This window comes from Triticum urartu, chromosome 5A (assembly GCF_056163025.1).
Source record: "Triticum urartu cultivar PI428250 chromosome 5A, HENAU_Tu73, whole genome shotgun sequence".
NCBI classification, from domain to species: domain Eukaryota; kingdom Viridiplantae; phylum Streptophyta; class Magnoliopsida; order Poales; family Poaceae; genus Triticum; species Triticum urartu.
Genome location: NC_141877.1, coordinates 673386470 through 673458558, shown reverse-complemented (window position 1 = coordinate 673458558; position 72089 = coordinate 673386470). Strand labels below are relative to the sequence as shown.

The 72089-nt window shown below is 45.7% G+C and overlaps 1 protein-coding gene and 1 pseudogene across 1 annotated transcript; both read right to left on the bottom strand.

Moving 5' to 3' along the window:
* Positions 1-27585: 27585 nt before the first annotated feature.
* LOC147973975 (uncharacterized) lies at positions 27586-28298 on the bottom strand. Its single transcript, XM_087524860.1, has 2 exons — positions 28230-28298; positions 27586-28170 (listed from the first exon to the last, which is right to left on the bottom strand). Exons 1-2 carry the CDS (start codon positions 28296-28298, stop codon positions 27586-27588), a joined length of 654 nt encoding a protein of 217 aa, XP_087380986.1.
* Positions 28299-41337: 13039 nt separating this feature from the next.
* On the bottom strand, positions 41338-58460 carry LOC125507620 (pre-mRNA-splicing factor ATP-dependent RNA helicase DEAH1-like; annotated as a pseudogene).
* Positions 58461-72089: the final 13629 nt, after the last annotated feature.

The window sequence follows — 72089 nt, the reverse complement described above, 5'->3', positions numbered from 1 at the left end:
AATATCATCTTCATTAAATGTAGCATCCCCAAGCTTGGGACAAACATCAATTGCAGCAAATATATTCTCAAAAACATCATCTTCGTCAAACATAGCATCCCCAAGCTTGGGACTTTTCATATTATAAGCATAATCACTCTCATCATTAATAGAATAGATAGCAGCAACAGTATAGCAATTATCATATTCTTCCAAGCAAGTGCCAAATAGCAAGATCATAAGAAGTATCATTATCTTCCACAATTATATTTTCATGAGGCACAATAGTAATAGGAGAAACATTAATTGGGAGAGATATCTTTTTACCTCTCTTCCTTTTTCTTTTCTTCTTCTTCACCACATCATGTGTGGGTTCAATCCTCTTTTTGGAGCTCCTTATTAATGAGATTGGTTGAATAGGAGGCTCCTCCTCGTTATTCATCTTAAGAAATAATAGGAGGATATTGGGAAGTCTCTTCCCTTTCATTAGTATTCTCTTCATCTTCTATTTGTTTTATTTTCTTTATATAATTGGCAATATAAGGATTTTCAATGCAATTCACCGCACAATACGTATAAATTTCCTCTAGGTCAAAATGAAGAACTCTATCAAGGGAAAATTTTGGAATATCCTTAGTTATACGTTTCATTTCTTCGTAGCCCATAAGCAAACTAAGTTCATTATAATGTGCAAGGGAAATCAAGTCATCACAATTTTTGGACACGATTAGATCATGAAACAATTTGCATCGGATAATTAAATGACCACGTTCATTACAAAGCTCACAAGTATGGCCAAGAAAATTTAAATTTTCAGCACAATCATCTAGCTCTTCTTGCAACAATTTAGTTTCTAAGTACTTATGATTCTTGCAATATCTATCTTCTCTATTTGGTGTGTACTTAAAAACCCAATGCACTCCACAAAAATTGACATGTTTATAGGAGACATTTTCATCATAACTAGTGCAATCATCATTAGTGTCATGGATATTTAAAGAATTCGTACTAACAACATTGCAATCATGCTCATCATTCAAATATTTAGTTCCAAACATTCTAATGCATTCTTCTTCTAGCACTTGAGCACAATTTTCATTTCCATCATACTTACGAAAGATATTAAAAAGGTGAAGCGTATGAGACAAACTCAATTCCATTTTTTGTAGTTTTCTTTTATAAACTAAACTAGTGATAAAACAAGAAACTAAAAGACTCGATTGCAAGATCTAAAGATATACCTTCAAGCACTCACCTCCCCGGCAACGGCGCCAGAAAAGAGCTTGATGTCTACTACACAACCTTCTTCTTGTAGACGTTGTTGGGCCTCCAAGTGCAGAGGTTTGTAGGACAGTAGCAAATTTCCCTCAAGTTGATGACCTAAGGTTCATCAATCCGTGGGAGGCGTAGGATGAAGATGGTCTCTCCCAAGCAACCCTGCAACCAAATAACAAAGAGTCTCTTGTGTCCCCAACACACCCAATACAATGGTAAATTGTATAGGTGCACTAGTTCGGCGAAGAGATGGTGATACAAGCGGTATATGGATGGTAGATAAAGGTATTTTTAATCTGAAACTATAAAAACAGCAAGGTAACTAATGATAAAAGTGAGAGTAAACAGTATTGCAATGTGTTGAAACAAGGCCTAGGGTTCATACTTTCACTAGTGTAAGTCCTCTCAACAATAATGACATAATTGGATCACATAACTATCCCTCAACATGCAATAAAGAGTCACTCCAAAGTCACTAATAGCGGAGAACGAACGAAGAGATTATGGTAGGGTACGAAACCACCTCGAAGTTATTCTTTCCAATCAATCCGTTGGGCTATTCCTATAAGTGTCACAAACAACCCTAGAGTTCGTACTAGAATAACACCTTAAGACACAAATCAACCAAAACCCTAATGTCACCTAGATACTCCAATGTCACCTCAAGTATCCGTGGGTATGATTATACGATATGCATAACACAATCTCAGATTCATCTATTCAACCAACACAAAGGACCTCAAAGAGTGCCCCAAAGTTCTACTGGAGAATCACAACGAAAACATGTGCCAACCCCTATGCATAGATTCATGGGCAGAACCCGCAAGTTGATCACCAAAACATACATCAAGTGGATCATGTGATATCCCATTGTCACCACAGATACGCACGGCAAGACATACATCAAGTGTTCTCAAATCTTTAAATACTCAATCCGATAAGATTACTTCAAAGGGGAAACTCAATTCATTACGAGAGAGTAGAGGGGGGAGAAAACATCATAGGATCCAATTATAATAGCAAAGCTCGCGATACATCAAGATCGTATCACCTCAAGAACACGAGAGAGAGAGAGAGAGAGAGATCAAACACATAGCTACTGGTACATACCCTCAGCCCCGAGGGAGAACTACTCCCTCCTTGTCATGGAGAGCACCGGGATGATGAAGATGGCCACCGGAGAAGGATTGCCCCCTCCGGAAGGGTGCCGGAACAGGCCTAGATTGGCTTTTGGTGGCTACGGAGGCTTCTGGCGGTGGAACACCTGATCTATTGTGCTCACGGATGTTTTTAGGGTATATGGAGATATATAGGCGGAAGAAGTACGTCAGGGGGGCCACGAGGGGCCCACAAGGGTGGAGGGCGCGCCCAGGGGGGATGGGCGCGCCCCCCTGCCTCGTGGCCTCCTCGCAGGTCCCACGACGTGTGCTCCGAGTCTTCTGGGCTTCCTTCCTTCCAAAAATGAGTTCCGTGAAGTTTCAGGTCAATTGGACTCCGTTTGATTTTCCTTTTCTTCGAAACCCTAAAACAGGGTAAAAACAGAAACTGGCACTAGGCTCTGGGTTAATAGGTTAGTCCCAAAAATGATATAAAAGTGTATAATAAGGCCCATAAACATTCAAAACTGTAGATACTATAGCATGGAGCAATCAAAAATTATAGATACGTTGGAGACGTATCAAATACGCACACTGGTGGTCGCACATTTTGAGTACTAATATCTCGAAGTCTAGTAAAATAACCTGTCTTGGCAGTATCAAGATCCTCGCAGTTTAGGTCAGCCCCGGGACAGTAGTACGTCTTGTCTACCAAGCGTTGGACATGTTTGCTTGAATGGAAATAAGTTGTCAACTATTTTTAAATAAAAAATATAAATTACTTAATAAATATGGTTGAGAAACTCACATAATGGTAGCACTGGAGGTGTCTGCACATCGACCCAGATGTCGATATTAGGCTCAAATGCATAAGCCTCACATAGTGCTCTCCAATTTTTGCATTCAAACTAGAAGTAGGTGTCTGCATTGTATAATTTTACGGCAAAAGTATAATCATGCTCGGTCCAAAAATGAACTCTCTTTACCTCCATACTTTCCATAGTACTGAAACCAATCTTATCCAAGACATAAATTTTTGCATGGCAGGGGATACACTAGTAGAATACTAAAAAAAGTAAAAGTATAAGTTGAAGCAAAAGAAATAGAAAGCATGCTTAATTACGAAAAAAGACTTGTCGTTGTGACTTACTATATCCACTTCGAAGTTCTCATCCAGCACGATGTTGAAGCGCCTACCACCAACTAGGTGAGGCCTGTCGCACAGGTCGCGCTCGTCTTCGCAGTATTCGCACATACCAAATTCCTTTTTATTCTCAGACATTTCCTATGTTCATAGTTGGAACATTGAATGAAAATCAATCGAAGGCAACTACCAAGAAACTCAACACATAGATCACTATTACTCAATATGCAACGGGGCACTCGATATTTGCTACATGTTCTAGCACAAGTCATGCTTAAATTCACGGAAAATCCGGCATGACCTTTGCGAAAATAGTACATATTGGGCACCTGAAATTTGCTGGAATGGAAATGAATCAACACTCCGGCAAAACATAGGCCACTCGGAAATGGATCAACACTTCACACATGAGCATAAAGTGGTGCTCATTGCATTTCAATGGTTCAATATTGACAAAAACATTTCAATATATCTTATAACCCGAACATTTAATTTTGTTAAGAAGCATAACTAAATACCCTAGTTCTACTCTATTCAACATCGAGGAGTGGAGAAGGAGGAGGTGGACTTTTAGCTCACCGACTCGAGTGTAGAGGAAGTAAAGATAGCTCGGATGACGATCACTCCAAGGAGACACGACTCTACAAAGCTTGCATATTCCACCGAGTAAAATTTTAATTAGATCATCAAATCTCATATATCATTCTTTCATGACAAAGTGATAATGACATAAATTCAACTAATTTATTAATTCAACTAGTTCAACTAAGCACTTACTAAAAATAAACTAATTCTGTTAATTCTGTTACTAAAAATAAACTAGTTCTATAGTAAAATTTTAATTAGATCGGCAAATCTCATATACCTAAATTTTCTTACTAAAAATAAACTAGTTCCATTAATTCAACTAGTTCAACTAAGCACTTACTATAAATAAAAATAATTAATTTTCTTACTAATTCAACTAGTTCTATTAAGCACTTACTATAATAAACTAGTTCTATTAACCACTTCCTAAATAAACTATTTCTATTAAACACTTACTAAAAAACAATAAAAACTACATTATACAAGAACGGTAAAAACTATTTAGGGTTTAGGAGAGACGGAGGGAGGGGAGGGGAGGGGGCGGATGAGGATGGAGGAGAGAGGAGAGAGGAGGAGGGGAGGAGGGCGGTGGGAGGAGGGAGGAGGGGGTGGGAGGAGGAGGACTGCCGGCGGATGGCTTGGCAGGAGGAGGAGAGGTTGGAGAAGGAGGGAGGGGCGCGGTAGGGGGGAGGGAGGAGAGAGGAGGAGGAGGGATGGAGGGACTACCTCAGTTGAGGAGGAGCAGGAGCGTCGGCGGCGGCGGGTGACGACGGTGGTCGGGGAACGGTGGCGGCGGCGGACGACAGGGGGTGCGGGGGGGGGGGGAGGGAGTGAGAGTGGGGTGGAGAGTGAGGGGCGGCCCGTTGGAGAAGATAGGATGGGTTTAGTAGTAGTGTGCTTTGGTATAAAGCGCTACTGCTAAACGACATAGCAGTAGCGCGTTTAGGAAACAGGCGCTACTGCTATACCTAGTCTGACGGCAAGGTCGTGGTAATTATAGTTGTAGTGTTGTTTCCTCCTGATGCGCTACTGCTATGTGGATAGCAGCAGCGCGGTGCGTTGTAGTGCGGTGCGTTGTAGCGCGCTACTGCTAAGTAGCAATAGTGCCTTTTTTAAACCGCGATGCTGGTAATATTCTGTCTATAAAGTTTTTCCTAATAATGCATCATCAAAAAAGTATAATTGGCATGCATGATACCGCTTATGATACTCCCATTATGACTAGCCTTATGTATGATGATAATTGACATCACTATGATACTAACCTATGATAGTATTATGCACTGTGGAGGTAATATCATACACTAGTATCATATGCATGATACTAGTATATAATATATTTCATTGTGACCGGCTTTACGGACTACCGAGTTGGGTCCGATGCATAATACTCCCTCCATCCGCGAATAAGTGTATGTCTAGTTTTTGTCCTAAGTCTGAGTTTTAAAACTTTCATCAATTTTATGGAAAAAGTAGCAACATCTATGGCACTAAAGTAGTATCATTAGATTCGTTTTAAAATATACTTTCGTAATATACCAACTTGATGTTGTATATGCTACTATTATTTTTTATATAATTGGTCAAACTTTTAAAACCTTGACTTAGAATAAAATATAGAAGTACACTAATTCACGGATGAATGTAAGCAGCATCAATTGCATTTTTACCAATCATCCTGATTACAAGGATGGGAGGTGATCTCGTCGTGCGCGGAGTAATAACTTTGTTTGTCGTGACAGTTGCTTGCAGTGGTGTGCCGTGATTTCTGGAGCTATCCAAAAAGCCAGAAAGCTCCGCTGGCAGTGGTGCCTAGTAAAGTTTATGTTACCCACGCAGTGCACACGCAGAGTCACACACCATTACTCGTCTACCAGCAAAAATCGTAATTACTACCTGACACTATTGGCACTAGCCAATGTGCACACAGCAAAGCTCTGGTTGAACAGGGATGTGGCTGTGTACTACTCCCTCCGTAAAAAAAAAATATTTAGATCACAAAGTAATGATCTAAACACTTTCATATTTGTTTACGGAGTGAGTACACTAGTGCAGAGACAGGCTTTAATTTTTTGAATTATTTGACGATTTAGTCTGTAATCACCCCTTATAACTGCTCAATTGTACAACACTCAGTCCAAATCGTCTAACTTCTCGACCGGTCACCCATCCTCTCACTACTCCAGTTTAAGCACGCTTAACTCCCCTAGTTTCCAAGTCTGCATTTGTTATTTTGCTGACAATAGTAAGCTGGCAATCCTATTAACCCTCAGGAGTTTAGCTTGAGCATGAAGTCACACGTTTCATCGTTTGAGTTTGAAACAATTATTCTAAAAAACAATAATTATTTAGCAACACTAATATTTCTTGAATAAGTAGTTTGACCATAGTTTGACCATATTTGACCAAAATTCAAAAAACTGAAATAATTATTTAGTAACACTAATATTTTTTAAATAATTATTTACTAACACTAATATTTCTTGAATAAGTAGTTTGACCACAGTTTGACCAGATTTAACCAAAATTCAAAAAACTTAAATTTAAGCATAACTTGTTTTCCTTTTAGAATTTGAGAATTCTAAAAATTTGCAAAACAGCTTTTGGCCGTCAAAATCGGATGCCAATTTTCATGGCGAATATTTTGATATATTATACGTTTTCTTTCAACATCGTATGCAAAAGATATGGTCGTTTTACTTTTTCATAACACTTTTTTGCAGAACATGTCGAAATTTATGTTTTTAAATTTCCCTAACTACTAGATGTAGTAACATAACTACATCTCAAAGGATTTTAATTTTTGAAATTTTTATCATTTTCTTTGGGTTTTTCTCAAAACTGAAAAGACGATAGGGAGGAGTGGGTAGAGATTGAAAAATGCCCTTTATTCCCGGTTTGTGTCTTCAACCGGGACTAAAGGTCACCACCCCTTTAGTCCCGGTTTGTGACACAAACCGGGACTATACGTCACAAATGAACCGGGACTAATGCACAGCCATTCGAACCGGGACTAATGGTATCATTAGTACCGGGCCAAAATCGAACCGGGACTAATGTGTTTCACGTAAGATCGTTTTTCTACTAGTGGTACTACGTAATCGTACATGTGTGGGCGCATACGCGAGCCATTCATTCCAAACACAGTTGTTTAGTACTAATAATAATATATAAAAATCGACCACGTGGTTTAGAACTAATAATAACTAATAGAATGCCCGTGCGTTGCCATGGGCCTTTTAGTGTGTTTTATTGCACCCATAAATAGAAATTCATATCTCCCTCGCTTCCCCCACTCTATCTACCACCCTCCATATCTCTCCCTCTCCTTCTCTCTCCCACCCATGTTCTCTCTCTCTCTAGCCCTCTCTCTCTCATACACACACACACACCCTTTTCCTCAAGGGTACGCTCAATTTAATTTTTGGATCAACTTAATTTTAACTCAGTGTTAACATTCTCGGCTACAGTATATCCTAGTAGCTTAAACATTAAAAGGAAAACTTAATTTTTACAGGCGATCTAGTTAAATTGCTCGTGCGTTGCAACGGGAGCACACATATTTTGACGGTTCAACACCAATCGTGTCTAATATATAATTTTACAAGCTTCATGCACATATGCGTCGTTGTATACATACTTTACCATTACATCACTCTGACAATGACACATCGAACTCGCAGTCCCTCTTTCCACCCCCACCTGCATAAACTTTGAATTCAACACTTAACTATGCACCCATATTATTCATGTTCTTTTCTTCCTCTTGCTTCTCCACCCACTACCATCATCTCTAATCCAACAAGCGATTTTCAAACGTCACATGAGCGTAACCTTGAGCAGCTTGTAGTGTAGCATTAGATAAAAGCCCTGACCCTGGGACATTCTTAGATTGTTATGCACCAAGGGCAGATAGACACAACTTCCTTTCTTTCCCTCTCTCAGTATTGTAACCAACACGTCCACAAGGTGTCTTTTCATCATAGAAATTAGAACGACTGATTCTTAGTCATTTTACATGTAAACAAGCAACCATACACGAAATTGTACACATCAATTTTAGCACAAAAAATGGTATAACTGTCACACCATACATCACAGAAAGAATGCAATTTCAACCATGGCATAAATACCTGTCACCCCATACATCTCCATTTAACATGAATTAAGACCCAACTGTACACAACGACTATTCACACCCATACACAGCAGTGCGCGTACATCTGTTTCCATATAAAAATCATCAAAAATTCTGGTGGAAGCGCAAGACATCACAGAAGATGAAGGCCACCGCATTGGCCGGCCAGATGAGACTATAATTTCAGATCCGGAATATTAGTTTTCCGGTAGTTTGACCTCGGGCCTGAGCTTGACCAAGCTCCAATTGGCGCCGGACGTTTACACCGTCACTCGACATACTCGAGTGTGTCCTCCCTAGCAACCTCCACGAGGCCATTGTTTGCCCGGCGCTGCCTGCCAGAGCTCCTTGACGGAGAGCGCCAAGATGAAAAAAAAATCATTTATTGTAGATACAGAATATTTCACATCTGAAGAAACTCCTTTGGTGCTTGCTTGTACAAGATGTCTACTGTTTCTGGTACAGAAGAAGACCTGCAAGCATAAATAACAACACCGTCGATCCACCTTTCTCATGGTGCATTAGCAGATTATTTTCCTTCCCTTCCAACATAATCCACCTATCACTCAGCCTGGCGAAGTTGATGACGATGCAAATCTTAGGTATTGGCAGGGGTAGTGTTTGACTGCAATTCTGTAGAAAAATTCCTATAGATATCTTTAGCGGTATATTTTGCTATGCTATTTTTCGGTAAGTAGAACTACAGAAACAAAACTAAAGGCAAAGAAATGAGAAGTTGAGCAACTATAAATGCATGGACAGACTCACTCAATATTAAGGGGTTGTTTGGTTCCTAGCCACACTTTGCCACACTTTGTCACACCTAACCTTAGGCAAGTTTGACCAAGTTAGATAGGTGTTTGCTTCTAGCCAAACCTAAGGCAAGAATTTTTTATGAGCAGTGAACCCCACATGCTATAGACACAAAAAGTGTGGCAAGATTCCCTTAGGCAAGCCAAAGTGTGGCTAATAATTTGAACAACTCAACTAAGGCAAGTGTGGCAAGTATAGCAAAAATCATGTGACAATACATGGCAAAGATAGTCACAATCCAAACAGCCCCTAAAAAGACCAGTCAGACTATGTTTTTAGCGGAAAATAGAGCCCTTGTGTATTAATTCAACAGTGATACCACATGACACAAGTGGTAAGCAATCCAAACTATTTAAAAAAAATCAACAATGTTACAATAATTCACTATTACATGTTGAACACACGGTGGCACTTCTCCAACCAAGAAGAAGCCAAATCACCAGAAGAACATGCTTCATGTCTGAAGAATTGCATGCCTAGATGTTTGTCGTAGAATTTAGCGACCGTTTTTCCTGTAATGTTGTATTTTGTGTGGGCTGATAAAATATTAGTGCATATCGCACATAAGAAGACGACACATAATGCAGCTTTTTATTTTTTACTGAAGACGAAAGCACGTGTAAATTTTCAACTCGCATTTTCTGAATGTGTGCTTGTACCTCTTACACCTAGTGGTTAAATGAAAACATATAACTACTGGGTCATTTGATTAGCTATTGCCATGTGAGAATACTGCCATGCTGTAAAGCCAAAATCAACATAGCTAATAAACACAGCATACGCACAACACCTAGCTTAGATTATACTAATTCAGTCAAAGTAAGATGTGACCAGCGTAAACAAAATAGGTACAGACTTTTTGTGAAACAAGTAGATCAGGTACAACTGAAGAGATGGTATGGTATAAAGTTAATCGAGAACAGAAAACAGATACTATTTACCTCCAATCAAAAGGGGGTGTGCATTCATCAAGCTGTGGCACACCAGTATTCTACAAGTGTAAACAGGTGCCAAGTCAGCTTTTAATGAGTAATAAACATGCCGATACGCTCAAACTTAAGTATCACAAAGCAAACAACTCTTATACTCGACAAGATAGCTTCAGATATGTTGCACCACATCTAAAAGAAATAAAAACAATTTTCAGCGAAAAAAAGAGAGAAAAAAAGGATTTTCACAACAGAATATATGCAGTATAGAATATTTCTCGGGTAAAGGAATATGTGTAGTACAAACCTCAACCGAATTTTTTTGAGTGCTACGCAATGCATCGTCCACTTTCTTTTTATTTCTCGTGGCTACAAAAAATAAAATAAAACAAAGCTGATTATTCAAGTATGGTCTTGGTCTATTTGCACTAAATTGAAGGGTTTAAAAGTATTGTGAAAAATGTTAATATAACAACACAAATATCAAAACAATGCCCATGTAGAACTAAATCAGCATTGCGATTGTTAAAATTCAAGCAACTTCAATAAATACAGGGCAAAAGACTATTTATAATGAACGTGGAAATATATAAGTGCATTTCATTTCTGACCTTATCTTTCCAATTTGTACACCAATGCGCGTACGGAAAAATACCACAACCTGAATAAATCATGTGGCTACAACTTGACATCATCTATCAACATAGCATGTGTACTATAAATACCATCTGCAACTGATTCGGTGTCTGGATAGTGGAGATTGCTCAGATATGTCAATCTATTGTTTTCCAATTACTAGAGGTTCCAAGGAATGCACAAGCTTGCTACCATCATACACTGCAGAAATAATTGATTTTGTGACCTTATATTCTACTTCTAATAGGCATGCACAACAGTGACAAAAATATTTTCTCACAGAAACCAGTAACATGAACCTTTGATGTTTGCAACAAACCAAATATCGGTATTTATCTAAAAACAGTTATATCGAGGAGTCAATGTGAAAAGTTGCTTTTGAAAACTAACAACATTATCTTTTTATTGAAGGCTATTTTACACTATTTTTATTGAGGGTTATACATAAGAGGATCCATTGCAGAAATGCTAACACATGAATGGAGAACTAACATTTCATTACTCCAAGACACCCCGTTGCATCTGAATCACATGGGCAATAATAAATATGAGCTATGAATGTCAACTTGTTTCAATCCAGGGTAAGGATCACATATCAAAGGTTTGTGTTATTGGTGATGATGCACTTACAAATAAATGCCATCTGATAATTCCATGGAAAAGATGCACCTACATCGCTGGCTAATAAGAGTGCTAAGAGATAGCTACATTGAGATGACTTTCCATAATTTAGTACTGAATTCATTCAGCATGGAGCTCAGGAAATATTCAATTCATGGAATTATAAGCATGCTGCTGGTTTATCCCGAGAAGATAAAATCGACATGAAACTGATTTCCATTCTTTAATAATTAAAATCAAGACTCCCATATTGCAGCAAGTTACCATGCTCCAAGAGAAAAAAAATTCAGAAACTCAAAAGCAACTGAAATCAGAACGTAACTACACATATTGTACCACTATCTTTTACCCACGTGCACACAAAAATGGGCACACAGTCAAAACTTATGACCTTTTCTAATCTATTGGATAATGAAGATGCTGAGATGCTGGAATTCTAACCTTCAAAAAACTCCCAATCGCCAATCTGTATGCACCAATGCATGGGCATTCTAGCTACTTGTTCTTGGAGTAACCTGCGACCAAAAGTCCAAAACAGCCATGCATGCACATCTTCTCTGAAGTTTGAGGCAGCAGTTACTCTACTAGAGGGACTGTGACATTAGAAAGATTGAGATTCCCTACTGTTCTTGTCTAAAACCAGAGAGAAATAAGAATAATAATATTTGACCAAGGCTGTTACAAACTCATGGCAGGATAAAATTTACGTCTCAGTTCGAGAGGAAGAATCAATAATAAGCACAAAGATGGATATGCATGAAAAGTAGTATCTTTCTCGAAGTACTTGTAGAAATAGTACAGTCATATGAAAAAATAAATCCTGCGTGCATCGCCCAGATGCAGAGGCCAGGGGTATATCCTCCTTTTCAAAAAAATATGAAAAAATAGTTCTACCATGAGTGCTGAATGCATTTTTAGGAATGCTATTACAGGTGTATTGTGCCGTTGACTACAATATTTTTTTATGAAAGATTCCCACATGCTTATTGGACTTCTAAATAATTTACATAAGAAAAGTTATAGAAGCTTCTAAAGCATGTTTAGAGACATATTTGAATCCCATAGAACTCCATGTCTCCATTACTGCGTAAGTTGACCACATACTTATCTACTAATAATAACTAGTGGATGTCCCACGCGTTGCTGCGGAAATTTATACTGGTTTTTAGCATCTCTTTAGGGCATAACACAACTTATAAACTTGCTATTGGAAGTGTCTAAGAGGTGAGCAACACTGCAAGAGCCTTGTTGAGTAGACAATGTAAACAAAAGATTTTCCATGAGATCGATCTAATAAAGTTGTAAACCCCTTACACCTTACTATACTAAGATACTGGAACATTCGTGAGAAAAAATAAACGATTCGACCTCCTATAGTCCTACCTACCTCAGTAAATTAAACTTGGAAAGTTCCATAGGACAACTATTTGTGATCCTCACTTGTTTAGGCAAATGAATTTTCTATAATGGAACAAACATTTTGGTACATAACATGGAGGAACACCCTGGTTCTATTTTCCACTAAAAATGAAACCCATCACAGTCTGTTATTCCAACAAAAAGCAAAAGAATCCCCACGAAAAAAAAGCAAAAGAAGGAAAACTAACAATAGCTCTTGCGGATATAGTTTAGACAGGTGAACAAAGGTTGGATGCGTCTCATATAGCTTTAGATCGCCAAATGAACAGACAACACAGCTCACAAACAAACGGTACCCACAGTTTCTCTTTAGCTGTCTCTGCGTCCACCTCTTCATATTTTCTGGTTGGAGCAGGCTTGCTGGCCTAGGCACAAATCTGAAGCTTCGCTGATGGTTTGGGAACATCATACATAGTATGTCAGCTTCTAATTTAGTTGGTGGATTCAATCCACAAATGTAAAAGCATGAGAGCATCTTATTAAAATGGCCACTGGAAACTGAAGAATTGTGTTGTAGAAATTGCAAAACATCGCTTTGCAATCTCTGAAATGATAAACTTAGCACTCCAAACCAAAGTTCTCTATTTGAGTGCCTCTGAAATATAATAAATTGTATTCTGTACTCTGTTGGAATCAAAAGCAAAAATAAGCTTGACCTTGAACAAAAACTTTACAACGTCGCATATCTCACAGAGCTCTGTTCAACAATATTAGAAATTCATTAGCTCTACCTGAAGGCACAAACCAAACGCCAGTACCACAATGAAATGGCTGTATAAAAATGAACTTAAAGAGTGAGAAAATTTGAACAAACTACCGCACAGTAAGGATAAAAATAGGTTGCATAAGACCCATCTTAACTGATGTAAAAGAACACTGCCAGGTCTTGTTACATCAAAATATGGCTGTATCGGTGGCTTTGATGTGGTTGTAAAGCTTTACCTGCAAAACTAAAGATGGATATAAGTTCAGCGATCATATAGAAATAGGTCAGTGTTACTGTTACCCATAATCGCAAATTGGCAAAATATACTTCAGTTTTCTAGCAGGACTGTAAGAGTATGTTTTATTTAAGTTCAATAGATAAGCACCACAATGACAGTGTCGATGTGTTGGTAGCATATAAATGATTCCAGCAATGTTGTTTGCTAACTCCCAGAACCGCATGTCACTATATGTAACCTGTAGGTAACAAAAAGTAGTATGTAATAAGCTTACAATCACGGAATAGAAAAAAATAGATACTTTTCAACCAGAGTCCCCTTAAAATTTGAAGGCCAAATATTATTCAATTACTAAGGAGTGAATTTTCTTTCATGGAAGTACAGTCACAGTCAGGAATCCTTGCAAAGTAACTTATATTACCCCCGGGAAGGAAAACTGGGAGAATTTCATCAGTTGATCATTTCATCTAAATTATTTGCCTTACCTCCCTTGGCAACGAACGTCTAGGAATTCAATCAAGAACGTAGCAAGCATAAAATTGTTAGCGTGGAAGGATGATAAGGGAGGCAGTCAGGCATGACAGGACATGGTGGGATATAAAGTGGAATTAGAAGACAAACAGTACCTTCATGAAACTCAGATTGTTGCGAGCACTCTGTTCATAAGACCTCAAATCCTCGATGTGATGTCTTCCTGCCCATCATCTCACAAATCTGGAGGAGGCAAAGTGTGTGCCTGTATCTGCATGAAGTTCAACCCTTCCTCCGAATCAATTTTCTTGAGATCATGCCCTTGCCCCGCAGGCCGCCACCGCCGCCGGTTCTATCTCCGGTGGTGGCCGCAAATCGTAGAGGAGGCTAGATTCTGTTGTGTCGGTCGCCGTGTGGCGTTTGTGATGTTTGGGGAGAGGGAGAGGGAGATGGGGGGGCGGGGGACAGAGGGCCAGCTTATGAGGGGGACTCGCAGACGTTTCGATTAGAGAAACGTACGCTTCCGCTTCCGCTTCCGCAGGTCGAGGAAGGAGGAGCAAACGAAAAGGGCGTGGAGCGGACACGGGGACGGGGGGATCAACTCTTGCTGCAGATCTGAGCCACATATGTTCAATCAAACGGCTGAAAACATTTAGGATGACGTGGACACACGAGGAGACAGGAAAATCAGGTAGTGGGGGCTTCTATTTAGATAGGAAGATACAAAAATCAAGGGCCGTTGCAGGTGGAGGCCAGGCACGTGCCGGCCGGTTAATTATACGGAGTAATTGCCAAGGACAGGAAAATATGCATGCATGCAGATGGAGCACTTGTCGGGCTCGATTAATACTGCTGCCCGAGCTCTGCGCCGTGCCCAACTGCACCATGTCATCGTGATCGTGCTCAGCCGCTCAGCGAAAGCCTATTTGCGTGCAGGAGTGGCAGCGTGACCAGATCGTAGCCCAACACCGTAGTACCGCAGATGTTGCAAAAGAATCACGGCGCGTGGATTTTGGCACCACTATACATCAGCGCTCTACATGCGGTAGCCCTCGTTCGACTCAACGTAAGACACGTGCTAATACTCACATTATTATTTTTTACGGTGGTGCTAAGTGCATCTCCAATAGAGGATGTAATTTTTATTTTTAATATAAAAGTGGGTGTTGTATAATTTCCATCTTTAAAAAGTGTTTTTTACATCTAAAAAAAGTCCAAAATCCAACAAATGATGTATGTTGGTGATGTAAAACTACTACTCCAACAGGTGATGTATTTGAAGCTGCAAAACTAGTTCAACTACTACATCATTTTTTTTATAGAAAACCACCTCATATATTAATTAACCAACAGAGTTATTACAATCACTCATTACAAAATTCACCACACAGGCCGGAACATCATTAACAAGAATACCGTCTGACCTATTATCAAAACTATACTTAGCAATAAGATGAGCCACCACATTGGCTGAACGGTTAATCTTTAAAATTTTGACCGTAGGTAGCATCTTGGAGATACTCATTGCTTCCTTCTTCAAATCAAATAGTGCTGACCTGTCAAAACTTCCCTTTGCAAGAGACGCAGCAACAAGCACACAGTCAGTCTCTAAAATTATAGGATTGTGGAGCGTAATACCTATATAGAGACCAGCAATGCAAGCCCGAAGTTCCGCTTCCTCCGCGCTTTTACAACACCCAATGAAATCCCAAGAGGAGACAATGACATTTCCAGAGGAGTCCCTAGCCACCACACCCACACTTGCAGCGCTAATGCTCTCCACAAAGCTTGCGTCAACATTTATCTTGATATAATCCGAAGGAGGGGGTTGCCAAGCCACCCGAGTTCCCAATGTATTAGGAACAGATTTTAGACCAGGAGCGGTACCTTTTCCTTTATTCTTCGAGTCTACCAGTGGATAGGAATGGCAAGCAACAAACGACGACCAGTAATTATCCACAAAACTAGCAGAGCCTGTCACAGATTCCTTCCCCTTACCAAAAATCAAATCATTTCTCAAATGCCAGGCTCTTCAAAAGATGAAGATAATTCTGTCACGCATCAGAGGACTCAATTGATCCAGAAGGATAAGAAACCAATCACACCCAGTATACCTGAACACCTCCTCCGCAGGTAATTCCCAAGTGTCCCTCATGGCCATACGCAAAGCATAAGCCTTTGGATAGTGGACAAGCGCATGAAACGTACTTTCATCCTCCACTCCACAAATTGAGCAAGTACTAACCGTAGCTTGGTGATGCGTCACTCTGTTAACCTGGACAGCCAAGCTATTGGTAGCTACCCGCCACGCAAAAATACGAATTTTTTGAGGAACATTGGCTTTCCAGATCAAATCCCAAATTTTTCTCTCCCCCCTCATAGCCCTACTATGTTGCCCCTCATCTTCTTCTTTTTCCTTAAGATTGAGCGCAAGCTTGTACGCACTTTTAACCGAGAACAACCCATTCTTCTCAAAATGCCAAGCAACAAAGTCACCATCCCCTACTGATTGAATGCGCAAACTAAGGATCTCCTCCGCATCACGCGGGTAAAACAGATGCTTGACCAAATCCTCATCCCATCTCCTAGGACCACTCAAGATCAAGTCAGATACCCATTTAATTCTGGTCCTGTTCTTCCTTGCAGTAACTTTAAGCCCAGAGGTTCTAGGGAGCCAGTTATCTCTCCAGATATTAATATTAGACCCATCAGACACTCTCCAAATTACTCCTGATTTTAGCAGATCCAGTCCATGTACAATACCTTGCCAAGAGAGAGATGTCGATTGTGGAAAAACAGTATCAAGGAGAAGCCCCTGGGGGTAATATTTTGCCTTGATCACCTTGGCGCACAAGGATTCAGGGTTAATCACCAACCTCCAGGCCTGCTTAGCTAGGAGAGCTTGATTAAATAATCTGAGGTCGCGAAATCCCATGCCTCCCTCACCCTTGGGCCTAGTCAATTTATCCCAAGCCAGACAATGAGTTCTCCTATCCTCCTCATCACCCCACCAAAAATTCCTAATAATCTGCGATAATTCCTCACAAAGTGACGCCGGAAATTTAAAGATGCCCATAGCATACACCGGAAGGGCCTGCAAGACAGATTTAATCAAAGTTTCCTTCACCCCACAAGACGCATATTTTTCGATCCAATCCGAAAGAATTTTGAGAGCTTTTTCTTTGGTAGATTGAAATTTACCCGCCTTCATTCTCCCTTGAGGCACCAGCAGTCCAAGATATTTGTCCTCAAAACCCTCAGCGGTGATGCACAAGATTACCATAACAGCCACTTGACATTCCATACCGCAGTTCTTCCCAAACAAAATAGAACACTTATCTGGGCTCAATAAGTGACCAGTGCCCTTCTCATAAGAGGCAATAACATTTTAAATTACCAATGCTTGATCAATAGTCCCCTTGAAAAATAATAGGCAATCATCGGCAAACATAAGATCGGAAACACCCGGGGCATTCCTATTAACCTTGAAGTCCAGAAGAGCACCTCTAGAACATGCATCCTGAAGCAACGGAGATAGCGCCTCCGCCACAAACAAGAATAAATACGGAGATAGAGGATCCCCTTGTCTAATACTACAAGACGGGGAGAATGATTCCAACAGTTGGCCATTGAAGCGAACAGAAAACTTGACTGATGTAACACAAGCCATAATCCATTTTATCCACCCCGGAGCGAATCCCAATGCCCCCAACATGCTCTTCAAAAAGTGCCAGTCGACCCTGTCATACGCCTTTGCCATATCCAATTTATAAGCACAAAATTCACCCTGGCCGTCCTTAAGCGTGCTCAAAGAATGCATACATTCAAAGGCTATAAGCGCATTATCAGAGATTAGTCTCCCAGGGATAAAAGCACTTTGGGATAGAGAGATCATACCATCAAGAAGCGGTCTCAATCTGTTGATGAGGCATTTAGAAATAATTTTATAAATAACATTGCACAGACTGATAGGCCGGAACTCTTTAATCGACTGGGGGTTCTTCACCTTAGGAATTAGAACAATAACCGTATCATTTACACCCTCCGGCATGACCGCAGTGTCAAAGAACCTTTTTACTGCACGAATAATATCTTCTTTGAGCAATCCCCAATTCCGCTGAAAAAACCTTGCAGGAAAGCCATCTAGACCTGGAGCTTTAAGGGGTCCAATTTGAAAAAGGGTGTCACTGATTTCTTGATCCGAGAACGGCTTACATAAATCATCATTCATCTCATCAGTAACAATTGGATTGACAAGCGGAATAATAAGAGAAGGATCAACCATACCATTGCAGGTGTACACATGCTTAAAAAAGGAATTAGCGATTTCATGTACTTCATCCACATTCTCAGTAACTGTACCATCGTTCCTCCTCATCCTAGAGATATTATTCTTTTTGGACCTCCAGGGAGCCTTTGATCGAAAGAATTTTGTATTCCTATCCCCCCATTTAATTTTATCAATCCGAGATCTTTGTTTCCATAATATCTCTTCTTTAAAAAGAAGCTCATCCATGTCCTTCAGAATTCTTTTTCTTTCCAGCATATCATCGTGATTATTCCTTTTATAGAGTACATCAAGTCTCTTCCTAGCCTGCTCAAGTTTCTTGGGAATATATCCAATGTACTTCCTACTCCAGGCATGCAATTTACCAAGCACACTATTCAAATTGTTGGCCACATCCTTCAGATCCTGAACATACGTACCTTCATTCCAGGAAGCTTTAATATGATCCTCAAAGACCATACCCTCCCTTTCCCAGTAGGCTTCATACTTCAATTGTTTAATTAATTTACCCGAACGAGGAAAACCCATCAATTGAATGAGCAGAGTACAATGATCCGACCTTGAACTAATAATATATGAGAAATCTTGCACTCTGGGAATAACGAAGACCATTGGGGACAAGCCACCGCACGATCCAGTCTCACCTTGACATTTTTGTTGCCGTCTTGCTTGTTATTATATGTCCAAGGAACACCATGAAAGCCCAAATCAAAAAGATTACAGTCAGAAAGAACCTGCCTGAAGTTGGCCATCAGCGATGCGGACCTCTTATGACCAGAAAAATGCTCATTCTGCCACATCGCTTCATTAAAATCCCCAACCATAAACCACAACCCAACACCGAGGGGTTTAATTCTTCGCAAAAGATCCCACATGACATACCTTTGACTTGCCTTAGGCTTCCCATAAACAAATGTACTTCTCCACTTTGTGCCATTGGCAGAGCAAATATACATGTCAATGAAGTGCTCACCATACTTGTTCAATTCCAGAGTGTACATATCATCCCAGAACACGGCCAGCCCACCACCTTTGCCTTCAACTGAAACGGTAAACACATTTTTCATACCCAAACGGAAACGCAAATATTCAACATAATCTTTATTTTTCCTTGTCTCGGAAAGAAAGATAACATTGGGTTGATGTGTCTTAGAGAGACACACAAGCTCTTGAACTGTACGAGGTTGACCCAACCCTCGACAGTTCCAGCTTAAGATTTTCATGGCTCCTGACAGGCACTCACATCCGCGCCCGTCAGTTGACCGGCATCCCCAGGGCCGGTAGCATCCTTAGATGGTTCACCTACAGTTCTCCCCTCACCTACACATCATTTTAAACATAACAAGTTTATTTGAAGCAAACATATTACATAAAACATAATTCAACATAAAACTACCAATCATAGTCTACTCGTCGGTGTCAATCTAACTCTCCCAGAACGCCTCGTCCCACGAGTACTCCTCGGAGTCCTCAACCTCGAATTCATCCTCCTCCGAGTCAGATTTGACGGGAGTCACCATCGAGGGGGCGGCCTCCTCCTCCTTCTTCACTACCATCTTCTTCTGCTCAGCCTCTCGCTTCCAGAAGAACTCGCGCTCAGCCTGGACATACTCTGGATCCTCCCGCGCGAGCCTCACCTCGCAGCCTCGTCAGTATCGCCGGGAGAAAGAAGAAGCGTCGACCTCTTCTTCTTCTCCTCCTCCTTCTCGTTCATCCGCCGAATGTTGATATTCTTCGGCCCGATTCGCTCCACATCCAATTGAATCTCGATCTCTGAGAAGTTCATCTCGTGCCTCGGCCGGCCGAAACGGCATGCGGCAATGTCGTACGCATGCGCGGCCATGTCGACGGACTCGAACATGCCGATCCAGTAGCGATAGCCATCGCACTAGAACTCCACGCCGAAGTTCCTAGACGGCTTCTTCTGCACCCCGAAGAAGCCGGTCTTCCTCTTCGAGATTTTCCTCAGTGGCATGGCGGCGGCACGGTTGTGGATCGACCAGCGGCTGCCGAGCTTCGAGCTGAGAGCCGGCGGCCGAGCGATGATGAGCGGTGCGGCGCCCAAGCGTCTAGTCTGCGGCCAGAGCTCGAATGCGGCGGCTGAAACTTGAATCAGACAGCGGCGGAGCGACGCGAGAAGCTCGAATCGAGCAGCGCCATGGCGGCGAGTTTGCTGGGGGAATCCGGCGCGGGGGGGGGGGGGGGTGGGGCTAGAATCCAATGTTGACATCGCGGCAACAGGGCCGCAAAAAAGCGGTTGATGCGGCCGACTTTCAGGCCAAGGGCGGCGGCGAGGCGGGGGAACCGGCGACAGGGGAAGTAGGGATGCCGGATCTGGTGGCGACGGGGTGCAGCGGTGTCCATGGGCAGGCGGCACGACAGCGGGTGTGCGGCGGGAGGCGTGTAGGTGGTCGCGTGGTGGGAGAAGAAGAGGGAAGTGGCGGTCGGGAAATTGGCGCACGGCTACCATTTTACTTCTCTAGAGGGTGAAGATGCACGTTTGCATCTCCAAGTGTTGTATTTTATATGACTTGGAGCATGTGATGTAAATCTTTTTACATCTACATCATCTGTCGGAGGTGCGCTTTTAGGTCTTGAAGATGTAAAGATTAGTTATTTCTGCATCTATATCTCCTATTGGAGATGCTCTAAAGAGTTTTGCTACACATCGTGAGGATTGCGTAGGGAGGAGGTTATGGGAAAGTTTGGCAGTTTTTAAAGGTCATTAGTTAGCGGGCCGGCCCGTCTTGAAATTCAACGCGTTGTTTGATTATTGGGAAAAGAAAATTACGTAACCTTCGTAGAAGCTCTTTTGTAGGTCTTGCAATTTTCGGTGCTATAGTACTCATAATGCACTAATTAAGGAGCTAAACCTACAAGAATTAATTGGCCAAGGTTTGGAATTTTGATTGAGCATTTAAATTTGAATTCAATTTTTTCTAAGAGTTATATAGATTGGTATATCAGAAAATCCTTTGCACATTGGGAATGTATTAAGAAGTACACCCTCTCTTCCTAAGACATTTTGACACTTCAATTGAACTGCCAAGACGTCTTACATCTATAAATAATGGTAGTAAAAACGAGAGAGGGGATGATTCCGCATGTCGTCCCTCAACCATGGCGGCTGCGGGGGGCGGAGCGGATGGCCTGCAGCTGCAGGAGCACCTCGCCATGGGATGATGCGGGGATGGGATGGCCCCGGGGTCAGGGCTGCAGCCAGCCTGTGAGCTGCCGGAGGCCTCGCCGGTCCCTCTCCTCGTCAGGTACAGCAGCGCGCGGAGTTGCTTGTGTCGGGCCGTCGGGAGAGTCCGCCGCTGGTCGGTCAAGTTGGCAGAGCCGTGAGGAGGTCGGTAGCATGTTGTGGGGAGCCGTGATGGTGGAGGCGTCGTCCATGTGCTCTCCCTCTTCGGCCATGGCGATGGCGCATGCTCACAAAATTCTGCAGCAGCCAACTCGCGCTCTAGTTCGTCACCACTGGGGCCGCCCGGTTGGGGTGAATTGTTTCACTGGACCACCAGGAACTGCAGCTGTTGGTGTCGACGTTCGCATCGGCGAAGACACACACAAATTCATCGGCGACAGAGGAGCAAGTAGTCATGGCGGCGGCCTCCGTTGGTCACAGTGGCGAGGGCGGCGGCCCTCAACGACCACGACAAGGAGATCAAGAGGCACAATAGCGCATCTGCAGGCGCGTCAGCGCATTTGCAGGCACGACGACAATGGTCATGTGTCGCACTCACTGACGGCGCAAGGAAGATTATTGTCCGGTGCGAGGGCAACGGCCATTGCACAAGGACGCTCGAGGCGTCAATGGCTGAGTCTGACGCTGATGAGCGAGGGGAAGACTGACTGTTCCCCGACGGCTTCTAGCATTGGAGCGCTGACTCCAATGGTGTGGATATTGCACTGTGAGTCATGTCGGCGTGGAGTGGCAGCGGCCAGGTTCGCGCCAAGACATGGGCGTCCATCCGATGGCCGTGCCAGTGGTCTAAGGTGGGAAGACACCCCATCAGTTTGCTAGTGCCTTTTTGGCCTGACGTGGAGTACCCACGAAAGCAACTATCAACGATCTGTTTTCAAGATGTTGTTTTGAACACTGCTTCATGTTTGGAGTAAAAACTCTTGTTTTAACCTTTATTGGTTGGGCTCAGTAGCAACGAACTTGTGACTTTACCTTGTTGAAGGCGTTATCTACTTGCTATTGTATCGGTCTTCATTGACCAATCTCGGCAATTTGGTGATGACGATGGCACAAGGGCGGTTATCCCTTCTTGAAGGCACTGCTGCGGAAGAAGTCCTATGTGTTTAGTCTGTATTTTGTAATGACTCGGACAATGGTTGTCTTTTGTCTGTACTCTGTTTAATAATTAATAAACATGATTGTATGCATCACATTGATGCAGAGGCCAGGGGTTTAACCTCCTTTTAGAAAAGAAAAAAAGAACGAGAGATTCGAACCAGCAACCAACCTATGATAGCGCTATTTTTTTTTGACAGGTAAATAACTTTATTTCTCAGATAATAGAAAGATCATTTACAATGAGATGAGAAATAAAGTTCGAGGTGGAACTCTCCCAAACCTCAGAAGCTCTATGATATATAGCGCTATTTTACCACTACACCATCGTTGGTCCCATGATGCAACACAGTTTCTACATTACTTAACTATGTATGAGACATTTAAATGCAAAGAAATTGAAAAATTTATATTTTTACTCGGTATGTTGGTTTCTCATTGTGGGGTAGCAAGATATGCGGTTACGGGGCGGTAACTGAATTTACCTCTCGGTAACCAAATCCATAGTTATGCCACGTCGGCACACGTAAGATTTAATCTATAATTTCCAGAGGAAGTGTAGCAGCACTCATATCAAAACTGCCAGCGAAACCACCCACTCTAGTCGGTTCCTACAGCTGAATCTCCTAGAATAGTCGATATCTCTGGAGATGTTTTGTTGGAAATTAACACGTGCTTAATGGTGATTCAAAACACTGTAGTGCAAATAAAGTAACTTTAGCACCACCTCTCGGCACTAACTCACTGATCATTGCTCAGTGATGGAATGAAATATGAGCATTAGCAATATAGTATCGAGTAAGTTATGTTGGTCAAAACATAGGACGAAACATAACACTTGTCCTCAATTTCTCCAGACGCTGCATCTCAGACATCCATCTCAAAGGTGTTTAGTTCCAAGCAAAAATACACAAAACAGCAATAGAGGGACGGGATATTTTCATATGCGTCCTCCGCGCGTCGCCTCTGGCGCACGGGGGAAACCCTAACCGCGCCGCCAGCCGCCCCTCCCCGCTTTTCCCCCGCTTTGCCGCCGCCGGAGGGGACACCGGCGAAGCCCGCGTGGTCCCCAGGGAAGGTGGCGGCGGGGCGTCCTCGTCGTTCTCGCGCATATCTCGTGGCAGCCGGTAGCGATCTCGTGGCGGTCGGTGGCGCACGGCGGTGTGCCGCCGGTGGCTGGCACCTGCTGCCCGTGGGGCGGCGTCCCTCACGGCAGCGGGGCTGCCCCTGAACGGCGCTTGGTGGTGGCCACGTGGTGGCGCGCGGGTGGGCCGGATCTGGGCTTTTGGTCTGCGTCCTCGTCGTGGCAGCGCTTGCCGTTGCCCTCGGCCATGAGGCGTGGTTCGGGACGGGCCGAGCGCCGGTGGTGCTGGCCAGGACGCACGCTGGCAGCGTCCTACTTCATCTCGCGTCATCTCTCTGGCCAATGGTGGTGGTCATCTTCTTTGTCAGAGATGGCCGGCCAGAGGCTTGGTGATCGGATCTCGTGATCCAACATCTAGTCCCGGCTGCGAGTTGGAGAGACATGGTTGCCGGTGAAAACCGAGCCGTTGGCAGACGATGGCGGCGTTCTACGCCGTTACCTTGATGGAGGCATCGTCGTGTAACTACTATTGACCCACTCGTGCTGCTCTAGGGGAAACCCTAGGATCTGGTGTTCCAGATCGGACGATGGCGGCACTGCGGTGTCGTTTCTCTCTTGGGAGCATCGTTTGTGGAGCAGCGCTGGAAGTCAGAGGCAGGAGGTGGAGCGGATTCGTCTTGCACGGAGCTTCGGTGGAGATGTTAAGTCATGCCTGACCGACAGGTGCTACGCTTTGTAATGCCTGGTCGGCAAGTGGTACGCACGACAGATCTTCCAAAGACTTCAAGTTGTGTCGGCTGGTGGTACTTGGCAACATGGTGTTGAGGTGTATCAGTGGCGACCGCGACGTGCACAGCTGTTTGCGCGCAGGGAGGAGGTGCCTTTGTGCGCCGTGGTGGCATCGACGATAGCTAGACCGAGCAAGGTTGATGCATCAGTACAGTTCTAAAGATGGAGCGGTGGCAGTTGGCGGCGGCGGCGGCCTCTGAGAGCACGCTGGACCGGCGAGGCCCATGCCCGACAGGCGTCCTCGATGGGTCCTCAGGTCTTAGATGTTAGGTTTGGTTGCGATATTTGTTTGGTATTAGGCACAGGCTATCTGCGCCCCTTCATCAACTGGATAGATGTAGCGACAGTTTGTTGCTTAGATGACGGCTTTAGTCTTACTGTGGTATTACTTTGTAAGGTCTTGTGAGAATATTTAATAAAGTGGCCGTATGCATCGCCCAGATGCAGAGGCCGGGGGTCATCCTTCTTTTCTTAAAAAAACACAAAACAACAATAGAAAATCAACACTAATGTGTCCACATATTTTTACTCAGCACAACACAACACTAATGTGTCCACATATTTTTACTCAGCACAACACTGCCACAGTTTCCACGTAAATACAGTAGATGAACACCGGTGTTTTTACATGGAAAACTCCCAAGTTGGGGGGAAACCATGGGTCAAAGCCACCAAATCTCCTTTCAGTATAAACAAATGTGAAATACAACAAGTTCTTCTATATATGGCACTAGAGGTTCTCGTACATCAAGATCATATTCAATGGCAACAACAAGATTTGGGACTCAAGAGTTATGTATATTGGAGCAATCTCATTCTAGCCGTTTGTAAGATTTAATCCGTAAGTGTTAGCCTACAAGTGTGGCAAACTAGGGGGATTTGCGGGAGTCCGGACCGCCGCCAAGTAGGACTATGGCAGCCCCGGCCCCAGGGGCAGATCCGGGAATTGAACATTGGGTGTTAAAAAATCACCCTAATTGTGAAGCCAATTGGTTCGTGGCAATATAAAGTTTTCAAATCAATGGCGTTCGTCTTGTTTTTTGAGTGCTCTATTGCCAACTGTAGAGAATGATTTGGTGCATCGATAATTGACTGATCGTACACTAAGCACATATATATAGGTAGGGGCGCGGCGACAGGGGGCCGCGGCGAAGGGGGCCGCGACGGGGGCCGCGGCAGGGGCCGCCGACACGGGGAGCGTGGGCAGGGCCGAGCCCAGTGTGCGGCTGGGCGGTTCGCCGGAGGTGGAGGCAGGGGCGAACCGCGTCGCGGGAGACGCCGAGGGTGACGGTACCTACTGAAACGGGAACACCAACTCATCAAAGTACACATGCCGCGAAGTGAAAACGCGGTGAGACACTGGATCATAGCACCGGTAACCTTTGGTGTTGGGAGGATAACCAAGCAAGATGCAAGGAAGCGACCGAGGAGCGAGTTTGTGAGGAGCAGTGGACGCGGTGTTAGGATAACAGAGACACCCGAAGATGCGAAGACCATCATAAGATGGAACCGCGCCAAAGAGGAGCTAGTGAGGAGTGTAGTTCCAGCATTAACGACACGGGCGAATGTTAATAAGGAGGCTGGCGGTCGCGAGCGCATCCGGCCAGAACCGAGGAGGCACGTAGGAGTGGAAGAGCAACGTGCGGACACAGTCATTAAGAGTGTGAATGACGCGCTCGATGCGACCATTCTGCTCTGACGTGTAGGGACAAGTGAGACGAAAGACGATGACGTGGGACGCAAGAAGGTTGCGGACGGCGACATTGTCAAACTACTTGCCGTTGTCAGTTTGCAAGGCGAGAATAGGACGGCCGAACTGTGTGGTGACATACGAATAAAAGGCTGTGAGTGTGGCAAGAGCATCGGACTTGCGGTGAAGAGGGAATGTCCACACATAATGAGAAAAGTCATCCAATATCACCAAATATTATAAGTAGCCCGTGTTGCTCGCAACCGGGGACGTCCAAACATCACTATGCAATAACTGAAACGGAAAGGTGGAAATGTTTGTAGACTCGCTAAAGGAAAGATGAACATGCTTGCCAAGACGGCAAGCCTTACAAGTGTGTTCGTCAACCTTATTACATGAGAAAGAAAAACTTTGAAGAATCTGACGCATAACGGTTGAGTTGGGATGACCGAGGCGGGCGTGCCAAAGATCGACACTAGCAGCGAAGGCGGCGGGACGATGGGTGGTGGTGACGCCGGAGGGATGCACCGGGTAAAGCTCGTCCAGGCTGCCACATCGGTGGAGTACCATCCGTGTACGGGCATCCTTCACAGAAAAGCCGATATCATCAAATTCAACAGTGATAGGATTCTCACGAGCAAGGCGACGAATAGACACTAGATTAGTGACTAAGTCAGGAGACACAAGAACATTAGACATATTAACGGGAGTAGAAGTAGAGGAAAATGACATATGACCGACATGTGTAATGGGTAAGGAGGAACCGTTACCAACGGTGATGCGAGTGGGAGTATGAACAGAAGTGGCAGATGTGAGGTTACCAGAATGAGCAGTCATATGAGTGGTGGCGCCCGAGTCCATGTACCAGTCACCGTCGCCACCATAGGAACTCGGTTATGGAGCAGAGTGAAGAGCAGGGAGAAGGTACGGGTCCCGTGGCGGCGGCACCTGAGGAGGGTAAAACCCTTCGTAGGCCAGCGCGGGGGCGGCGCCGAAGGCCGGCGCGGTGGCAGCGCCGTAGGCGGGCGCAGCCCCGTAGGCGGGTGGGGGCGCAGCACCGCAGCCGCTGTAGGGAGCGGCGTTCTGCGCGGCGAAGAGGGCCTGGTGGCTCGCCGGACGAGGCCCAAGGATGCCTGGAGCAGGAGCCCGAGGGACCGGCATCGAGTACGCGTGGACAACGCCGATCCACGAGTTGGTGTCATACGTCCATGGAGGGGTGGCCTGCTACTGCTGACGAGGGGGGCCCCCGGCGCTTATTGCTGCTTGCGGCCGCCCCCGCGGCGGTTGCCGCGACCCCCACCGCCGGGCTGCTGGGGGCAGCGGGAGGGGCGGGAGGCAGGGGGAAGTACCCCGGAGGTGTGGGAAGGGGGGCGGCGGCTGCTAGCGTGGCGCGGGTGGGGCCGCCGGTGGTGGGGCGCCATGGGAGGTGCCGGCGGCGAGGGCGTGATGCTGCACACGCTTCTTGACCCCCTTCATCCGGCGCTCCTCCAACCGCAAGTATGCCACGAACTTTGGGAAGTAGGGCTCCGGCATCAAGGTGATGTTGGAGGCGGCGTTGCCGAAGTCCTCGTTGAGGCCGGTGGTGAGCGTGCTGAGGAGGAGGTCGTCATCAACCTTGGCGCCAATGTCGCGTAGCTCATCCGCCAACGTCTTCAGGCGACGGCAGTAGTCATCAATGGACTGTTCATCTTGGTGACAGTCAAAAAATTCCTGCTGCAAAAAAACGCGGCGCTGAAGCTTGTTGTCGGTGAAGAGGCCGTTCATCTTAACCCATAGGGCGCGGGCGTCGTCGCCGACGCTCACGACCGTGTGGAACAGGTCCTTGGAGTTTGTGGTGAAGAACCACCGGATGATCATGGCGTCGATCACGGTCCACTCGGGGTCGTCCACCATGGCGCGGGAGTCAACAGTGCCGTCCACATGATCCACGAGGTTGTTCTTGCGGAAGAGCAGCGAGAAGTACGTCTTCCACGCGAAGTACGTGAAGGTGGTGGCGTCGAGGATGAGGGGACGCGTGCGTGGACGTTGATGTCGCGGATTTCAGCAGGGTCGACAGCGAACGGGTTGGAGTAGGTGGAGGCGTTGGACGACATGGCGGCGATGGGTTGGGGAAGGGGGCGGTGCGGCTGTGGTAGGGCGGCACGGTGGTGGGAGAGGCGCGGCGCGGCGTGGCGGGGAGGAGAGGACGCGCGGGTAGGCGCGCGTGGAGAGGGCTGGCGGCGGCGTGGGGCGGCAACTAGAGTTTGCGGAAGTGGAAGAATCGACTTGCGATAGATACCATGTAGAGAATGATTTGGTGCATCGATAATTGATTGATCGTACACTAGACACACACACACATACACACATATACATGGGATGCGGCTGGTATCTTGTCTTCTAAGATACACGTACATACAGAGAAAGGCAGATACTACAGATACTGCATATGAAATCTAGACCTATGTACATGTACACATATTCAACACCAACAATTCAATAATAATGGCCTCATTCAGTTCAAAGGTCGACGAATGAAATCAATCAGATCAGGGCAATGACATGTACAGATCTCTCTAAATCCAAACCAAACTTACACATGTACAGGTCAAAGCTATATTTCTCCATATCCAAACAGAAGTTACACATGTACAGGTCAAAAGCTATATATTTCTCTAAATCCAAACAGAAGTTTTTTATTTTGAGGCAAGACCGAGCTGAGTAGTCAGGCCTATGAGTAGTGTCTCGTACGTGTGGGACTGGGCGGAACGGGCCGGTTGCTGCTGGACTGCTGCCTAGCAGGCTGCTGCTGATGGGCTAATGGCTTGTCGGTCACAAGAGGGCTGCGGGTTGCTGCTGCTGCATTGGATGCTGCCTAGTCTCTGTACGCTATGGGGGCCCCTATTTGGCGCGGTGCACGCCAGGGATCGGCCATGCGCGAGGTTCCCTCCTATTATTTTTCAAGATTTTAAAAACGATTCTGACTATCAAAAACATACACGGATTCAAAAAAATGTTCATTGAATTCGAAAAAAGTTCTTGAATTCAAAAGATGTCAGAGATTTCAAATGAATGAACAAGTTTTCGATTTTGATGAATTTTTTTTAATAATGATGAAAAAATAGTATTTGATGAACAAAATTTGAATTCTATGAACATTTTTTGAATTTGATGAACAAAATGTGATTTCGATGAACATTTTATGAATTTGATGAACAAAATTTGTATTCAAGAACTTTTTTTATGAAAAATGGATTAAAAAAATCATATTTTATGAACATTTTTTCAAAATGATGAAAAATATTAGAATTTGATGAACAATTTTTTTAGTTTGCTGCACAAAATTTGAAGTTTGATGAACATTTTCTAAATCCCGATGAATGAAAAATGAATTCGATAAACATTTTTTGAATTGGTGAGCATTGTTTACATTGATGAACATTTTTTTAATTCAATGAACAAAAAAATGTTCCTGGATTTGAAAAGAAATTCGCAAACAATAAGTGAAAAAGTAAAGAAGAAGAAAAGAGAAAAGAAAAAGAAGGAAAAACTGAAAGAAAAAAAAACGTAAATTGAGCCGGCCCATATGACACCCGGCACGCGAGGAGGGGTACGCGCGTGGGTGCTCGGCTGCACCCTACACACCGATTAGGAAGCGCCATGATTTTCTTTTCATATAACTATATATACGGTTTTTTTGGCAGAAAATTTTGGGTGTACATCTGTACACCCTTGACCAATGTTGGATCCACCCCTGCTCGGTCCACCAAAAACCTTCCCGTACCCCGTGTCTTTATCCCTTTCCTCTTTCTCTGCATCCGCTTCCACCCCTGTCGACGTTGCAGATCTACCACCATGGCCACCCGTCAAGCCCTTCTCGAACCTATGTGATCTCCACCGCTACACGTGGTCACCATGCCGCTTGTCCTACTCCGCCAATCCACACGTCTCGTCAATTGGTTGTGTTGGTACCATCCACCATATGAAATTTTGGGTGTGCTATTTGTTTTCTGTTTTGAGCATGTTAAATTATAGTAGTGTTCATTGTAACTTAGCTTTTTGCAAAACTCATGTAAAATCAACCATGCATCATATGAAATTAAGTTATACATGAATTTTTGCTCAGAATTTAGTCTACTTTCAAAATATGTAACTTGCACATTTGTTTAAAACTATTAGCCTGCTATTTTGTTTCATTCAAGTGCACATGATAATGTTTACAACCACATAATCCTACGGGGCTCACCACGCCCGGCAAGTGTTTGGTGAAATGTTCATGCTAATTTTTTTTTGCCATTTCTTTGAAACAATGGATTCGGACATGGGATAGATATACAAGCACTCGTTGAGTCGTCCGACAACTCGCCCGGCGAGGAGGATTATGTGGACAGAACGACGATGATGTAGTCGGTCCTTGCAGGCGTAGAGTGTGCGGAAGAACATGTTCTCAATTTGAATGGATCGATCAAGGTCATAGAGTGTTGAATTGGAACATGGCAGGGGCAGATGACGATGGACGACTACTTAATTGCATATGTTCCCAGACATCCGTTGGTCTCTTGGCAATGTCCGAAGCAAGATGATGGCCAAGTTTAGTCGGATCTCTTAATTGCATGCACTTTAGATGGAAGAACTGCCTAAAAACTCTACAAAGGCACTATCAGGGTCATGTTAAGAAGCCACCAACATTCTTGAAGTAGTTGCATCACAGGACCTATGGATTTGACACACTTTTTTTTGGCAATGTCCAGATATCATAATGACATCAATGTGCTGCAGTGGTCTCCATTGTTTTCTAGGTTGACTGAAGGGCAAGCTCCTCCTCGGAACTATACTGTCAATGGACATCGGTAAAACATGGGCTACTATATGGTTGACGATATCTATCCTTCATGGGCTATCTTCGTCAATACCATCTCTGAGTTAATTGGTCAGAAAATAGTTCACTTTGCACAAAACCAAGGAGCTAGAAAGAATGTGTGGAGAGGGCATTTGGAGTGCTTCAAACCCATTTTGCAGTTGTTCGTAAACCTCATAAACAATGCGATCCGGAGACCCTTTTGAGAGGTGATGACATGTCGTTTGATCATGCACAACATAGTCGTGAAGGATGAGGGGAAGATATTGCCAGTGGTCTTGAATTTGAGAACATGGATGATCTTATCCAACTTCCACATCATAATCCGTCCACGTTTGATGAGTTTGTTTATACGCATCAACAAATTTGGCATCAAGCACGTGCGAGTTAAATTCAAGTTTAAACTATTTTATTTACAAACTTAATTGGATTGCAGTATTTAAATTAAAACTTCGATTAACGAGTAGATGGGGGGTGCCCCTTGGGCTAGTTCTAGGGGTCAGGGCTTGCTTGTCGCTTCCACGGTTGCGCAAACCCCGCTCCTAATAATTGCCTTTGGCTCTCTCAACCCGGTGGTTCTTCACTGGTGGTGAGCTCGGGCATTGATGATGTGTTCTTGGTGGCATCATCTGTACGGTGTTGGTAGCAGCCGATTGTTTCTTCATCTCACCAACAGCGTGACTAGCGTCAATGAAGGGCTTGTGGGGTTTCATTTTCGTCTTCAAGGAACACCAGATCCGACAAGTTCATGGATTGTTGGCCATCCTTATTGTTCTTCTCACGCAGCTCGGCGCACTGCCCCGACTGATGTTCACCCATCGGTCATCACAGTCCCGCCTCTCACTGTTTGTTACTATTTTAAGCTATAGGCTTAACTTTCCGAGGATCGATTGACCCGAGTCATGCTCCTCGTCTGGCAATACTTGAGAGAGAGGGAAAAAAACTAATACAAGATTCAATCTTATAAATCAAAGAACCTAACATAGGAAAGGTGAGAGATGGTAGCTCGGCCTATTTTCAACCGGTTTAGATAACGGTCATGTAATATAATAGACAATTAGTTTTCCTATATTTTTTTTACCAGCTGGTTGTGGCTTTATGTCTACTTTGTCTTGCTCTCTGTGAGTTTTTTTTCTTTCGTTCAAACTGTAAGACATTTGTTGAACCTATTTGCTTATTTATTCATGTTGGCCGTATGCATCTTTTTGATGCAGAGGCCGGGAAGTCTCCTTTTTCGAAAAAATCAGATGCCGACGATCTAATGTTGATACAGTACAGTGGCAGCCAATGTATGTTCCTTTGATAACCGAGCATGACGAAGGACCAACGCTGGGTTGTGCCAAACTGTCTACAGCTCTACGCACACCCACAAACTTGTACAAGAACGGTGGGTCATGTTGACAGGACCATGATGAGTGATATAATGTAACATAGGAGGTTAGAAAGCGCCATTGGGTACCCATCCTGCTCTCGCGATAGCGTAGGCGACTTCCACGCACCGCCGTCGGCCGCTCCAGCCACGGCGGCCACCCACGAGACCGGCCTGCCCGCTGTCATGGGGCAGGCCGGACACCCCACCATTTGTTACTATTTTAAGCTATGGGCTTAACTTTCCGAGGATCGATTGACCCGAGTCATTCTCCTTATCTGGCAATACTTAAGAGAGGGGAAAAAATTGTTCGCACACGAACACGTCACCGTGTACCTCCAACATCGAGGATGATGCACCGCAGCTCACGTCGAAGGAGACCCGTCCAGAAACACGGTACGCAAGCAATCCGGTGGGTGCTTTTCAGGACCCGAAACCTCACGTGCCCGGGAGAGACCCCGTCAGGGCACGCGACGGCTATGGGCTGCCCTAGGTCGACCTGACCGCCCCTAAGGCCTCGAGGTTCGTTGCCCTGCAATGAAGAAGAACGAACGAAGAACGAGGAAGAAGAAGAACAAGGGAGAGAGACAAAGGTAAAGGTAAAAGATGATAGATTGATTGTTCGATTGTGTGTTGTTCAATCGGCCGTCACCCCTTAGGTATATAAAAGGGGGCTGGACTTTCCGTGCAAGGAAAAGGCTTGGATTCACGTCCAAAACCCTAGTCAAATTCGAATTGATTTTGTCCGAATTTTCCAAAACTGTTTGGTCTAAAACTAGCTGCATACTGTGGGTCTTTTTTGAGGTGATAACCGACCTCGGATGGAAACGATCCCAAAAGAAATCTTGACCGTTTCGACGAGACGAACAACTTTCATGTTGAACATTTTTTCATCAGAGGTCATCTCGAGGGTCAAATAGCTCGTGCAAGACAACTAATTATTCACGCACCACATCAGACATACCCACATATGTGTCTGGTTCCGGGCGTCATATTTTTGCTCACTGGAGGGTCGCGCTGTGCGGGCTCTAACTTTTGCATATGACCTCGAATTGAGACGATCTTTATATCGAAATTGATCGTTTCGACGAGACGAAGACAATCCGTGTAGAAACTTTTCCCATATGAGGCCATCTTGGGGGCGTAATCAGCCGAATAGTGTTCTGAATACAAAATAGTACTTCGAACACAACTTCGGCCTTAGAGATGAGACCGAATGACTATGGCCCAAATATCAAAGTTTTCCTTTTGACGATACGGAACTTTCTCACTTTGAGCACTTCTCCATTATTTGAGGCCATCTTAATGAAGTTCTTGGCCGTGCTAAAATCTGGTGTCAACACATGCCCCCTGTTTTTCGGCAAACTTGTGTGCCGAAAAATAACTTGCACGATGCTTTTGCTAAGGATGATGTCAACACTCCATCGGCCATTTTATGTGCTTAGAGCGATAATTTCTATATCGGCCATGTTTATGCTTAGGGCGATAATTTTATATCGGCCATATGGATCAGCAACAAAATGCAGCTAATCAAATCAATGATGATGTGGTAAAACCCTTGCATGATGTAAGAAGTTATATTGCGACCATGGATTAAAATAAGTCCATGGAGGGTAACCAGTCATACCTGAGGATGAATTCCATGCCATCGGCATAAATAGCATAGTTGGAGAATGTGGATAATGTGTGCACCGAGGACGCTGAAATCTTCGGCTTAGTCGTTCATAATTTTCACTCTTTTCCTTCTTTACCTTTGTCACACTTCTTGCGATGAAAGCTTGCACACCATTCTTCTTTTGAGTACTTACTTTGGGAACCCATGCCATGTTTCTTTCTTTAAGTTCTTGTGCACTAAGTTTTTGTAATTTCTTTTTTTGCCAATAAGATAAGCCGAGTGGGCACCCCGGTTGCGATTTTGTTTGAAGCAATGGCAATTCTTGTTCTACCTTGTGCACTCTCAACTTCTTCTCTTCGGAATTGGTACCTGATTGACTTGCCTCATCGCCATTAGTAGCCAATGTCAATACTTTAATTGGCTCCTTCTCATTTGAGATCAAATCTGAAGTAGCACTCTTACGACCATCTTTTTTAACACGATAAATTTGTTTGACCACCTCTTTCTTGTTCCTTGAGCTCCGGACCGATTCCTTATGATTGAAACGTTCTTTGACATGTGATTGTTCAAATGTTGATCTTTTTGGAGCTGCATAATATTTGTGAGATGGTCTAAAATAAGATGAAGAATATGCCCTTGTATATCATACTTGTCCCACGATGGATATGGATTTACATGATCATAGGAAGGTATCCATGGCATTGGCATTGGCGGCACAAAATATGGATATGAATATACCGCATTAGAATTCTAATTTTGCCAATACCAATCCTCGGGTTTGCGCCTAGGGGGTGATCTTGATGCTTTTCCATTAGTTGGCCGATAAGCACTTTTCTCTTCACTCTTCTTTTTATATTTATCTAATAATTGTGCAAAAGTGACCTTGGATTTCTTGCACTTGTGCTTATTGCGGCCTTTATCTCCTTTGTCTTGACTTGCATCGATCTTTGGATTTTCTTGTTGCTCCCAGTCCTTGGCGTCTTCATTGTATCTTCGATAGAACTCATGCCTTGAGTATTTTCATTGTACTCTTGAACAACTTTTTTACTTGAAAGCTTGATCCCATCACTTGTAGTTTTTACCTTCTCATCTTTAAAGGAATCGTCTTGAAGCAGCCGATTCAAAAACCTTTTTCCATTAGAACCAATCAGAATAGACTGGTCATCCCTTGGTGGTTCAAGAAATTTTAATCATCCTTTATCAATGGCCGATTTAACTATTTGACGAAACATGTTGCAATCCTCAAAATTATGCTTGGACGAATCATGCAACTTGCAATACATTCGTCCTTGGATTGATGGCTTCACATGGTGATCAAGAACTTTAATGTTATTATTTTTCAGCAACAAATAAAATATTTGATCACACATGCTTGAATTGAAGGTATACTTCTTATTTTCTAGCCGATCTTGGTGTGCAAACAGCTTTGGAGTTGAGAAAACGAATGTTTCAAATTTAGAATCTCCCTATTCGGCTATGCATTGTATTTTACACCCTATCTCCGATGTATTTGGATAAAATATTATATTAGCATCGGATTTTTCAAAAGAATTTGACCTTGGCTTTAAATTTCTGAAACGAAAATAGTTAGAATACATATGTCTCAATTGAGACCAAGTGCAAGTCAAGTAAGAAACAAGCAAAGCTACCCAATTAGATATGAAATATTGATAAAGCAATGTGGAAAACTTTGGCTGCAATAATAGGTCACTATTGGTCTTTATAAATGGCACAATAGACTGACCGATATGTTCTATAACAGTTTTATTGCTAACAAGTAAATTTCCCTTCGTCATTGATCTTTCAAAATTACTTATGAGAATTTCTCTTATAGAAGCATCAATAATAAAGTTGCGACCAAATCGGAAGATAGGTAAATCACTTGCTAGACATACCTTTTCAAATACGTTGGGAGAGCATGATGGTTGCATTACTTGAACGATAGGTTGTTCCTCTTTCGAATAGCTACCCAACACCTTGTCATCCTGTTTTTCTAGAATAGATTCGGCATACGTAATATTTGATTCGGTCTTTTCGATAGCCGAATTAACTTTGTTATCCGAATCACCATCTTTTTTGATAATTCTAATCACACCCAATGCTTTCTCTTTTTGACATAATCTAGCTTGAATTGCAGCAGAATTAATAGGCTTTCCCTCTTTTATTAATTCATGTAGAACAACATTGCATTCGTCTCAAAAAGACGTAAGATTTTTCTTAATGACCCAATCTGGATAGAATTGCCCTCCGACACTTTTAGACTCTTTTGGTAACGAGATGTCACCAAAATTCTGTAATTTTGCAGGGGAAACATTGTATGCCACGATACTAGGTGAAGACACATGTGATCCTATAGAATTTTCACTTATTCGACTATTAGCGTGGAGGTGCAAAGCCGAATTATGAATACGCATAGTTGCATATGGTGCCAAACAATTAGTAGCATGAGGTGTAGCATATGATGATTGAGGGTAATTTGCCGGATAACTAGTAGTAGCATGGCCAATTCCCATATCCACCGGCATGTTTTGATTAAGATATTGCAAGCTAGTTGCCGATGAATAAAAAGGTGAAACACTTCATTGCATACTATCAGAAGTTCCTATGTGAAGTGTTTCAACTTGATTAACAGAACTCATCATGTTGTTCATCGGCATATAGATTTGTGGGGCTGCCGATGCATGGGAGTTCGTATATATATGTTCCATGTTGCTAAAATTATATGAGGTAGAAGCATGGAGATTTTGTTGCATCGGCTCTTGCACATAATTAGATGCATGATTGATAAAGCTAGGGCTAGCCAATACATTATGCTCATTAAACGATCTAGCAACAACATATGCATTATTTGCATCTACATAAGTGAATTGGGTATTCATGTTACCTTTGTAGATTGCAAACCCTAGATGACGATCTCTTCGTAGCAAGAACGGGCCAGAGACCGTTCAAAGCTTCGTCCCCAGCGGAGTTGCCAGAAAGTGTGTTCGCACACGAACACGTCACCGTGTACCTCCAACGCCGAGGGTGATGCACCGCAGCTCACGTCGAAGGAGACCCGTCCGGAGACGCGGTACGCAAGCAATCCGACAGGTGCTTTTCAGGACCCAAAACCCCATGCGCCCGGGAGGTACCCCGTCAGGGCACGCGACGACTATGGGCTTCCCTAGGTTGACCTGGCCGCCCCTGGGGCCTCGAGGTTCATCGCCCTGCAATGAAGAAGAACGAACGAAGAACAAGGAATAAGAAGAAGAACAAGGGAGAGAGATAAAGGTAAAGGTAAAAGATGATAGATTGATTGTTCGATTGTGTGTTGTTCAATCGGCCGTCACCCCTTAGGTATATAAGAGGGGGCTGGACTTTCCGTGCAAGGAAAAGGCTTGGATTCACGTCCAAAATCCTAGTCAAATTCAGATTGATTTTGTCCGAACTTTCCAAAACTGTTCGGTCTAAAACTGGCTGCATACCGTGGGTCTTTTTTGAGGTGATAACCGACCTCGAATGGAAACAAGCCCAAAAGCAATCTTGACCATTTCGACGAGACGAACAACTTTCATGTTGAATGTTTTTTCATCAGAGGTCATCTCGAGGGTCAATCACTCGTGCAAGACAGCTAATTATTCACGCAGCACATCAGACATACCCACATATGTGTCTGGTTCCGGGCGTCATATTTTTGCTCACTGGAGGGTCACGCTGTACGGGTTCTAACTTTTGCATATGACCTCGGATTGAGACGATCTTTATATCGAAATCGATCGTTTCGACGAGACGAAGACAACCGTGTAGAAACTTTTCCCATATAAGGCCATCTTGGGGGCGTAATCAGCCGAATAGTGTTTTGAATACAAAATAGTACTTCGAACACAACTTCGGCCTTAGAGATGAGACCGAATGACTATGACCCAAATATCAAAGTTTTTCCTTTTGACGATACGAAACTTTCTCACTTTGAGCACTTCTCCATTTGAGGCCATCTTAATTAAGTTCTTGGCCGTGCCAAAATCTGGTGTCAACAAAAATTAGTACAAGATTCAATCTTATAAATCAAAGAACCTAACATAGGAAAGGTGAGAGATGGTAGCTCAGGCTATTTTCAACCGGTTTGGATGGCGGTCTTGTAATAGGATAGGCAATTAGTTTTTCTATCTTTCTTTTACCAGCCAGTTGTGGCTTTATGTCGGCTTACTTTGTATTGCCCTCTGTGAGCTTTTTTGCTTTCGTTCAAACTGTAAGACATTTGTTGAACCTATTTTCTTATTTATTCAAGTTGGCCGTATGTATCTTTTTGATGCAGAGGCCGGGGAGTCCCCTTTTTTCAAAAAAATCAGATGTCGACGATCTAATGTTGATACAGTACAGTGGCAGCCAATGTATGTTCGTTTGATAACCGAGCATGACGAAGGACCAACGCTGGGTTGTGCCGAACTGTCTACAGCTCTACGCACACCCACAAACTTGTACAAGAACAGTGGGTCATGTTGACAGGACCATGGTGAGTGATATAGTGTAACATAGGAGGTCAAAAAGTGCCATTGGGTTCCGGTCCCACTCTTGCGATAGCATAGGCGACTTCCACGCACCGCCGTCGGCCACTCCGGCCACGGCGGCCACCTATGAGACCGGCCTTCCCGCTGCCATGGGGCCAGCTGGATACCCCACCTCCTCCATCCTTGGGCCTAAGCCGCTGACTGCTTGCTACCCTCCCGTCACGGGGAGGTATGCCGTGCCCGGGCCTGCAAGGGATTTCTTAGTGGTCGCCGTCGACGCGACTAGCGCCGGGACGCGTCTTCACGTTGGCTTCCTCGCCTCCTCCACTCCCTCGGCGCTAAGGGGGGCTCCGGCCACCGTCGTCGGGCCGCCTCTCCGCTCGCCGGGTGAAGCTCTCCTGGAGTACTCGCTCTCGGTCTTCTCATCTCCGGTATGTTCGTCACTGTCGGCCGCCCTGGCTTCGCCCACTCTTGTTAGGATGGAGGTGCTGCTGCCTGCGCCACCACCGTCGTTCTCCTGGTTAATGGCTGGATCGGGTCGCCTTCTGCTTACCCGCTAATTCTTCAGTTAAGTAGCTGCTTATTCTCCTTTACCCTGGCCAATCGTAATATTGCAAATTTTCTTCTGTCGCTAGAGGGGATTAATTACAGAGGTTTAGTCGTCTGTTTCCTAGCCAATGCCCCGCCTGTAGGTCGGCCTATGCCTAGCCTTTTCGCTGCTGATGTCCTGCCCTGGCCTTCTGCCTCTGCTGCGCGGGCTGCCACCTTTTCATGGAATCTCCTGTAGTGATTCCCGTGGGCACCTTTTCATGGAATCCATGCCACTCTCTGCCTCACCACGTCGGCCTGTTGGGGCTGCCGTATCCACAGCAAATCGGCCTCTCGCGTTGGACATTTTCACGCCGGGCCTCCTCACGCTTCCCATTGGCCCGCGCCAGCTGATTCAGCTGGCCGCCTGCCCGGTGTCATCGGCGTTGGCTGCGCGCTGAAGGAAATATGCCCTAAAGGCAATAATAAAGTTATTATTTATTTCCTCATATCATGATAAATGTTTATTATTCATACTAGAATTGTATTAACCGAAAACATAATACGAATACATAGACAAACATAGTCTCACTGGTATGCCTCTACTTGACTAGATCGTTGATCAAATATGGTTAAGTTTCCTAGCCATAGACATGAGTTGTCATTTGATTAACGGGATCACATCATTAGGAGAATGATGTGATTGACTTGACCCATTTCGTGAGCTTAGCACTTGATCGTTTAGTTTACTGCTATTGCTTTCTCCATGACTTATACATGTTACTATATGACTATGAGATTATGCAACTCCCGAATATCAGAAGAACACTTTGTGTGCTACCAAACGTCACAACATAACTGGGTGATTATAGAGGTGCTCTACAGGTGTCTCCGATGGTATTTGTTGAGTTGTCATAGATTAAGCATAGGATTTGTCACTCCGATTGTCGGAGAGGTATCTCTGGGCCCTCTCGGTAATGCACATCACTATAAGCCTTGCAAGCAATGTGACTAATGAGTTAGTTACGGGATGATGACTAATGAACCTCTGTCTTCTTCTCAAGCACATCTCGAGACTGCACGATGTTCACCGCTCGCGGGAACCCTCCTACACCGTTTCTAAGTATGGCCAGTCGACCACCTATGACGTGTCCACAACAGCCACTCATCATACCCCTATTTGGCGCGACATCATGAAAGGGCTCGACCTTTTCCGCTCCATGACCACAGTTCAACTCGACAACGGGACCACAACCTCCTTCTGGCTTGACCTCTGGCTCCCTAACTACACCCACACCTTAGCCCTGCTTTTCCATCCACTGTTCTCCCACTCCAACCGGCCCAACACTACCATGGCTTGCGCTTTGGCTTCGCCCGACCTGAACCTGGAACTAACCCCACGGCTATCCCACACAGCCGAATGCGAACTGAATGAACTACGCAATATTTTGGCCACGGTAAACGTGAATTCGCAAGTGCCGGACTGCAGAACCTCAAGGGAAGCAGGCAAGCCGCTCACCACTAAACTGGCTTACACGGCGGTTTGGAAGACGAGGCCCACAGACGTCTTCGCCCCAGCCATCTGGCGCAACTATGCCCCGAACAAGTGCAGGATCTTCATCTGGCTCGCCAACAAAGACCGACTATTTACAAACGACAAACGCTTCCGGCGAGGTATTACTACTTCCGACGCCTGCCCCTTCTGCACGCAATGCGAAACCATCAAACACCTCCTGTTCGAATGCCGACGGCTACGCCCGCTGTGGGCGGAACTGGATAGCCTTTGCCCTGCTGCGCCGCAGGGGCTACTACACGCCTGGGACGGGAACCTCACCAACAAGACAAGATCAACTGTCCTGCTGGCCGTCCTCTGGAATACTTGGCGGCGGAGGAACGCCAAAGTTTTCCGCGATTTACACCTGGATCTACACACAACTGCAAACACAATGGCAAATGACCTTCGTCTTTGGTCTCACCGCTGCAAGAATGCCCAGAAACAAATTGTGCTTCGCGACTGGGCCTCTATGTTGTTCCACTTAGCTGCGAGATTGTAGCCTATAACTCTATGTACTTTTCCTCTTTCTTTCTATCTCTCTTTGTCCCCTTGTACTTCTGGTGCCGAGCACTTTGTAACACTTCTTGATGATTGCAATAAAGGTTCAAGTAGACGTAAGCTAATGTAACATAAGAGAAGGCAGAAAAGAGCGGCCATGCTGTGATCGCGATCCGATATTCGAAACTAAACTGTTTACGCAACATCTAATCTGTCCAAACACTGGCTTCATGAGTCCAGGCAGTCTACAATGCAGCTCGTCCTTGGCCCTTGGGCAGCTTCTTTGAACCAGCTGTGCGGACAAATAAAACGGGGAATGTTTCGTAAGCTACAGTTCTTCCCTTAAACCAAGAAAATAACATCAAGTTTGATGCTTACCGTCGTGGACATCTTTTAGTTGGTAGGTGCGGAGAAATTCTCACCAGCCATTCAGGACGATGGAATGTCCAGGATGTAAAAATAAATACGACAACTCTCAACTTTCCTGTGCTAATCCTGAACTAGGGTGGATAAAGACCGTCTCGGGGTTCTTGACAGCTCTATATGAGCCATTCTTCTGCAACCATGCAGAATGGTGGAAGAAACCTGCAACCCACAAGTACCCACTTGTTAGATTTATCCATCTCAGGCAACTTGCACAAATAAAACAACTGAATCATCAGTATACGTGCCGGATGTTATGGCCTTTTTAATAGCATGCAAGTCACTGGCATTTGAACAGACCTCAATCTCAACTCTCTCCATAAGTCCCTCCAGTTGATCTCGAATGTCTCTTGCTCTCTTCATGCTGCGGACCTGATTTATGCACCGACGGTTTTATCACATAAACTTTGCAGAAACAGTGATCAACAGATTACAGTAACTGCATATATAATATACTCCCTCCATTCACTATTATAAGATGTTTTGAATATTTCAATATGAACTACATACGGACTGAAATGAATGAACACACTAAAATGCATCTATGTACATCCAATTCAGAAAAAGTTAGAACATCTTATCATAGTGAACAGAGGGAGTAGATAAGTATGGTCGGCATTGGTTGGTTATTTTCAAACGACCCTAATTGAAAACCCAACATGAAATTTTATAGTCTCTATTTCAATACTGGAAATAAAAAGATACACCGGGCAAGTACAAAAATAGAGTATTAATTAAAATGCAATGTTCTTTAACCCTTTGTGCTATGTGCCCCCTATGCTAGAAGCTAAAACAACACCGACTGGATGAAATAGCATATGTTAGTATCTTCTATACAGTAACAATGTTCTATACAACATGTAATATTGTCTGCAAGCAACCGAGATCAGAGCAAGAGCATAAAGAGCAAAGCAGATTAAAGAATGGTCTGAGCAACACATATTATAATTTTTTATCATGTTACACAAACAAGGAATTGGTTTAACTTTTAGACTCTTACTATGTAATTGTATATATTTATTAATGAAAAATTTACCATAGAACTTTCTGTTCTACGGTCTTCTCTTCAAAAAAAATTATTGGCTGCAATTCCAATGCAATTTCTTGCATTTCCTCTACGTATGAGAGTCATCATCAATACTTGAGGCTAACCTTTTCAAGTTAAACATGATTTTGCGGTATAAAAAATGCAGGGGCCATAAATTAGATTGGCATGGCATTCTCATTCAGCCCTAGAATAGATACTAAAAAAGCTATTGGTAGAGCAAGTGCTACACACACAATCAGTAACATAGGAAGTTACAAAACCTGACAAAATCTAGAGGAACGCAATATCTTTAAAATAAGAAGAGTGATGTTAATATGATGATGCCCAGAGAATATAATATCTTACGCTGGATCATCAGAATGCATGTTACAAATTATAGACCAAGAACATACCTAGGTAATTTTCATAATACCATTGAGTCGAGAAGTCTGTTTCTCTCCATGAGTTATAGACCTGAAATGATCTTGAAGAAATTAGCCCTTCCATTCGTTGGGTGATCCCTTGCTCTCACATTCTGATAAATTCCACGGACAAGAAATAATACATTGAGTAATTCTATGTGGTACCCTATGTTCCCAGCGTGGAAGTTCAACCTTGTATTATCTGCATGAACCTGTTTGTCCTCCGGACGGTACAAGAAATTGAGTGGGAGCTCTGTAGCATTTATAATATTATATGTGGATGACATATTGTTGATTGGAAATGATATAGAATTTCTAGATAACATAAAGGATACTTGAATAAGAGTTTTTCAATGAAAGATCTTGGTGAAGCTGCTTATATATTGGGCATCAAGATCTATAGAGATAGATCAAGACGCCTAATTGGACTTTCACAAAGCACATACCTTGATAAAGTTTCGAAGAAGTTCAAAATGGATCAATGTAAGAAAGGGTTCTTGCCTATGTTACAAGGTGTGAAGTTGAGTAAGACTCAATGCCCGACCACTTCAGAAGATAGAGAGAAAATGAAAAGTGTTCCCTATGCTTCAGCCATAGGCTCCATCATGTATGCAATGCTGTGTACCAGACCTGATGTGTGCCTTGCTATTAGTCTAGCAGGGAGGTACCAAAGTAATCCAGGAGTGGATCACTGGACATCGGTCAAGAACATCCTGAAGTACCTGAAAAGGACCAAGGATATGTTTCTCGTTTATGGAGGTGACAAAGAGCTCATCGTAAATGGTTACGTTGATGCAAGCTTCGACACTGATCCGAACGATTCTAAATCGCAAACCAGATACGTGTTTATATTGAACGGTGGAGCTGTCAATTGGAGCAGTTCTAAACAAAGCGTCGTGGCGGGATCTACATGTGAAGCGGAGTACATAGCTGCTTCGGAAGCAACAAATGAAGGAATCTGGATGAAGGAGTTCATATCTGATCTAGGTGTCATACCTAGTGCATCGGGTCCAATGAAAATCTTTTATGACAATACTGGTGCAATTGCCTTGGCAAAGGAATCCAGATTTCACAACAGAACCAAGCACATCAAGAGATGCTTCAACTCCATCCGGGATCAAGTCCAGGTGGGAGACATAGATATTTGCAAGATACATACGGATCTGAATGTTGCAGATCATTGACTAAGCCTCTTCCACGAGCAAAACATGATCAGCACCAAGGCTCCATGGGTGTTAAAATCATTACTGTGTAATCTAGATTATTGACTCTAGTGTAAGTGGGAGACTGAAGGAAATATGCCCTAGAGGCAATAATAAAGTTATTATTTATTTCCTTATTTCACGATAAATGTTTATTATTCATGCTAGAATTGTATTAACCAGAAACATAATACATGTCTGAATACATAGACAAACATAGTCTCACTAGTATGCATCTACTTGACTAGCTCATTGATCAAAGATGGTTAAGTTTCCAAACCATTGACATGCATTGTTATTTGATCAATGGGAACACATAATTAGGAGAATGATGTGATTGACTTGACCCATTCCATTATCTTAGCACTTCATCATTTTTGTTTACTACTATTGCTTTCTTCATGACTTATACATGTTCTTATGAGTATGAGATTATGCAACTCCCGAATACAGAAGGAACACTTTGTGTGCTACCAAACGTCACAAGGTAACTGGATGATTATAAAGGTGCTCTACAGGTGTCTCCGATGGTACTTGTTGAAGATTAGGATTTGTCACTCCGATTGTCGGAGAGGTATCTCTGGGCCCTCTCGGTAATGCACATCACTATAAGCCTGGCAAGCAATGCAACTAATGAGTTAGTTGCGGGATAGTGCATTACAAAACGAGTAAAGAGACTTGCCAGTAACGAGAATGAACTAGGTATTGGGATACCGATGATCGAATCTCGGGCAAGTAACATACGGATGACAAAGAGAACAACGTATAATTTTATGCGGTTTGACCGATAAAGATCTTCGTAGAATATGTAGGAACCAATATGAGCATCCAGGTTCCACTATTGGTAATTGACCGGAGACATGTCTCGGTCATGTCTACATAGTTCTTGAACCCGTAGGTTCCGCACGCTGAAAGTTCTGTGACGATCAGTTTTATGAGTTTATATGTTTTGATGTACCGAAGGTAGTTCGGAGTCCCAGATATGATGATGGACATGACGAGGAGTCTCGAAATGGTCGAGACATGAAGATTGATATATTGGAAGCCTACATTTGGACATCGGAATAGTTCCGGGTAAAATCGGGATTTTACCGGAGTACCGGAGGGGTTACCGGAACCCCGTGGGGGCTAATGGGCCTTGTTGGGACAAAAGGAAAAGAGAGAGGAGCCGGCCTAGGGCAGGCAGTGCGCCCCCTCTCCTCTGGTCCGAATTGTACTAGGAGAGGGGGGGCGCCCCCCTTTCCTTTTCTTTCTCTCCCTTCCTTTCCCCCTCCTAGTAGGAGTAGTGTCGGTGTCAAAACCGGCGGATCTCGGGTAGGGGGGTCCCGAACTGTGCGTCTAAGGCGGATAGTAATAAGAGGCAGGGGACACGATGTTTTACCCAGGTTCGGGCCCTCTTGATGGAGGTAAAACCCTACCCAAGATCCGCCGGTTTTGACACCGACATTGGTGCTTTCATTGAGAGTTCCTCTGTGACGTCGCCGTAAGGAAGGATGCCTCTTCTCGTTGTTAAAAGCAACATTACCGCCGGGGGAGCTCTGCCTGTTGGCTAAACTCTTCGGCTAGGCGGTTTCGTCATGACTGCCCGTTCGGCCGCTGCACCGACGATGACTTCTCGGGTCATCAAAAAAAGCCTCCATGTTGGCTCGGAAGTCACCGAGCAGATGGATCCAATGGAGCTCTCTTCCCTAAAAGAACTCTTGGATCGCATCGCCGCCTTGGGAGTCGCTACGGACTATGATCAGATTGGGCTTAAACCCGATCAAAGGGAGATTAACTCTCCATCGGTCACCCATCATGTTGCGGTGGTGGAGGAACAATCCAGCAACTCTTCCTCTATTTTGAGGACTAAGTATGTCTGGATTCCTGAGCTCCCCGAGCCGGATACCCACTTACGGGAGGACATCACCCAAGCCCTGAACCTAGAATCAGGCAGCGGGCCAGATTTATCGGGTAACACTCCAGAACCCGAACTTCCAAGATTGGAAACTCCTCGGCCCCTGGGTCTCAGATTGGGTAGGGGTTCGGACTCAAATCCACCCACCCACCCAGACATAAATGATCTTTCCCACATCAGGCAAGAGCCCCTTGAAACAGTACATCATTATTGGGCCAGATTCCTCCTTGTGATGAACAAGGTTAAGGACTGTCGCGAGGAAGATGCAGTCTCACTTTTTTGCAATAATTGCACGGACAAGGGAATCCTTAACGCCTTAAGTCGCCGTGACATATCACGTTTCGCTGACTTGGCATCCATAGTACGAAAGTACTATGCGATGGAAAATGCCTGGAAAACCGAAACAAAATTTTGGGATAATCCGGCTTCGAATACACACCTAGTCCGAAGTAAAAGGGTGCACTATCGTAAGACACCCGAGCTAGTTTCAAAGAAACAAAAATCCTCTACAGGGCATGGAACCGTACTGGAGGGATGGCTTAATGGACCCTGCAAAATTCATAGTACAGCGGATACAATACCAACGCACAGCCTTAGAGCATGTTGGATACTCCGGCAGGTGGCCAAAAGTGGTGAGGATCTTCTTATCCCAAATGCCACAGAGCACCATCCCGCGGATAACAATACGGTGTTAACAGTCTTTGAGACCTTTGCGTCAAATAATAGGCGCAAGCGAACACTCCGCAGCATGGCCGAAATCTGCCACGTAGCAGCAATAAATCCTTGGAGTGACACGGCTATTACCTTCAATGCCAGTGATGAACCTAAATTCCGAACAACCCGAGCACCAGCCGCACTGGTCCTCAGTCCAATTGTGGACGGCTTTCGACTCACCAAAGTACTCATGGACGGTGGCAGCGGATTAAACCTCATCTATGAGGAAACTCTTCAAAAAATGGAAATAGACTGGAACCGCATTGAGCAAAGTAGCACAACCTTCAGGGGAATCATACCCAGTCGGGAGGCACGATGTGCTGGGAAAATCACACTAGATGTGGTATTCGGTACGCCAGAGAATTATAGGTCCGAAGAAATTACATTTCAAGTGGCCCCGTTCAGCAGTGGATACCACACCCTTTTAGGACGTGAGGTGTTCACAATCTTCCAAGCCATACCCCATTATGGGTACATGAAGCTCAAAATGCCTAGGCCCAACGGAATCATCACCCTCGCTAGTGATCCGGACACAGCACTCCATGCTGAAAACAAAACATCCGCACTGGCCCTCGAGGCATTATCCGAAGCCCTCTCGGCCGAGGAATTAACCACGCTACGCTCCACAGTGGACAGGGACGACGTGATACTCGATAAGAGATCCAAGTCCACCTCTTTTAAACCAGCGGATGAAATAGTCAAATTCCAAGTCCACCCAACGGACCCCACAAAAACAGCCTCCATCGGGGCACAGTTAAACCCGCCGCGGATGCCGCACTACGAGAGTTCCTGCGCGAGAATTGGGACATATTCGCCTGGAACCCCTCAGACATGCCAGGAATCCCACGCAGGCTGGCCGAGCATAGCCTCAATATCCTAAAGGGATTCAAGCCGGTCAAGCAAGCTCTTCGGCGTTTCCCCGAACCTAAGAGACAGGCCATGGGAGAGGAACTAGCCAAGTTATTGGAGGCCGGATTCATTAGAGAGATAAAACACCCGGACTGGCTAGCAAACCTAGTGATGGTACCAAAGAAGGATAAATCCTGGCGCCTTTGTGTCGATTTCAAGGACCTCAATAAAGCTTGCCAAAAGGATCCTTTCCCCCAACCCCGCATTGATCAAATTATCGATGCTACCGCAAGACACGAGTCATTGTGTTTCCTCGACGCATACTCCGGCTACCACCAAATCAAGATGGCGGAGTCCGACCATGCCGCAACGACATTCATCACACCATACGGTCCCTTCTGTTTCAACACAATGCCTTTTGGGCTCAAAAACGGTGGCGCAATATATCAGCGCATGATTCAGACATGTCTGGAGAAACAAATCGGCAAAACAGTAGAGGCATACGTAGACAATGTGGTCGTCAAAACCAAACACGTCGAATCTTTGATAGACGACTTGAGGCTCACATTCGACAACCTCCGAACATATGACATCAAGCTCAATCCGGAAAAATGCGTTTTGGGCGTACCAGCCGGAAAGCTCCTGGGTTTCATTGTCTCCAGTAGAGGTATTGAAGCTAATCCGACCAAAATCCGAGATTTGTCACAGTTGGCTACCCCAACATACCTCAAACAAATCCAGAAGTTAACTGGATGCGTGGCGGCTCTAAGCCGCTTTATCTCCCGCTTAGGAGAAAATGCGTTACCCCTTTATCGCCTCCTTCGGCGCACCGAACACTTTGAGTGGACGGACGCTGCCACAGCCGTATTGGAAGAAATAAAGGCCATTTTGGCAACCAACCCAATCCTGGCCGCGCCAAACATCAACGAACCAATGCTGTTGTACATTGCGGCAACTCATCAAGTTGTAAGCGCAGTGCTCGTCGTCGAACGAGAAGCTGATGGACATAAATTCCCTCTTAAAAAGCCGGTATACTATGTATCCACTGTCCTTACTCCATGCAAATCACGGTACCCACATTATCAAAAGATAGCCTATGCGGTATTCATGGCATCCCGGAAACTGCGACACTACTTTCAAGAGTTTTCGATTACAGTAGCCTCGGAAGTGCCACTTAATGATATTATAAACAACCGTGACGCTACGGGCCGGATTGCTAAATGGACCATTGAGCTCCTCCCGTTCGACATAACATACAAACCTCGATGAGCCATTAAGTCGCAAGTATTGGCCGACTTTGTCGCCGAATGGACGGAGGCCGAACTCCCTAAAGAGTATGGCGCATACTCCAATTGGATCATGCACTTCGACGGGTCTAAAATGCTGGCTGGTCTAGGGGCTGGCGTCGTCTTGACGTCCCCAACTGGAGATACCGTTCAGTACGTACTGCAAATATTGTATACAGACTCCAACAACGCAGCCGAATACGAAGCTCTGTTGCATGGTCTTCGGATGGCAGTCTCCATGGGCATTCAACGCCTGGAGGTGCGTGGGGATTCAAACCTTGCAATATCCCAAATAAATGGAGACTTTGACGCCAAGGATCCGAAAATGGCGGCCTACCGAAACACCGTCCTGAAAATGTCAGCTCGGTTCGAGGGGCTCGAATTTCACTATGTGGCTCGGGAAAACAATCAAGCGGCGGATATCCTCGCCCACATCGGCGCAAAACGCGATGCGGTCCCCCCAACATATTTCTGGAAAGGCTGTTCAAGCCATCCGTAGTATGGGAAGGGGACACTGGTAACAATAGTACGGACCCGGCCAAAATGCCCGATACCGAACACTCTGACACAATCGGAGGTTCCGCCACCGAAATAACAACTTCAACCCACGTAATAATGGCAATTATAGCCCCGTGGATAGAACCATTCCTGGCCTACCTAACTAGGCAGGAACTTCCGGAGGACCAAAATGAGGCACGCTGCATTGTGCGGCGATCTAAGGCCTACAAGGTCCACGAGGGAGAATTGTATAAAACAACACTACCGGAGTCCTTCAAAGGTGCATCTCCGAAGAGCAAGGGCGGAACCTTTTGGCAGAAATCCACGCCGGACTCGGCGGTCACCACGCCGCAGCCCGGGCTCTCATAAGCAAGACCTTCCGTACAGCATTATATTGGCCAACAGCCCGGGCAGATGCACATGACTTGGTCCAACGTTGCGCCGGTTGCCAGCTCTTTGCAAATCAAAGCCACATGCCACCTACCACCCTCCAAACAATCCCCATTACGTGGCCCTTCGCGGTCTGGGGGCTTGACATGGTTGGACCCCTTAAAGGGGGAACCCACAAGAAAAAAATACTTACTGGTCATGGTGGATAAATTCACCAAATGGATAGAGGCCAAACCTGTTATAACAGCCGAATCCGGACCGGTGATAGACTTCATATCTGGGGTCGTACACCGTTATGGCGTCCCCCACAGCATCATCACTGACAATGGCAGAAACTTCACAGCCGATGAGGTAAAACTCTGGTGCAGCAAATGGGCATCAAGCTCGATTATGCTTCAGTCTATCACCCACAAACCAACGGCCAAGTCGAGCGAGCAAACGGTCTTATAATGAGCGGCATTAAACCCAGATTAGTGCGTTCCTTAACGGAGTCTAACACGCACTGGATAGAGGAGCTTGACTCCGTACTCTGGGGGATGCGCACCATGCCGAATCATAGTACCGGATATACACCCTTCTTTATGGTGTACGGCGCAGAGGCAGTCTTGCCCTGTGACATAATTCATGACTCACCTCGAGTGCGCATGTACGAAGAAAGAGAAGCCGAGCTCGATTGACAGGACAGTCTGGACACCCTGGAGGAGGAGCACGACGTAGCCAAAGCCCGTTCCGCATTTTATCAGCAACAGGCTCGAACATACCAAAACAGAGAAGTACGGGCCAAAACATATAACGTTCGCGAACTAGTTCTACGCCTGCCGGATAAGAAAAAGAACAAGCTCGAGCCCAAATTGGAAGGTCCCTTCATTATTGACCAAGTTTTGACCGGTGGAGCGTACCGACTGCGGGATGCATCGACTAGTCGACTCAAGCCGAACCCATGGAACACGGCGAGGCTCCGAAGATTCTACGCCTAGCACCGAACTCCATGTTCGTCCCCTCCCTTTGTCCATTTTTTCCATATACATTATCTGTCTTGTTTTTCTTTCTTCCTTTCTTTTATTCTTTCTCTATGCCTTCAAGGGCCAACTTGTGCCTCGCTTGCACATTATAGATGCGCTAGCCGCGCTCATCATACCTGGGGGCTTCTTTCACAGAAGCGTAATTATTTATTTGGTCCTCATGCCCCGCACGTGTGTCATGCTTCCGCATGTACCTTTTTTCGCCATTATATGCGTCGATATGACTTAAGTTTTGGCCAAGCTGGGTTGCCTGGCTCTTGTATTTATGCCCTACGTTCCTGTTAATTCGGCTAGGGCATAAGGGGAGCACCTCCGTGATTGTTACTGTCGGGTCAGCCGGATGTGTACCTCAGACTGGGTGAAGCCGAAAGCTAGTGTTCTTAAGGGAATATTCCGTCGGTGAGCAAAAGATGATTTTTATTTATTTGTCCATATTTGCCCCCAGATGTTTTTCCTGCGTTTCCTATCACAGTCCGGACATGCACTTTATGGCATGCTTATCCAGGGAAAGGAGCCCTTAACGGAACTATTCTCCCTGGAAGATGTTTCTTACTACCCATGTAATATAACATAACTAGTTGGGCACTTGTCTGTTCAAGCACTAATGACCCCTACGCCTGGTCTCCACGCATACCCCGGTTCTTATATAACTGAGCAGGTATTCGGATACAGTCCGGACTATCGGGTCCCGAGGTTGAAGTGAAAAGGTCCGCCAAGACAAATGATCTACAATCCGGCTGGAAGGCATTGTACATGTCACTTTAATTACATAGTCATGCAGACTAACTAAATTCCTCTTCTATACCATCCAACAGACGGTCTAGCTTACAATCCTGTTGGGAATACTTTGCGGCTAATTCTACTTGCCCATAAACTAAGCTAACGGGGATCTCTTTTCCGTCGGGCCCCACAGGTCCGACCTCGGCCATGTGATTTGGGTCTGCCTTGGTATACCGCGTCTTCACCATGGCCCAGGCTTCTCTGGCACCCTGTCGGCAGGCCGATATCTTCCATAAAAGGAAGCGCCGCCGTGCTCCCTTGAGCTTCTCCGTAAGCTCTGCAACGCCCTCTGGCAGGGAGACGGATGGCCACAAGGCCTGGGCAACACCTTGCATCACCTGTCGAACTTGTTCGTGCAGATGTGAGAGCTCGGATAGAAGATCACCCGTAGACCCGGGCATTTCCTCCGCGGGACGACCCGTCAGCATACCTACAGACATAACGTTGTTAGTCGACTTCTTCGCCGAACTCCTTTAAAAGGATTCGTTCAAGCACTTACTGAAAATGCCGCGCCGAAGCCGCTTATTCTCCTTCTCGGAGTCTGCAAGCTGGGCTCGAACGTCTTTTAGTTCCACGCTCAGCTTGATATTGGCGTCTTGGAGATTGTTTTTCTCCCGCCTAACCTCAGTCAGCACGCGTTTGCCAGCCTTTAGCTGTCTCATAATATGCTGGTCCTCCGGATTTTCTCCGGATTCATCTGCAACATCTATTGTTAGATCTGCAGCCACGCCGCACACTATATGGTAAACATCATTCTTTAAAGTAAATGTTACCAGCGGGTGACTTTTTCGGTTCCTGCAATGCGGCAACAGCGGCCCGTAGTTGGGTCTTGCATTCCTCTAGCTCCTGTGACAGCCTAGTATTCTTCTCTGTAAGAACCTGCACAATAAAGATGATCCTTAAATCAGTTCTGCTATCTGTTTCAAGTCTCAGGGGCTGCTGATACATATAAATCGTCAGATTTACTTACCCGTACATCCTTTACATACTGATCCGTGGCTCTGGCTAGACCATCTTGAGTAGCTCGGAGGTACGCCTCTCCAGAATTGAAGGCATCAAATGCCTCTGGTGAGAAACAAGCGTCGTGGAGTACGGCCCGGCGGCGCCTACGATTCATGGCGCTTTCCACTTCTGAGTTTGTAGCGGATAATCTATCCGCATCCTTTGTACGGGGATTATCCGGCGCCCGCCCCATATCGGTTTCCGCCTCTATGTCCGGTCCTAGTGCCCGACTGGTGGAGGCGTGATTAGTAACATCGTCGGACATATTCCGGCGAGCGTTTTTTCTATTAAAGAAACACGGGCATCATTATATTTCGAGAAAGACGACAACCAAAAAGCGGGGTTTGTCATACCTTTGCCCCGGCATCTCCATCTTGACCACCTTCCTCTTTGGCCTACCCGGCCTTGGTGTCTCTTGTTGGCGCGTTGCTGCGGGTTCGGCAGGGCGTCCCGAATGCCTTCCCTATAAAAATGCCATGTGTATATGGTGGGTGAAGTGTCTAAAAGGGGATCCTAGTTTTGGAGTTGGGATTTTTGGTTTTTCTTACGTGCGATGCAGGGAGCAGTCCGGGATAGTAGGCCGTAATGGCCACCATGGCATCATCGCAGCTTAACTGATAGAACTGCCGGTCTATCAGCTCCACGAATATAACCGAATCTTCTTCAAGTCCAGAGTCGAGGGCCCGGTCAGGGTCCTCTGGTTGTGGAGAAGGGCTTCTGACCTCCTTTATGGCTTTTCGCAGTTCCTGCCGCAAAGTGGCTAGGTGAATACTTATGACAAAGAATGCGGGAAAAATGGGAGTAGGGAGATATAACTTACCCAGCTTGATGGATTGTACATGGAGAATCCATCCCGTGGCTTGATGCGGGTGAACTCCTCTTCCTCACCCTTGAACAATTCAGATAGAATTTTCGCTAAAGCGGTAGCATTGTCCGGACCCTTACGCCCGCAGCGGGTGGCGTCGTCCGCCCCGTTAAAACACCACAAGGGGTGTCCATGATATTGAAGTGGTTGCACTCCCCGCATTATGCAAATCAACATAACTTCGATTACTGTCAATCCTGATCGAGCCAGTGCTTTAATCCGGTTCATCAGATAGAGGACTTCTCCATTATCTTCCACCTAGGGGCTCCGTGGGCGCCAACTTCGGCATTTCTTCAGAGGAGCATTGTTGAACTCAGGAAGACCCCGCCGAACAGGGTACGGAAGGGGAACGTCCTCCATATAAAACCATTCTAAAGGCCAGTCTTCGGACGACTTCTTCGGGGTACCGGACAGGTATCCGGTATCGGCGATGCGCCATATTTCGGCTCCGCCCACTTGACAAAGTGACCCCCTCTGTGTGCGAGGGACGAGGCAAAATAGCCTTTTCCACAGCTCGAAGTGAGCCTCGCAACCCAGGAACAACTCGCAGAGAGCAACATAGCCGACAATATGTAGGATGGAGGTAGGGGTGAAATTGTGTAATTGGGGGCCATAGAACTCCAGGAGCCCGCGGAGGAACGGATGAATTGGAAATGCGAGTCCCCTTAATAAATAGGGAACAAGGAAGACCCGTTCCCCCATAGAGGGGCAGGGAAAGCTCTCCGCTTGCTCCCCGCCATTGTAGGTGGCGAGCCCGGCTCGAACGGGCACCATGTACGCCGGAGGGAGAAATCCCTTAGTCTGCAGTTCGACTAATCGACTGTGCGGGACTGAAAACCTCTCCCAATCATAGGGCTTAGGGCTACAGGGGCGGGAGGAGGAGCTGCGGAGGTCGGCCATGATGGAATGGATCTTTCCGAAACGCGCTCTGATGGATTCTCGCTGGGGGAGGATGGTATGGATTGGATCTAAGGATCGCCGTCCCTTTAATAGATAATTTATTTATCTGGGTAGGGGGGTGAATGTAAAAATGCCCTGGCGCCTCGTATTCATTCGACGCATGGGAGATAGCCCTTATTGGGCACAGAAGCCAAGAGGTCCAAACATTTATGGGACCGGACACTGCTTTACAAACATTCGGAAGATGGAGAAGAACCCGCCTTGCAATGCCGAAGACAACTATGCGCCGGACTCATCGTCATTGAAGCCTGGTTCAGGGGCTACTGAGGCAGTCCTGGATTAGGGGGTATCCGGATGGCCGGATTATATCCTTTGGCCGGACTGTTGGACTATGAAGATACAAGATTGAAGACTTCGTCTCATGTCCGGATGGGACTCTACTTGGCGTGGAAGGCAAGCTAGGCAATACGGATATGTATATCTCCTCCTTTGTAACCGACCTTGTGTAACCCTAGCCCCCTCCGGTGTCTATATAAACCGGAGGATTTTAGTTTTTAGGACAACATACAATCATACCATAGGCTAGCTTCTAGGGTTTAGCCTCTCCGATCTCGTGGTAGATCAACTCTTGTAATACTCATATCATCAAGAATAAATCAAGTAGGACGTAGGGTTTTACCTCCATCAAGAGGGCCCGAACCTGGGTAAAACATCGTGTCCCCTGCCTCCTGTTACCATCCGCCTTAGACGCATAGTTCGGGACCCCCTACCCGAGATCCGCCGGTTTTGACACCGACAAGTAGGAAAGGGGGCAATCCTACTCCTACTAGGAGAAGGATTCCTCCTCCTGGCGCACCAACAAGGGCCGGCCGGCCTCCCCCTTTCTCCTTTACATACAGGGGCAGGGGGCACCTCTAGACACACAAGTTGATCACAAAGATCTCTCCCAGCTGTGTGCGGTGCCCCCCTCCACCATAATCCACCAAGGTCATACTGTAGCGGTGCTTAGGCGAAGCCCTGCCATGGTAGCTTCATTAACATCGTCACCATGCCGTCGTGCTGACGAAACTCTTCCCCGAGCTCTACTGGATCATGAGTTCGCGGGACGTCACCGAGATGAACGTGTGCTGAACGTGGAGGTGCCATACGTTCGGTACCGAGGATCGGTCGATCGTGAAGACGTACGACTACATCAACCGCGTTGTCCTAACGCTTCCGCTTAACGGTCTACGAGGGTACGTGGACGACACTCTCCCCTCTCATTGCTATCATCACCATGATCTTGCGTGTGCGTAGGAAATTTTTCTGAAATTACTACGTTCCCCAACATCTACGTGTGGAGCGGACTACATAGCTGCTTCGGAAGCAGCAAATGAAGGAGTCTGGATGAAGGAGTTCATATCTGATCTAGGTGTCATACCTAGTGCATCGGGTCCAATGAAAATCTTTTGTGACAATACTGGTGCAATTGCCTTGGCAAAGGAATCCAGATTTCACAAGAGAACCAAGCACATCAAGAGACGCTTCAATTCCATCCAAGATCAAGTCTAGGTGGGAGACATAGAGATTTGCAAGATACATACGGATCTGAATGTTGCAGACCTGTTGACTAAGCCTCTTCCACGAGCAAAATATGATCAGCACCAAGACTCCATGGGTGTTAGAATCATTACTGTGTAATCGAGATTATTGACTCTAGTGCAAGTGGGAGACTGAAGGAAATATGCCCTAGAGGCAATAATAAAGTTATTATTTATATCCTCATATCATGATAAATGTTTATTATTCATGCTAGAATTGTATTAACCGGAAACATGATACATGTGTGAATACATAGACAAACATAGTGTCACTAGTATGCCTCTACTTGACTAGCTCGTTGATCGAAGATGGTTGAGTTTCCTAGCCATAGACATGAGTTGTCATTTGATTAACAGGATCACATCATTAGGAGATTGATGTTATTGACTTGACCCATTTCGTTAGCATAGCACTTGATCGTTTAGTTTACAGCTATTGCTTTCTCCATGAATTATACATGTTCCTATGACTATGAGATTATGCAACTCCCGAATACCAGAAGAACACTTTGTGTGCTACGAAACGTCACAACGTAACTGGGTGATTATAAAGGTGCTCTACAAGTGTCTCCGATGGTGTTTGTTGAGTTGGCACAGATCAAGAATAGGATTTGTCACTCCGATTGTTGGAGAGGTATCTTTGGGCCCTCTCGGTAATGCACATCACTATAAGCCTTGCAAGCAATGTGACTAATGAGTTAGTTACGGGATGATGCACTACGGAACGAGTAAAGAGACTTGTTGGTAACGAGATTGAGCTAGGTATTAAGATACCGATGATCGAATCTCGGGCAAGTAACTTACCAATAACAAAGGGAACAACATATATTGTTATGCGGTTTGACCGATAAAGATCTGCGTAGAATATGTAGGAACCAATATGAGAATCCAAGTTCCGCTATTAGTTATTGACCGGAGATGTGTCTCGGTCATGTCTACATAGTTCTCGAATCCGTAGGGTCCGCACGCTTAAAGTTCTGTGACGATCGGTATTATGAGTTTTTGTGTTTTGATGTACCGAAGGTAGTTCGGAGTCCCGGATATGATCACGGACAATACGAGGAGTCACAAAATGGTCGAGACGTAAAGATCGATATATTGGACGACTATGTTTAGACACCGGAAGTGTTTCGGGAGGTTTCGGGCATATACGGGAGTACCGGGGGGTTACCGGAAACCCCCGGGGAGTATATTGGGCCTAATGGGCCCTAGTGGGAGAAGAGGAGGGGTGGCCAAGGGCTGCCGCGCGCCCCCTCCCCCTCTAGTCCGAATTGGACAAGGATGGGGCGGCACCCCTTTTCCTTCTCTTCCTCTCTCCCTTCCTTCCCTTCTCCTACTCCTACGAGGAAAGGAGGAGTCCTACTCCCAGTCGCCTCCCCCTAGCTCCTTTGTATACGGGGGCAAGGGGGCACCCCAGGGACACAACAATTGATCATTGATCTCTTAGCCGTGTGTGGTGCCCCCCTCCACCATAATCCCCCTCGGTCATATCGTAGCGGTGCTTAGGTGAAGCCCTGCGTCGGTAGCATCATCATCACCGTCCCCCTCGGTCATATCGTAGTGGTGCTTAGACGAAGCCCTGCGTCGGTAGAATCATCATCACTGTCACCACGCCGTCTTGCTGACGATGCTCTTCCCGAAATCTCTACCGGATCGTGAGCTCGCGGGACGTCACCGAGCTGAACGTGTGCTGAACACGGAGGTGCCGTACGTTCGGTGCTGAGGATCGGTCGATCGTGAAGACGTACGACTACATCAACCGCGTTGTTATAACGCTTAGGCTTACGGTCTACGAGTGTATGTGGACAATACTCTCCCCTCTTGTTGCTATGCATCACCATGATCTTGCGTGTGCATAGGAATTTTTTTGAAATTACTACGTTCCCCAACACGCGCATGCATGCTCCTCTGCGTCTTATGGGGCCGGAGAGATCCTACACCTTGGCCCATCCACAAATCCCGCTGCACGCGCCCACTGCCCCCAATCCCTCCCCTCACGTGTATGGTCAACCCCCTCCCCCCCTCGGCCCGCGAATCATGACATCCCGGCGCAGGTCAGCGCCCAGACCACGGGATGTGACAACGGATCGCCTGAGGTCGCATGCCTGACGCCGCCTCGGCTGCCATGCTCCCACGCGGCAGCCCGCGCGCGCTCCCCCACACTTATTATGCCCATGCCCTCCTTTTTTCTTCTTATAGCATGCAAGCCCCATGCATGCACAGACACCTCTCCTCCCTCCCCCCCCAAACGGCTGAACCCTATGGCTCGTTGCTACCGTTGCTTAGCCCTTGACCACCAGGTTCATGACTACCGGGATCCCGTGAGCTGCCGTCGGTGCTGGAGCGTGGGCCACACCCAGCATGGGTGCACGGCTATTTTACCTCCCCCCATCCCCATGCCAACAGCCATTCCACCCACCACTCCCGCTCTCAACCATAGCGCACAACTCTTGCTCCCCTCCGAGAGCACCTCCTCCCAGCCCCCGCCCACCACTTCACCTGCAGCCATGGCGGACTTCATCCCCCTCGATCTCTCCTCCTCCGTGGACGAGCAGGTCCTGCCCCAAGCCTCCCCCTCCCCGCCTCGCATCTTCTCCTTCCCTGAGAAAACCGACGTGGCTGAGGTTGATGGCGTGGCCATAGAGGAGGAAGAGGATCCGGACAAGGTCGAGTTCCAATCGGGGGAGGAATCCACTGATTCGGACGCGACACAATCCGTTTTCCTCGGTTCCCCCCTAGGCACCGTCGCGACTTCTCCAACGTTTTCATGCCGTTCACCCGCATAGAGCACTTCCAAAACCTCGCCTATGCCATCGTCACCCCCCACACCCCTCTCCACAGGCATGCATCCGCCGCGCTCTTCACACCGGGGTAAGCAACCCGCCCGTGCTCATTAGGGCCTCCTCCTACGGGGCTGGCTTGGTCATCTTTGGCCGGCCTATGAGCATGAGATCTCCATCCTCAACATCCGTCTCTCTTTCCAGATCAACACCGTTAGCCTTGTGCGCCATGAGGACACCGAAAACCGATTCTTCTTCTGCCTAGGCACAGTCTCCGTCCTCCATATTGAGGACTTCCCGCTCGAGTATTGGTTCACTCCAACAATCATCAACTCCATTGTCCCTTTTGCTTGCCCCATTAAGATCGACCCCGTTTGCCTCACCGGGGTGGATTACTCCGTCGTCCTTGTGTCCATCAAATCCCACACCCTCACTGACGTGCCTCACACAATCCTTGTCGACGGCTTCTCCGGCCTTGCTGCCATTGCATCCGTTCTCGTCATGCACTCCCAGGAGCTTCCACCGGACCCCGCCTTCGCGGGCCTCGACTCCAATGACGACCACAACGGCGGTGGGGGTGGAAATGGGGGGGGGACTCTGACTTCCCCAGTGGGATGGACCCCAACCTCTCCGCTCCGCCTCCCCCTCCAACGGACGAACGCCACGATGACTGGGTCGTGCAACTGCCTGGCGGCCTCACCATGATGGCGAACCACAAGCTGCTGGTGTGTGCCGTCCCGCTCACGGCACGCCCAAAGTCGGTGCAAGTCAAGATATTCAAGGGGTTTTACGACGTGGCGTCCTGGGCGTGAACGGTGAGCGCGGCTTCTACCACATCCTGATGAGCCCGACCGGCTCGCTGAAGCTTCTCGTCGCGAACTTGGCGGCCTGCTCCATCGGCTTCATCGACCGGGTGGCAACTGTCGGCCCCTCCCGCGCCCCCTTCACGGGCGCCGAGGTCATCTGTCGCGACCTCCATGCCCGTGACTCCACCCCAGGCAACGAAGGGGAGGACCAGGTCATGCAGGCGGTGGCTCGCTTCGATGCGGGCCTCCCTCTGTTCTAGGCCTCGCCGCCGCTGCAGATCGCTGTCGGGGACTGTGTCGGGCCTCCACCCCAGCAGCTCTCTCCGCCGCCCTCCCCCGTGATCGCCAATCTGCCCCTGCGTGCGGCCTCCCCTACGATCTTCTTCACACGTCGCAGTGCCTGCATCAGAAAGGGGGAGGCTGCCAACTGCATGACGATGCTGGAGAAGGCTTCCCTCCGAAAGGAGATGCGGCTCGAGGGAAAGAAGATGGTGGCACCTAGCTCCGAGCTGCTGCTCCCGGCGGCAGAGCTCATGGAGATCGCCGCTGAGGGGCCCCCACAGATGCCATGCAAGGATGCCATGCAATTTGCTGTGGCCTGTGGCGTTCCCGAGATCGACCTCAACCTGGTGCCATCCTGTGACGATGTGTGACGACCTCTGCAGCTCTCGTCGTCGGCTGCGCGACACCCTACCCGCTCCTGCTCTGGACTGCAGCTCCACCCACATTTTTAGCTGTAGGATTTTTTGTAGGATGCGCCGCCGGCATGTTGCCCCCTCCCCTGTCATCAACCCCCTCCCAGTCCTCTTTTTTTACTGTGTTTCTTTTCCTTTCTCTTTGTTCTAGCACCGCCCTTGCTAATGTGCTCGACTGTTCCATCGTACCACCGTCCCTGCCTCCCGGGGCCAGCCCTCTGTCGTTTGCTAACTTTCCAATGATTAGAGAAGTTTCAATCACCTCATGGAATGTCCAAGGCTTAGGTAGGCATAAAAAGTGCACCGACGTGAAAGCGGCCCTAACCTCAAACCCTAGCTCTGTAATCTGCATCCAAGAATCGAAACTTCAAGATGTCTCGCCTTTTAAGGCTATCTCCTTCCTTCCTCCCAATCTTCGCAACTTCCACTCAATCCCCGCAATCGGATCTACTGGCGGAATCATCACGGCCTGGGACGACAACTTCATCTCTTGCTCTAAATTCCTTGAGGGCATATACGCTCTCACTTGTTGGTTCGAATCTCGGGCGGATGATCTTTCTTTCATGGTCACCAATGTTTACGGCCCCTGTGATCACGCAGCCAAGCCGGGCTTTCTCCAATCGCTTGTCAACCTAAAACCGTGGATCTCCTGCCCTTGGTTGATCATAGGCGACTTCAACATTTCGCTTAGGCCTTCTGATAAGACCTCTCCTCACTTTAACATGCTAGAAGCAAACCTTTTTTTCCTCCACCATCCACGCCCTCCAGATGTAAGACCTCCCTCTGCTTGATAGGTGATTCACTTGGTCAAACCAGCAGAACATATCCTGGTTCGCTTGGATCGGGCTTTGGCCAACATCGACTGGGAAACTAAGTTCCCTGATACTTCGCTCTCATCTACCACTAGGACCACCTCCGATCACGTCCCCATTCACTTAACATCGGCCACATCAATCCCCAAGTCGCCGGTCTTCTGTCTTTATCGCTCTCTTCTCAACATCCCTCTTTTCAAGGAACAGGTGGCTTCGCACTGGACAAGTTCCAGACCGCGGCATGCACACCTGGGCTCGGCCGGCACTCTTGCTCTTAAAATTAAGCGCACCCGCAACATGGCCAAAAAATGGTTGTCAAACAGCCGGTCCCCCAAGACCCGCGTGCTTAACTGTCACACTACTATCAATTTTTTCGACAGAATTGAGGAAGCTAGGCCTCTATCACAAATAGAATCCGACCTTCATCGTGCAGTTAAGCTTTCACTGCACAGGCATAATGCCGCCCTCGCGGCATATTGGCGGCAGCGGGTAAAGCTGAAAGACTGCTTCTTGGTGACGAAAACTCTGCCTATCTCTGTTGGAAATATGCCCTAGAGGCAATAATAAATTGATTATTATTATATTTCCTTGTTCATGATCGTTTATTATCCATGGTAGAATTGTATTGATAGGAAACTCAGATACATGTGTGGATACATAGACAACACCATGTCCCTACTGAGCCTCTAGTTGACTAGCTCGTTCATCAATAGATGGTTACGGTTTCCTGACCATGGACATTGGATGTCGTTGATAACGGGATCACATCATTAGGAGAATGATGTGATGGACAAGACCCAATCCTAAGCCTAGCATAAAGATCGTGTAGTTCGTATGCTAAAGCTTTTCTAATGTCAAGTATCATTTCCTTAGACCATGAGATTGTGCAACTCCCGGATACCGTAGGAATACTTTGGGTGTGCCAAACGTCACAACGTAACTGGGTGGCTATAAAGGTACACTACATGTATCTCCGAAAGTGTCTGTTGGGTTGGCACGAATCGAGACTGGGATTTGTCACTCCGTGTAAACGGAGAGGTATCTCTGGGCCCACTCGGTAGGACATCATCATAATGTGCACAATGTGACCAAGGAGTTGATCACGGGATGATGTGTTACGGAACGAGTAAAGAGCCTTGCCAGTAACGAGATTGAACAAGGCATCGGGATACCGACGATCGAATCTCGGGCAAGTATCGTACCGCTAGACAAAGGGAATTGTATACGGGATTGATTAAGTCCTTGACATCATGGTTCATCCGATGAGATCATCGTGGAACATGTGGGAGCCAACATGGGTATCCAGATCCCGCTCTTGGTTATTGACCGGAGAGTTATCTCGGTCATGTCTGCATGGTTCCCGAACCCGCAGGGTCTACACACTTAAGGTTCGATGACGCTAGGGTTATAGGGAATAGATATACGTGGTTACCGAATGTTGTTCGGAGTCCCGGATGAGATCCCGGACGTCACAAGGATTTCCGGAATGGTCCAGAGGTAAAGATTTATATATGGGAAGTCCTGTTTTGGTTGCCGGAAAAGTTTCGGGTTTTATCGGTAATGTACCGGGACCACCGGGAGGGTCCCGGTGGTCCACCAAGTGGGGCCACCAGCCCCGGAGGGCTCCATGGGCCAAGTGTGGGAGGGTACCAGCCCCAGGTGGGCTGGTGCGCCCCCCCCCACCAAGGCCCAAGGCGCAAGGGAGAGTGGAAGGGGGCAAACCCTAGGCTCAGATGGGCCTAAGGCCCACCTAGTGGTGCGCCCCCCTCTCTCCCCCCCTTGGCCGCCCCCCTAGATGGGATCTAGGGCTGGCCGCCACCCCTAGGGGTGGAAACCTAGGTGGGGGAGGAGCCCCTCCCCTCCCCCTATATATACTTGAGGTTTTGGGCTGCCAGAGACACGATTCAATCTCCTTCTTGGCGCAACCCTACCCCTCTCCCTCCTCGTCTCTTGCGGTGCTTGGCGAAGCCCTGCTGGAGTACCACGCTCCTCCACCACCACCACGCCGTCGTGTTGCTACTGGATGGAGTCTTCCCCAACCTCTCCTTCTCCCCTTGCTGGATCAAGGCATAGGAGACGTCACCGGGCTGTACGTGTGTTGAACACGGAGGTGCCGTCCGTTCGGCACTAGGATCATCGGTGATTTGGATCACGATGAGTACGACTCCATCAACCCCGTTCACTTGAACGCTTCCACGTAGCGATCTACAAGGGTATGTAGATGCACTCTCCTTCCCTCGTTGGTAGACTTCTCCATAGATTGATCTTGGTGATGCGTAGAAAATTTTGAATTTCTGCTACGTTCCTCAACAGTGGCATCATGAGCTAGGTCTATGCGTAGTTTCTATGCACGAGTAGAACACAAAGTAGTTGTGGGCGTTGATTTTGTTCAATATGCTTACCGTTACTAGTCCAATCTTGATTCGGCGGCATTGTGGGATGAAGCGGCCCGGACCAACCTTACACGTACGCTTACGTGAGACCGGTTCCACCGACTGACATGCACTAGTTGCATAAGGTGGCTGGCGGGTGTCTGTCTCTCCCACTTTAGTCGGATCGGATTCGATGAAAAGGGTCCTTATGAAGGGTAAATAGCAATTGGCATATCACGTTGTGGTTTTTGCGTAGGTAAGAAACGTTCTTGCTAGAAACCCATAGCAGCCACGTAAAACATGCAAACAACAATTAGAGGACGTCTAACTTGTTTTTGCAGGGTATGCTATGTGATGTGATATGGCCAAGAAGAATGTGATGAATGATATGTGATGTATGAGATTGATCATGTTCTTGTAATAGGAATCACGACTTGCATGTCGATGAGTATGACAACCGGCAGGAGCCATAGGAGTTGTCTTTATTTATTGTATGACCTGCGTGTCATTGTACAACGCCATGTAATTACTTTACTTTATTGCTAACCGGTAGCCATAGTAGTAGAAGTAATAAGTTGGCGAGACAACTTCATGGAGACACAATGATGGGGATCATGATGATGGAGATCATGTTGTCATGCCGACGACAATGATGATCATGGAGCCCCGAAGATGGAGATCAAAAGGAGCAATATGATATTGGCCATATCATGTCACTATTTGATTACATGTGATGTTTAGCATGTTTATACATCTTATTTGCTTAGAACGACGGTATTAAATAAGATGATCCCTCATTAAAATTTCAAGAAAGTGTTCCCCCTAACTGTGCACCATTGCGAAAGTTCATCGTTTCGAAGCACCACGTGATGATCGGGTGTGATAGATTCTTACGTTCGAATACAACGGGTGTTGACGAGCCTAACATGTACAAACATGGCCTCGGAACACATGCGAAACACTTAGGTTAACTTGACGAGCCTAGCATGTACAGACATGGCCTTGGAACACGGAGGACCGAAAGGTCGAACATGAGTCGTATAGAAGATGTGATCAACATGAGATGTTCACCGATGATGACTAGTCCGTCTCAAGTGATGATCGGACACGGCCTAGTTGATTAGGATCATGTATCACTTAGATGACTAGAGGGATGTCTATCTGAGTGGGAGTTCATAAGATGAACTTAATTATCCTGAACATAGTCAAAAGTTCTTCGCAAATTATGTCGTAGCTCGTGCTTCAGTTCTACTGTTTAGATATGTTCCTGGAGAAAATTTAGTTGAAAGTTGATAGTAGGAATTATGTGGACTAGGTCTGTAAACTGAGGATTGTCCTCATTGCTTCATAGAAGGCTTGTGTCCTTAATGCACCGCTCAGTGTGCTGAACCTCGAACGTTGTCTGTGGATGTTGCGAACATCTGACATACACATTTTGATAACTACGTGATAGTTCAGTTAAACGGTTTAGAGTTGAGGCACCGAAGACGTTTTGAAACGTCGCGAAACATATGAGATGTTTCGAGGGCTGAAATTGGGATTTCAGGCTCGTGCCCACGTCAAGAGGTATAAGACCTCCGACGATTTTCTTAGCCTGCAAACTAAGGGAGAAAAGCTCAATTGTTGAGCTTGTGCTCAGATTGTCTGAGTACAACAATCATTTGAATCGAGTGGGAGTTGATCTTCCAGATGAGATAGTGATGTTTCTCCGAAGTCATTACCACCAAGATGCTAGAGCTTCGTGATGAACTATAATATATCAGGGACATATATGATGATCCTTGAGATATTCGCGATGTTTGACACCACAAAAGTAGAAATCATGAAGGAGCATCAATTGTTGATGGTTGGTGAAACCACTAGTTTCAAGAAGGGCAAGGGCAAAAAGGGATACTTCATGAAATGGCAAATCAGCTGCTGCTCTAGTGAAGAAACCCAAGGTTGAACCCAAACCCGAGACTAAGTGCTTCTGTAATATGGGGAACAGCCACTGGAGGAGAATTACCCTAGATACTTGGTAGATGAGAAGGCTGGCAAGGTCGATAGAAGTATATTGGATATACATTGTGTTAATGTGTACTTTACTAGTACTCCTAGTAGCACCATGGTGTTAGATACCGGTTCGGTTGCTAAATGTTAGTAAACTCGAAATAAAAGGCTGCAGAGTAAATGGAGACTAGCTAAAGGTGAGCTGGCAATATGTGTTGGAAGTTTTTCCCAAACTTGATGTGATCAAGCATCGCACACTCCCTCTACCATCGAGATTGGTGTTTGCGTTGAGCATATACATGATTGGATTATGTCTATCGCAATACGGTTATTCATTTAAGGAGAATAATGGTTACTCTGTTTATAATACCTTCAATGGTCTTGCACCTAAAATGAATGGTTTATTGAATCTCGATCGTAGTGATACACATGTTCATGCCAAAAGATATAACATAGTAATGATAGTACCACCTACTTGTGGCACTGCCACGTAAGTCATATCGGTATTAAACGCATGAAGAAGCTCCATGTTGATGGATCTTTGGGCTAACTCGTTTTTGAAAAGTTTGAGACATGCGAACCATGTCTATTGGTGTATATGCATGAAGAAACTCCATGCAAATGGACCGTTTGGACTCACTTGATTTTGAATCACTTGAGACATGCAAATCATACCACATGGGAAGATGACTGAAAAGCCTCGTTTTCAGTAAGATGGAACAAGAAAGCAACTCATTGGAAGTAATACATTTTGATGTGTGCAATCCAATGAGTGCTGAGGCATGCAGTGGATATCATTATATTCTTACTTCACAGATGATTTAATTAGATACCGAGTATATTTACTTGATGAAACACAAGTCTGAATTATTGAATGGTTCAAGTAATTTCAGAGTGAAGTTGAAGATCGTCGTGACAAGAGGATAAAATATCTATGATATGATCATAGAGATGAATATCTGAATTACGAGTTTGGCACAGAATTAAGACATTGTGGAAATTGTTTCACAACTAATACAGCCTAGAACACCATAGTGTGATGGTGTGTCCGAACATCATAACTGCACCCTATTGGATATGATGCATACCATGATGTCTCATATTGAATTACCCAGATAGTTTATGGGTTAGGCATTAGAGACAACCACATTCACTTTAAATAGGGCACCACGTAATTCCGATGAGATGACACCATATGAACTATGGTTTAGAGAAACCTAAGCTGTCATTTCTTAAAAGTTTGGGGCTGCGACGCTTATGTGAAAAAGTTTCAGGCTGATAAGCTCGAACCCAAAGCGGATAAATGCATCTTCATAGGACACCCAAAACAGTTGGGTATACCTCCTGTCTCAGATCCAAAAGCAATAAGGGATTGTTTCTAGAATCGGGTCCTTTCTCGAGGAAAAGTTTCTCTCGAAAGAATTGAGTGGGAGGATGGTGGAGACTTGATGAGCTTATTGAACCGTCTCTTCAACTAGTGTGTGACAGGGCACAGGGAGTTGTTCCTGTGGCACATACACCAATTGAAGTGGAAGCTTATGATAGTGATCATGAAACTTCAGATCAAGTCACTACCAAACCTCGTGGGATGACAAGGATGCGTACTACTTCAGAATGGTACGTAATCCTGTCTTGGAAGTCATGTTGCTAGACAAAGATGAACCTACGAGCTATGGAGAAGAGATGGTGGTCCTGGATTCCAAAATGGCTCGAGGCCATATAATCCGAGAGAGGATCCATATATGAAAACAAAGTGTAGACTTTGGAAGAACTACTTGATGGTCGTAAGGCTGTTAGGTACATATGGATTTTAAAAGGAAGACGGACAATGATGGTAAGTATCACCATTAAGAAAGATCGACTTGTCGTTAAGATGTTTTCCGACAAGTTCAAGGAGTTGACTACGATGAGACTTTCTCACTCGTAGCGATGCTAAGAGTCTGTTGGAATTATATTAGCGATTACTGCATTATTTATGAAATCTTGCAGATAGGATGTCAAAACATTGTTTCCTCGACGATTTTCTTAAGGAAAGGTTGTATGTGATACAACCGGAAGGTTTTGGTAATCCTGAAAGATGCTAATAAGTATGCAAAGCTCCAGCAATCCTTCTAAGGACTGGAGTAAGCATCTCGGAGTTGGAATGTATGCTTTGATGAGATGATCAAAGATTTTGGGTGTATACAAAGTTTATGAGAAACTTGTATTTCCAAAGAAGTGAGTGGGAGCACTATAAAATTTCTGATGAGTATATGTTGTTGATCGGAAATGATGTAGAATTTCTGGAAACCATATAGGGTTATTTCAAAAGTGTTTTTCAATGGAAAACCTGGATTAAGCCACTTGAACATTGAGCATCAAGATCTATAAGGATAGATCAAAACGCTTAATGGTACTTTCAAATGAGCACATACCTTGACATGATCTTGAAGGTGTTCAAGATGGATCAGTCAAAGAAGGAGTTCTTGCCTGAGTTGTAAGGTATGAAGTTAAGACTTAAAGCTCGACCACGGCAGAATAGAGAGAAAGGACAAAGGTCGTCCCCTATGCTTAGACATAGGCTCCATAGTATGCTATGCTGTGTACCGCACCTGATGTGTGCCTTGCCACATGTCTGGCAAGAGGGTACAAAGGTGATCAAGGAGTGGATCACCAGACAGTGGTCAAAAATTGTCCTTGGAGAAAATAAGGACATGTTTCTCGATTATGGAGGTGATAAAGAGTTCGGTGTAAAGGGTTACGTCGATGCAAGCCTTAACACCTATCCGAATGACTCTGAATAGCAAACCGGATACGTATAGTGGAGCAACCATTTGGAATAGCTCCAAGTGGAACGTGGTAGCAGCATCTACGATATGACATAAAGTTTTGCGAAATACATAGGGATCTGAATGTTGCAGACCCGTTGACTACAACCTCTCTCACAAGCATAACATGATCAAACCCAGAACTCATTGAGTGTTAATCACATAGTGATGTGAACTAGATTATTGACTCTAGTAAACTCTTTGGATGTTAGTCACATGGCGATGTGACCTGTGATCACATGGCAATGTGAACTAGATTATTGACTCTAGTGCAAGTGGGAGACTGTTGGAATATTCCCTAGAGGCAATAATAAATTGATTATTATTATATTTCCTTGTTCATGATAATCGTTTATTATCCATGCTAGAATTGTATTGATAGGAAACTCAGATACATGTGTGGATACATAGACAACACCATGTCCCTACTGAGCCTCTAGTTGACTAGCTCGTTCATCAATAGATGGTTACGGTTTCCTGACCATGGACATTGGATGTCGTTGATAACGTGATCACATCATTAGGAGAATGATGTGATGGACAAGACCCAATCCTAAGCCTAGCACAAAGATCGTGTAGTTCGTATGCTAAAGCTTTTCTAATGTCAAGTATCATTTCCTTAGACCATGAGATTGTGCAACTCCCGGATACCGTAGGAATGCTTTCGGTGTGCCAAACGTCACAACGTAACTGGGTGGCTATAAAGGTACACTACAGGTATCTCCCAAAGTGTCTGTTGGGTTGGCACGAATCGAGACTGGGATTTGTCACTCCGTGTAAACGGAGAGGTATCTCTGGGCCCACTCGGTAGGACATCATCATAATGTGCACAATGTGACCAAGGAGTTGATCATGGGATGATGTGTTACGGAACGAGTAAAGAGACTTGCCAGTAATGAGATTGAACAAGGCATCGAGATACCGACGATCGAATCTCGGGCAAGTATCGTACCGCTAGACAAAGGGAATTGTATACGGGATTGATTAAGTCCTTGACATCGTGGTTCATCCGATGAGATCATCGTGGAACATGTGGGAGCCAACATGGGTATCCAGATCCTGCTGTTGGTTATTGACCGGAGAGTTATCTCGGTCATGTCTGCATGGTTCCCGAACCCGGAGGGTCTACACACTTAAGGTTCGATGACGCTAGGGTTATAGGGAATAGATATATGTGGTTACCGAATGTTGTTCGGAGTCCCGGATGAGATCCCGAACATCACGAGGAGTTCCGGAGGTAAAGATTTATATATGGGAAGTCCTGTTTTGGTCGCCGGAAAAGTTTCGGGCCGGTAGTCCACCAAGTGGGGCCACTAGCCCCGGAGGGCTGCATGGGCCAAGTGTGGGAGGGGACTAGCCCCAGGTGGGCTGGTGCGCCCCCCACCAAGGCCCAAGGCGCAAGGGAGAGTGGAAGGGGGCAAACCCTAGGCTCAAATGGGCCTAAGGCCCACCTAGTGGTGCGCCCCCCTCTCTCCCCCCCTTGGCCGCCCCCTTAGATGGGATCTAGGGCTGGCCGCCACCCCTAGGGGTGGAAACCTGTTGGGGAACGTAGTAATTTCAAAAAATTTCCTACGCACACGCAAGATCATGGTGATACATAGCAACGAGGGGAGAGTATGATCTACGTACCCTTGTAGATCGCAACGGAAGCGTTGACACAACGTAGAGGAAGTAGTCGTACGTCTTCTTCCTGATCCGACCAATCCAAGCACCGTTACTCCGGCACCTCCGAGTTCTTAGCACACGTTCAGCTCGATGAAGATCCTCGGGCTCCGATCCAGCAAAGCGTCGAGGAAGAGTTCTGTCAGCACGACGGCGTGGTGACGATCTTGATGTACTACCGACGCAGGGCTTTGCCTAAGCACTACAACGATATGATCGAGGTGGAATATGGTGGCAGGGGGCACCGCACACGGCTAAGGAACGATCTCAATGATCAATTGTGTGTCTATGGGGTGCCTCTTGCCTCAGTATATAAAGGATGGAGGAGGAGGAGGCCGGCCAAGGCCATTGGTGCGGCCAGGATGGGAGTCCTACTAGGACTCCAAGTCCTAGTAGGAGTCCATCAAGAGGGGAGGAAGGGAGAAGGAAGTGGAGGAGTAGGAAAGGTGGCCGGCCCCCTTTTCCCTAGTCCAATTCGGACTAGAGGGGAGGGGGGGCGCAGCAGCCTTTTCCTCTTCCCACTAAAGCCCATCAAGGCCCATTACTTCTCCCGTAACTACCCGGTACTCCGAAAAATACCCGAATCACTCGGAACCTTTCCGATGTCCGAATATAGTCGTCCAATATATCGATCTTTACGTCTCGACCATTTTGAGACTCCTCGTCATGTCCCCGATCTCATCCAGGACTCCGAACTCCTTCGGTACATCAAAACTCATAAACTCATAATATAACTGTCATCGAAACCTTAAGCGTGCGGACCCTACGGTTCGAGAACAATGTAGACATGACCGAGACACGTCTCTGGTCAATAACCAATAGCGGGACCTGGATGCCCATATTGGCTCCTACATGTTCTACGAAGATCTTTATCGGTCAGACCGCATAACAACATACGTTGTTCCCTTTGTCATCGGTATGTTACTTGCCCGAGATTCGATCGTCGGTATCCAATACCTAATTCAATCTCGTTACCGGCAAGTCTCTTTACTCGTTCCGTAATACATCATCTCGCAACTAACTCATTAGTTGCAATGCTTGCAAGGCTTATGTGATATGCATTACCGAGAGGGCCCAGAGATACCTCTCCGACAATCGGAGTGACAAATCCTAATCTCGAAATACGCCAACCCAACATCTACCTTTGGAGACACCTGTAATGCTCCTTTATAATCACCCAGTTACGTTGTGACGTTTGGTAGCACCCAAAGTGTTCCTCCGGCAAACGGGAGTTGCATAATCTCATAGTCATAGGAACATGTATAAGTCATGAAGGAAGCAATAGCAACATACTAAACGATCGGGTGCTAAGCTAATGGAATGGGTCATGTCAATCAGATCATTCAACTAATGATGTGACCTCGTTAATCAAATAACAACACTTTGTTCATGGTTAGGAAACATAACCATCTTTGATTAACGAGCTAGTCAAGTAGAGGCATACTAGTGACACTCTGTTTGTCTATGTATTCACACATGTATTATGTTTCCGATTAATACAATTCTAGCATGAATAATAAACATTTATCATGAAATAAGGAAATAAATAATAACTTTATTATTGTCTCTAGGGCATATTTCCTTCAGTCTCCCACTTGCACTAGAGTCAATAATCTAGATCACATCACCATGTGATTAACATCGATAGTTCACATCATCATGTGATTAACACCCATAGTTCACATCGCTATGTGACCAACACCCAAAGGGTTTACTAGAGCTACCGTCAATCAAAGCAAGATAAGATGCATAAAAGATAAACATCACATGCAATCAATATATGTGACATGATATGGCCATCATCATCTTGCTTCTTTGATCTCCATCTCCAAAGTACTGTCATGATCTATATCATCACCAGCATGACACCATGATCTCCATCATATTGATCTATATCAATGTGTCGTCACGTGGTCGTCTCGCCAACAATTGCTCTTGCAACTATTGCTATCGCATAGCGATAAAGTAAAGCAATTATTCGATGCTTGCATCTTATGCAACAAAGAGACAACCATAAGGCTTTTGCCAGTTGTCGATAACTTCAACAAAATATGATCATCTCATACAACAACTTATATCTCATCACGTTTTGACCATATCACATCACAACATGCCCTGCAAAAACAAGTTAGACGTCCTCTACTTTGTTGTTGCAAGTTTTACGTGGCTGCTACGGGCTTAAGCAAGAACCAATCTCACCTACGCATCAAAACCA

Excerpts from the sequence above, each read along its gene's own strand:
- LOC147973975 (XM_087524860.1), bottom strand. The coding sequence starts at position 28,298 with ATGTCGTCCAACGCCTCCACCTACTCCAACCCGTTCGCTGTCGACCCT. Across the intron at positions 28,171-28,229 it reads CTGAAATCCGCGACATCAAC|ACGTACTTCTCGCTGCTCTT; the intron begins GTCCACGCACGC and ends TTCGCGTGGAAG.